Source organism: Psittacula echo, assembly GCF_963264785.1.
Source record: "Psittacula echo genome assembly, chromosome: 1".
Taxonomy (NCBI): Eukaryota; Metazoa; Chordata; class Aves; order Psittaciformes; family Psittacidae; genus Psittacula; species Psittacula echo.
Genome location: NC_137735.1, coordinates 150913964 through 150986052, shown reverse-complemented (window position 1 = coordinate 150986052; position 72089 = coordinate 150913964). Strand labels below are relative to the sequence as shown.

General features: G+C 35.9%; 1 protein-coding gene across 1 annotated transcript; it reads right to left on the bottom strand.

Moving 5' to 3' along the window:
* Positions 1–16002: 16002 nt before the first annotated feature.
* SLC16A7 (solute carrier family 16 member 7) lies at positions 16003–46627 on the bottom strand (the record flags this gene model as incomplete). The annotated part of the gene is made up of 4 exons (XM_080612957.1): positions 46134–46627; positions 21679–21822; positions 19297–20109; positions 16003–16274 (listed from the first exon to the last, which is right to left on the bottom strand). Exons 1-4 carry the CDS (start codon positions 46345–46347, stop codon positions 16003–16005), a joined length of 1443 nt encoding a protein of 480 aa, XP_080469083.1. The 5' UTR covers positions 46348–46627.
* Positions 46628–72089: the final 25462 nt, after the last annotated feature.

Below are 72089 nucleotides of genomic sequence, written 5' to 3'. Positions count from 1 at the left end.
GAGCTCATGGACGTTTAAGAGCTCCATTTATTTTCTTTAAATGCTTTCTACTATGGCTTCTTCAAACTTCATAAAACCTATGGTGTAACCTTGACTCTTTTTTTCTTGTTAGTAAGGTGCAGTTATTACACAGGAAAAAAAAAAAAAAAAAAAAAAAAAAGAAAAGACAAAAGAAATACACTACTTTTCTCTGCAAAATTATAGTAATAGTGTTGATTTACATCAGACAAGGATGTGGGTTCTCAAAAAGAATTATTTAATCAAGTGTTATGGATTTACTTGAATCTATTTTTGCTTAACACATGCTTTTCACTTTTCTGAATATACTCAATCAGTTTCACAGTTTAGACTTGTAACACATCAAATAATTTCATTTGTGTCAAATTCACAGCTTGGAATGCTCTAGATGATGTGTGACTTACATGGCAAACTCCTCAAATGATCAAATATCAGGTGACATAGCTCTTCTAAATACCAGTCAAATAGTTTTTAACTCTGGGAGGGTGATTTTACTTTTTAACCTGCTATTTCTTGCATTCAGTGAACAAGTTATTTTTCCCTCACAGTGTTGAATACAAATATATATTAGAAATAAGCCAAGAAACTCAATTGAAAAGCATAAGCACCTAGGGTGCAAGGAAGCTATTACTAGATGAGAGTCACGATGGTTATGTTTTCCATAATGACATGGAAACAAAAGAATCAGAGGATTACTGACTTTGCACAGGTATTTACTGGAATGTGATGGGCAGCACACGGGAAGATCAGGTTGACAGTCACATACTGAAGGACCAGAAAGCTGTAGATGGCCATGAAGTTGCAAATTCTCAGACCACTGCATAAAGATTTTCTTCAGCACATTAAGCTGACCTTTGATGAGCTTTAAATATGTTATATTCGAGTGTGCCTTTTCAAACTATTTTAAAGGATGTAGAGCTCCAACTGGATTTTTTACAGGAAGACTGGCATCACTCTTTAAAGGCTTAAACCTAAATTTTTACTCTTCTCAGTGCAATTCTAAGCTGCCATCTTGAAATTTGAGAAGGCCATGGATGTCTTTCATTTCTCTTTTTTAAGTATGGATTTCATGAACAGAGCAGCAAGTATGCTTTTTGAATGTATGTGGCTTCAATTACCTGGACGTTTCAGGTCCACTCATTTAACCATCTGAGAAGATACTCTTGACGACTCAGATTATAAGGATAGATCTCATTTACAGCCAGTATAAGCAGGCTAAGTTTCTGACACTTTCATATATACCCTTTTGCTAATAATCTTCCTAAAAGAAGAGCTTAAGGAGATAAAATATAAAATAGACAGTTAATTATGAATGTAGAGAAACTAACTGAATAAGGATTGTTCCCTATGAGCAGAAAAGCTTTAAAGTTGAAATATGAAACATTTTTTAATAATTAATATTTAAAATTGAAATGAACCAAATGCAAATTCAGCTGAAAGTTACCTAGAGAGCTCCACAGAAGTATATACTTAGTACAGCAGATTGCTATAGACCTTTATGCATATATGCTAGGCAAAATGAAAGTGAAGAGATATTAAAAGCTGTATTCAGTACTGGGATTTTAAGTTATTTGATTAGGAAGAGATTTTTTTTATGCTAAGTGAAAACTCATCTGAATTTTTTTGTAACCCTATTTTCATTACATGTAAAAAGAAACCAAGTAAATAACTCTGAGATGTGTCTGCTTTCTGAAGCAAATTATTTTCTTTCTTTTGTCTGTAGGGTCATCTACAAGGTATTAACCATTAATAAATAAAATGATTGTACAAATGTGAAAACAAGTTTTCCAAATGTACCGATATACTTTTCTATTTGTATTTATAATATAAACATATGTATGTATATACACCAAGATAAATTCCTGGGAGTTAATTTAAAATTGCAATTCACTATAGTCACAGTTATTTCCCAGAATTGTTGCCTGCTTATCCAACTAGTAGATTTTAATGGTAGGATTTACACAATGAAACGTATGGCTAGTATTTTTAATGCTGCTCCTGACATTTCCAGTTGAGAATCACCAAGATATTTAAAATAGGTTGCAATCAAGCAACAAAACTGTTGGACAAGTCTGAAATTTGCAGAGCTTCATGAAGACAATAACTTTTCATATGTATTCAGAATTTCAGTTGTAAATACAGTGCTGTCTGTGGATGCACATCACAATATGCATGTTCATTCTTGCTCTGTATTAAAAGTTAACTGTAGAAGGCCATAAACTAGCTTCTTAGGGGTTTGTTTGTTTCAACTCCTCTATAATGGAATGGAAATCGTGTTTCAAATGAAAGATCCATTCAGAATTACATCACAGCAGGCAGAAACTCTGCATTGCACTTGTGAGTTACTGTCATGTAATGAAGCCGAAGGCAGGAGGCGTATTGTGATTTTCATCAGTTCACAAAAAGTTTTAGAAACACTGTTGTTTAGTGAACAGACCGCTACACTTTGAACTTCAGAAATCAGACAATAACTAAGAAACAAGCAGAGCTAACCATGTCCTTTGTGGATTGCATTTGTTGTTTCTTTCTTCACCTCTGTTTATCTTAGTGCTGTTGAAAAGAAGACTTTGCAGAACAGTTTATTTCCTGATCCTGAGGAGACACTGTTGTTTTCACTGTAGTGGCCCAACAGACATCTCATTTATGGCTGTGTCACAGCCACACGTACAGGCATACATAGAGTAGAAAAGCAGAAGCAATCACAGCATGTGGTACTAGAAGACTTCCCCATTCTCTCACCTTGTACTCTTAGTAGTGAAGTCAGAAACTAGTTTGAAATACTGCTCATCAGTCTGTATGCTACCTGTGAGGACTCCTCATACTCACTCTGCTCAAGGTTGCTTACCTACAGGAAGTTATTGCTTTCAAGTGGATGGAAACAGCAACATAAGTTGGGATTTAGAGAGCTATTTGTTTGGTGTTGTGGATCAGCCAGGCTTAAGGATAGCAGATTGAACAGAGATGATGTGGATGATATCTTAGCAGAGGTAAGTAATCTATTCCATCCTGAAGCAAGTGGCTATTGCACTGTAAATGTTTCACTGAATGACTACAACATGTCACAACCTGTCATAGAGTAACAACCAAACTGCAATAAAATTATTCCTACTCAGCAACAATCACATATATTTTCAGTCAGAGTGCACTTTGAGAGACACAGCAGTGCATTTGGAAAGACCCTGTGAAAGGAAAAAGTGAGAGAAGATCAAGCCAGATAAGGACCAGCCTAGACTCCACTTACTGCTTTTAGGGTAGGCATTACTCACTTGTTTACTGGGAAAGAAGAGCCTTTCCCCTTTTTGGATCCTGTCTCGAGTCTATAAACTATGAGAGAGCATGCCTTTTCTTGGGAAATGGAGGAAAGGATGTAGTGAGGAAAGCGCAATGGAGTAGGAAGCTGTATGGACCTTCTCTTTGCTCCTCATCCTCTGCAGGTCCACAAATCTGTATAACGTTAACCAATTAATAAAATGCAGATATAACTAGCTGGACTTATCCTTTTCATAGCAGAAAAGGAGATATGGTGACTGAGCAAGATGACTTCTCAGACAGATTCAGACTGTTCCTGAAACTCTGGTTCTGGATTTATATTTTTAGTTTCACAGAGCATTATATGTTCTTAACATCTAATCCATTAGTACTGTTTCAAATGTCCACATTTATTCTTTCCTATGGTAACAACCCACACTTAGAAATAAGCAGCCAAGTAAAGAAACAGCTGCTTTTCATTTGACATATAGCTTTGGCTTTTTCTGAACTATGAAGTTATTTCGAGGCCAGAGGTGTTAGAGAGTAGCTGTGTGGTACCTTTTCTTCAGAGATGCTAGCAATCTCATGCTGAGAACTTATTACTGCCTGCAATTCTGTAACAAGGGAAGTGGCTTTTCAGCTGCTAAAAGGGTGACAAGGAAAACAGTATGTGTTCTGAGCACATAAAAATATTAGTAATCACTGATATTACGCTTTGAACTCATAGGTTTTACCTTTCTTAGTAAAGGTCTCCAGACATGATTTGTTGTACACTTAGAAATGTAGGAAAATAGAGACAAATCAAGTCTAGAAAGTTGCTTGAAAATAGGACAGACGTGAAACAAATTCCAGCTATCTTGCATTTTAATTTCTTTTTATTTATGCTGTGATCCTATTTTAAAGGAACAACTTTCTAAATTTACAAGCTTTCCCATAAAGTCTGTTTTAAAAGAGAAAGTCTTTTCAGGAGTTGAATAAAGACTCCTGAATATGCTATTCCTGACTCTTCTTACATTTGAAGTTTTTTTTCCTTCTAGACACCCGAAGGTAATTCCAACATGTGATTGCTTAGAATTTTCACAGTCACATGTGTTGGTCAAAAAAATTATCCCATAATGTATTTTTCTATAAATTGAATTAAAATTTCTTGGCAGAGTAACCCTCCTAAAGACAGGCATCCTGAAGTAGAAAAATCTGTTCACAAAGCTTTTTGATTAGTTCCATGTAAGCTGTTTTCAGAAAAATCCATCAGAAAGAGAAGTTCCCAAATTAAAAACTCTATATTTTCCCTGTGAATTGTATTCATAAAAATTAAAAATACTGAAAACACTGAAACTTAAAAATACCAAAGAACCATGAAAGCTGTGCAGCCCAAACATTTTGTGGTCATCCCTCGAAATGTTTTGGGGCAGAGTGAACAAGAATCCGGGCTGTGCTCAAACCAGATAATTCTTCACAAAACCCAGTGATATAAGCCCCTGAATTTAGAACCTTGTAGCGCTGAAGCAAGGTGTTACTTAGTTTTGTGTATTGTGGATGCTTAACTAATCTGGAGACTGTAAAAAAAGTGTGAGCAATTTCCACACGGACTCTATAGTCAGCTGTCTGATCTGCAGTAGAAGGAAGGTGAGAGAAAGGTTCTTGTGGTGGTCTCTCAGTGACCGTTGCTTCAGTAAACAGAAAACACATTGCTGAGTCTGATGACACAGATGTGTGAATAAGTTATTAACTGATACACAAAACAGAATTGTAAATAGTTCCACTGTGTTTCATGCTTGTTGCTGATACCTGTTGATACCAGCTGCAGAATTTAAAGCAGTCCTATGACTGCAAGCTCCTATTAATCCCAAATTCTTGAAAACAATTAAGTATGTCACACTTTTGAGCCCCTGGGAATATATACTTCTGTTAATAACAGCCCACTTGCCACCCTCTGCCAGCTGCACTTAATCTCCAGGTTACTGCTGCTGCTTTTGTTAAGACAGAGTTTAAGAATGAGGTTTTAATGTATTTTCACTTGATTAATTTCAAGACAAAATCTTGCTTTAATAAACCTGAGTGGAACCCAGCATTAAGAGCATTTAGTGACACTGTTACTTCTGGTAAAAGTGTTCCTAAAAAAAATTAACTCTCTTGGAAAATAATTGCTACTTTGGGGCATTATTTCCAATTTCAGCTACTTTTTGTATCCAGGTTGAAATTCTGCACTCTGAGTTTGAGGATGGGAAGACAAATATCTAGACACTCACCTTCAATCAACTCAGACTGTACCTCTCATTCAACAAATACAGTGTCCATGTAAACAAAAAAGCCTAATGTGGATTTTATTAACACCTAGCAATAAAACCTTTCATTTGCAGTGTCATTTGCAGAGTAAAAATAAAGAGGAGATTATCAATGCCAATCTACTTTATTTCAGTCTTTTGAAAACTATGGATATTGTATCTTTTCAAACCAATGCATTTCCTATGCTATACACAATTCCAAAGGATTTTACTGGTGTGCAGGTATTAGCAATTTCTTTATTGGTGTTCCTCCAAAATACTTGCTGTTGTTGGAAGACATACATATAGCCAGATGCTAGAGTGCTGCCACGTGAAATGGAACCAAAGACTGCCAGTGTCTACAGCAGTAAAAAATATCAGCAGGACAGAAACTCACTCACTCCAGACTGAGGAGAGGGAATCATGGATTCCTTCATGTCAAATAGAAGAAAAAACTGAATCTGTCTCTCTGTATGTCTGATCATTGCTGAATCCCGTTGGTTCATAAATCCTATACAACTCTTCCTTTATTTCCATTCAGAAGGTCCAAAATGGAATCAAAAAGCTTTGTTTTGTAATTAAGGCCAAGAAATACTTTTTCTGTGAGGTGAAAAAAACTCCATTCAGTTCAGCCTCTACCATTTTTTCCCAATTATTCAGTTCAATGATTGAACTAATAATTATACTGCCTAACTGCTACTCATCTATCATTCAGGCCAAACTGGAATTGCAGTTATTAATCAAAATGTATTATAATGGTTGGCAAAATGAATCACTGTTTTTTCCAAAATAAACTCTTTGTCACTGAAAACTAAAACACGTGTGGTATTTCAGTAAGCTTTGCCATTTATTTTGGTATCTAGCTACAGCTTTAAGATTCTACAGGACCATTTCTGAAAATATTTTGTGGAAAGTACAAGCACATACAAGTTATGGATATCTGAACTGGATTACGTAAGACAAACCTTTTCTCTTAGTATTCAGTTTAAACTTAATTTTGAAGGAACTTTTGAGAGTTTTACGAAGTTTTAATAACACATTTTGTTAAATTTTTCATACGGCTTTTGTGCTCAGAATTCTAACACTATCTAAAGAGTTTTATTAAATTCTTGTGGTTTTTCATGAACTTGATGAGGATAACAAAATCAAACCAGATTATGCAGGTGAACTTCTGTCTGCCTTAATTTAAGAAACAAGGAAAGTGGCATTAGCAAATTTTGCATTCCAATTTTATAGACATTAAAGGGTTCAAATAGATTGTGCATATTCCCAGTTATGGAATTTTATAGACATTAAAGGGTTCAATTAGATTGTGCATATTCCCAGTTTATGGAAAATTATGTGAAGGGAAATGGGAAAGGGCACAGCCATAAGACTTGACTGGGACTATGTATACTTGGTATAGAAAGCTCTTCAGCTGTCACAATATATCTGCAATAGATATATACAGAAAATATTATTGCTTGGTTACCTACAGTTAACACAAGTTCCAGACAGAAAAAAATAATTAAATTCAGGAAAAAAAAAAAAGATATATCAAAAGAAAGAAAATTCATAGCTTTTGTAACAAAACAAAAGAAGCCCTTGCGTAGATACTACTGCTTAAATGTAGCCATTAAAATTTACAATTTCCAGGCATTAGCTTCTATTTCTATCTTTAACTGAAATAATATGTGCAAGATTTTAGGATGATATCTGCAAATGCTGAACAGTATCTCCTATAAGCATGCATTTTGATTCAATATTTTCTTTATGGAAATTCGGCCATTTCCAAGAAATTTTTCAGAGATCCTTTTTATCATGAGATCTGAGAAAGTTTGTTTGCTTTTCCAAGTAGTTGGAAAATGTCCTTTTTTTTTTTTTTTTTTTTTAATAAAAAAAAAAATGTTAAAGTTGTAGCTAGCATGGAAAGGATGTAAGTATTTCTAATATTATCTCTAATATCCAATCACATTCTATAAATAAGCACCTACTTGAAAAGATTAAGCAACCATTACCTTAAGTCAATTGACAAAAACATAGGATGTAGGAACACTTAGAAAGATGAGCTGAAACGTAGTTATCTATCTACATCTACGATTTCAAGCCACCTAAATTCCTCTTCTGTATGAAAATTATTAGTGATAAATGAATGATATTGCATGTATATGGAATATAGAAAAAGATCCCAGTCTAAGTAACGAGGAAAAAAAACTGGCTTTCCAGATGGTATTTGAGTAATGTGTGAGAATAAATCATAATTATGGTGGAACTTGGAATAGCAAAAGGGCTGGTAGAATGTTCTGCTGCTGGCAGTACCTTTCCTACACATGAAATCTTCAGTTCTGTTTCTGTATGCAAGGAGAACTGATTTTGAGACCTTAACCTAAATTTGAATAATGCATCAATTAATATATCTATGAATATTTGCACACTTTAAAAGTGTAAATAACTATTAATGAGTCTAATAAAACAGCATTTGCATCCTTACAGAAATTTTACATTGAAATTTTATTCTCATTTTTCTTTTTTTTTTTTTTTTCTGTTTTCTTTTACATTGTTTATCATACACATTTTTCGTTGTAATTTTCCATAAATACATATGGACAAATTTGACATAGTAGACACTAGTAGAAGACTGGAATAGAAGTTAATGGGCAAAAATGCATTTAAAATATAAAGTAACGCAGTTCATCAGCATTTTACAGGGTTAATATACATTATGAACAACGAATTGTGGTCAGGTCAAAAAATGGATTTGGCATCTAGAATGCTATCATTCACCCAGATCTCTTTGGAACATAAATAGCACCTCTAGCTAATAAAAGATTGTCAAAATAAAGAAACAGAAAAATCTAGCCAATATGTTCAAGTAAAAACCGTACAGTATTGCAAAATACAAAAAGGAAGAAAAAAATTGTTAGTGAACAATAGCTAATGTATGTTTAATTATTGCATAGCAATACCAAGTTCTGTTGGTAGACTGAACTTTCCAAGTAGGCTATAAACGGAAAACACACCTATGTTACACTTCAGGAAGGTTATTTATGTAAGTGCTTCATGTACCACTCTGAAAAAAATATCTCAATAACTTTATAGTATAAATTTTAAAGAGTCAGAGATGAATGCAGATTTTTCATGGGCTTGCCTACTTGCAGACAAACTTAAAAAAAAAAAAAAAAAATAAAAAATCCAAAACCTAGAAAAGGTATGAAAAATTGTCAATGTTTTTAGAGCCTGATGATCTGGAGACTTTCCCATAATAATTTAATAGGGATATTGTTTACAATGCCTTAAGTATTCTCATTTTCCATCCTTTTTACCACACTATCATGTCCATCAGTACTTCATATGATCTTGTCATACACACTACAAGAGATGAAAATTCAGTGTATGTGTTGCAGTCTGTTCAGAGATCATCTAGTTAACACTTCCACAGCAAAAACACCCAACCAGCCCCTTCTCCAACAATCTAGGTTTTACAGTGTAACAATGATGAACATTCTCAGTCATCTTAGGCCACTTTGAAATGGGTTATGGTTGAAATACCAGCGTTATGTAATATTGCTATTTTCTGAATGATTTTCTACTATAAGTTAAACCAGCACAAACTGAAAAGTAATAGCATATACATTTACAGAAAACCTTTGATTTTTTCTGTGATTTGCTGAAGTCTTTTATTTGCTTAAAAATATATTTCATTTATCAGGCACAGTATGCAACTTGACTCTAAAATATTATATATATTTTATATATACATTAATATATATAATATATATAAATTAAAGCTTTATATATAGGGGAATACATATATACACACATATATGCATATGTATTCCCTTATATATATATATATCTGTATATACATTCCTAAAAGACATAAACCATTTTCTCTGGAAATAAGAAGAATTAAGATTATAAACTGCTGAAGAAAGGCTTGAAAGGAAATAGACAATTTCCTTTGGGGTTAATCAGATTTGTTCTGATATTTACTTAAATATATCCTCTATATGTTATAATCTACATTCAGAGTTTATGGTGGTTTGGAGGTTTTTTTATTATTTACATAGACTATTAAAACAATACATATTGTGCGTTAATTTAGGGACTGATTCATTAGGAATATTATGCAGGCACAGCTAAATTTGCCAGTTGCAACAAATCCTGCATTTGCTGTTTTATGTTACTCCTGAGATCTGATATGGAGAAAATAAGGCTGAAGTCCCCACTGAAGTCATATCACCTCCAATGTCTGATAAAGCTCTTTGATAGTTTTTTTTTTATGCTGGCTTCAGCGGACTTTGTACTAGGTCCTAGAAGTCAAGAATGGTTTACAGACTAAAGAATATTTTGAAAAAAAAAAATCATCTGGTTTTCTAAAGAACATATGAAGAACATATGAAGAACAACAATTGTTTCTTGGCCCCAATCCAACACTTTGTGGCCATCTCTCTCAACTGCCTCAAAGCAAGCTACATGTCTGTATTATTTCTAAACCAAAGAAATATTTTCTTTCAGGGATGCAAGATGTAGTGTTCTGTAATACTTTTAAAAAATTGTTTGGATGTATTAACTATGTAAAGTTTCCATTTAATTCCATTAACTCAGAAGTGGGAAGACAAAACCAAAACCAAACAACAACAAAAAATAAATTAAACTCCCCCTCCCCCCCCAAAAAAAAAAGAGGAGGGCCATCATCTCACAATAGACTTTGGATATCAAAATGGCACACTGAGTTTTTATACCAGATCAGTGATGTAAAAAACTAGACCACTATGGGTTAAGTCTTTAGACTTAATAAAGCTATGTCAATTGATAGAAAAAATTTGGTCATAAATATGCAGTGCCTTAAATATAGAACTGGAAGTGGCTTCAAACATTTGCAAGAGTTTCTAATAGTCTGTACAGGTTTTAGCATAATGCTTTTTGTTAACTGTATTCTTCCAGGGTTGTGCAAGTCTCCAAACTTCAACTGAGAGGTAGATGACAAGAAAAATCCAAACTGCAAAATAACAACATGCAAATTATGTTGAAATTACATAGCAAAGCTTTTGCAAAATGTGATGAAAAAGGTCTGTATGTGCAAACACTTTCAATATATAAATGCACAAATATCAAAAAAGCACCCCCCCAAAAAAAATCCAGAGAGCCTTGTTAAAATTGATGTCACCTCTAAAAATATTTATTTAAAAATTCCCTTTATATTCCTCTCTGTGAATATAAAAATAGTCTCCTACAGAGAAACTAACAAAAATTTATTTGATTCAATTTTGTTATAAACAAAATTGTCAACATCGGTTGCAGCATGTCCATTTATAAAAGTGATCACTGACTTTGTTTAACGAAGCCCTGATGGCTGCCTGAAATCTGGTTGTATGTACTATCTGTAGCTTATATATTTAAATAATACCTCTGCACTAACATTCACAACCATTGAGACCTGAAAGTAGCAAGTGAAAAATGTTGATTAGGCATTTGAGGAAAGAGAATAACAGAAAAAAAAAAAATAATAATTAAGAAAAGTCACTATATTCCAGGTCCAAAATCTTTGAGTCTCCATCAAAATGGAGAATGGGGTGTGGGGTGGAAGTGGCAAGCTTTCAAGAATACGAGTTATCTGGGAGGAACAATTATGTACACATGGACAAATGTTTGTTAAGCACACTGGATGTTGATATGCAAAAAGACCATTAAAATTAATGTGAATTTTGAATCATAATGTTAGTGAAATTGCTGCCATTCACTTCAGAAGCAAGGAAAGCTGAACTTCCTCTCATAAGGACAGCATCTTTTTAAACAAAAAATCTACTCTGTCAAAACAGCTCACAAATCACACACCTGAAATGAAAGGATTGCAGTCTGACTACTTCTACTACAGGATTTCATACCAAAAGATGGTTTTGTGAATTTAATGGAAATCACAGAATCATAGAATGGTTAGGATTGGAAAGGACCTTAACATCATCTAGTTTTAACCCCTCTGCTTTGGGACGCCTCACCCTAGATCACGTCACCCAAGGGTCTGTCCAACCTGGCCTTGAACACTGCCAGGACTGGAGCATTTACCACTTCTTTGGGCAACCTGTTCCAGTGCCTCACCACCCTCACAATAAGGAACTTCTTACGTTCAACCTGAACTGTCCCTGTTTAAGTTTGAACCCATTACCCCTTTTCCTATGCAGAACTGGCAACAGTTGCAGCCACAGTTCAATAAAGAGAGAGAGAGAGTGGGGCGTGGGGGGTGAGATTTTGATATGTTCTTGAAAAAGTACTGAGAATTATTAGTGAGAAGACTCTCTCTGGAGTTGGAAAAGGCAAGACAGAAAAAAATGCCAACTACTAGAGAATATGATGTCAAAAAACCCCAAAGACATAGAAGTATCTGGATGTGTATTCTGAAACTACTTGAAATTTACCCTTGACACTAGATAGGAAAACATTATTGATGTTATCCCTTTTCTACTAATTTTAAAATTTTGGTTTTATTTTTCTTGATTTATTGAATTGATTGAAGAATAAAAGATGATAATTAGGATCTGTGATATCGTGGCAGAGAAACGTAAAGAATGAAGTATACAAGTATAAATGAGGTTAAGACCAATTAAGAGATTTACTTGCACTGACAGAGACTACAGACTCCACAGGGTATAACAGATGTATGTGGTATCTCTTGAAGTTTGAGAGTATGTTTCTTCATTGGGGATGTGGCCTTGCTTGAGCGAGTCCAGAGGAGGGTCATGAAGAGGATCAGAGTGCTGGAGCACCTCCTATGAAGAAAGACTGAGAGAGTTGAGGTTGTTCAGCCTGGAGCAGAGAAGGCTCAGAGGAGATCTTAGAGCAGCTTTCAGTGCCTAAAAAGGGGGCCTACAAGAAAATTGGAGAGGAACTTTTTTGTAGGGTATGTAGTAATAGGACAAAGGGGAAAGGCTTTAAATTGACAAAGGGGAGATTTAGATTAGATATTAGGAAAATATTCTTCACTATGAAGGTTGCTCAGAGAAGCTGTGGCTTCCCCATCCGTGGAAACGTTCAAGGCCAGGTTGAATGGGGCTTTGAGCAACCTGGTCTAGCAGAAGGTGTCCCTGACCATGGCAAGGGGGTTTGGAACTAGATGATCTTTAAGGTCCCTTCCAACCCAAACCATTCTATGATTCTATGATTGTAGAGCAAAGGCATCTCTCAATCCTGCAGTGGTCCAGATGGCAGTGAGGTAATTAAAAGAAAGCAGGAGGTTTTAGAGAAATAGTATATGCCCAGGTATTATCCTAAAGCAGAAGTGTAATGATTAAACAATTTGCAGCACAAATTACAGCTTAGTGCTGTAAGGGTGATTTTCAGGAGTTTGAAGGCAAGTTATACTCATTTTGCTACTTTGCTGCTCAATAAAGAGTTGATACAAGGCAATTAATTATTATTATTACTTTTAGAAAGAGGAACTCCTATACAAAGCAATTGCCCTGTTAGGACCTGTTATTTGGAAGACAGTTTTTTTAATTCCCAGCAGTGTTTGCATAGATATGGTTCCAATTTTCTTCAGTCATCTCTGAATTTTAACTTCTTTAATATTCAGTAATACCAAGACTATTCAGATGGTTTTCATTTTGCTGTTAGTATCAAGAGGAAAAATAACAGAAGAAGAGTAAGAAAACGTTTCACTTAACCCAGTTCCTACTTTACATTGCTCCATTTGCCTGCTATATCATTTTACTTTACAGACTTAAAAATTGTACATTGGTGAGTGGTGATAAAGCAGTTCTTTCATTCCTATTAATAACATAGTTGACCAGAGACAAAAGAGTGGTATCTCTGCAGAGGGTTGTATTTATATAATCTAGTATTTCTTCTGAGATAGTTTGTTACTGGAAGTCAGATATGTCTATGGCTCCAGGAACGTTGTTTTTCCCTTCTTTCCTATGCCATGTTGCATCATATTCTGCAATTCTGAATAGAATGGGTAAGTTGCCGCATGATTCCTGAGATACTTTTTTTTATTCCTTTTTTTACCTAACAGCAACTTTTAACAGACTTAAGTCAAAAGCTGACACTTGTTGTCCTCTACCCTTTATTCTTAATAATGCTGGTTTTTGCAAAGAGATAATAAGCACCTAGAATTTTGCCTCAGACATTTTGGTTCAGCCTCTATATTCATCTCTTTTCAGATAATCTCTGCCTTTCTACCAGTTGCTGTCAAGAGCAGAGTGATGTTCCTGATGACTATTCTTTGGCTAAAATTCCAGTTCATTTTTCACAATCCAGTATTTATAACTTATATTCATCAATATATAAAAGCTTATTGTCTATAAAACTCCCTATCGCTTTCAGGCTCTGGGCCTGTAGGACCTTCACAGATACTGGAATTCACCAGTATAGCCAAAAACAGTGCAATGCTTTTACCATATCGGGTGCTGGCAGGGCTATGGCTCCCAAGGAGGTTCAATATATTTATTTCTTCTGTGAGGCTGGGGCCTGGGAAAGGAGCTATAACTTTACTGGGACTAAGTCTTTCTCCTTTACATAGTTTGCTGTTCAAATCTGAGCATGTAACCCATATTTTATCCCAAAACTCTGAAATGCACATAGCTTTTTGCTGATGAGCCTATAAAATTACAGGCCTTGTAGATGATGTTTGTTTTTCCTGCATATTAATAGGTAAAAAGTAGGTATTAATTTCTGTACCATGCTGTGAGTAGATTCATGCTGCTTCTTCCCCAAAACATTGCTGAGATAATGAAAAAGTTCAGCATTACTGTGGAACTTCATAATATATAAGATGATAACCCAGAAAAACAGAAGCAAGTGCTACCAAAATTTTTAGAAGTATGAAAATAATAATATTGAACACTACTATTAAAAAATGGCTTTCTTAAAAGCACTCCCAAGTCTGCTCGATTTTACTAGTAATTTTTTTCTTTTGCTATTGGTGCTTCAAAGTGTGCTTAACACAGCTAGCTGTCAGTAAAATGTATTTGCAACATTTTGAGATTTAAAAGAAGGATAAAATAAATTATATTCTTTTCCCAGAATTGAGTGTATGTGTATCTTGCATAAACAGTGCATAAATGTTTTATGAATCAGACCCTTAATTTTCACAACTTCTGACGCATTTATATGCATCTCTCCAAAAGGAATAGCACCTTTCCTCACCTACAAATAGAACAGAAATATTTTCACTTAATACTTCCAAAAGCTTGCACTTTCAGCTTTCAAGTGCAATCGTAAATGATTTATGTAAAATTGTAGACTTATACTTTCTTTTGCTTGAAGGAAGAAGAATTGTATAAATTTTAATTGATATGAGAAATTTTGGACAAAAGACCAAATATCCTGCACAAGAATGATACATCAATTCAAAACTTCCATCAATGTCTCTTGGCAGCATTTTGTCGAACTGGCATTACAAAAAAGTAGCTTTTTACTAAATACATGCGAAAGGGAAGTGAGAAGTGGTATGAAGTTACTTGTCTGCAAAGACCTAAAGTTAGACCTTTAATCTTCTCTCAGTAAACTATCAAGCGACAAATGAGTTGCCAGTAAACCCAAGCATCTACTTTGAAGTCATTGCCATGAAACTGATTCAGGCCAAAAAAGCCAAAGGTAAGTATCCTTTTAACATCAATAGGTTCTGAATCTAGTCCCTTTAGGAAGAATGCTTCACAATCCAATCCAGATCCTTCAGCCATACAGTAATACATAATCAAACAAATTGGCACATTTGCTCGTAATGTAAATATTGGGTTTAAATTGTTCTATATACAGGCAAATTTTAGCTTAGTTTGAATTACTGGGGTCTGAATGCACTTTGTGTTCAAATGCACATGTTGAAGTACAATTATCAGTCAGTTATCACAGGAGGAAACAACTTCTAGAATATATTGAAACTCAGCTGTTTATTGTATCTTAGAGATGGTGCCCATCAATTGTTTGTCTTCTGGACTTAACTTTTACACCCCTGTTATAATTGTTTATACAGACATGTTGTATCTTTCTGATCTAGTGGGCATACAAAAAAGTTTCAGTGTGCTTCACTCTGGTACTCTGTCTCTTTTGAAACAGATCTTGTATTCTTTTTAGTAGCAATGGCAGGTACAGTTTGGGCATATTATTTCAACAGATTTTAGCAATACTCAAAATATGAACACAAAGTATCTTCACAAACAAGAGCAGGAGACACTTTTGCATTAGATATACTTCTGAAACAAAATCATTTGCTATTGGAAGACTATACAGTCTGGTTTACCTGACTCCTGATTGTCGAGAGTCATAGTGTCATGGACTTACTTGGAGGGAGCCACTACCTCTGTAATCTCAATTTTGTATCACTGAAATAAATAAACCGTAGATAGTAATTTAACTTAGAGTCTTGCCAATGGTGCAAAAATCTGTTCCCATACAATATTGCGACTGATCATTTTTACTACAAAACCTGGTCTGTGTCTGAAAGACATATTTCTAATTGAACTCATAAATGTTGCCTTCTGAGCTATATTGCAGATTAAATATTGGTTTCTCTCTCTGAAGGATCTTCAAGAGCTTTATCAGCAATCCTGGCAGCATCATCGCTCTCATTGTTTGTTAGTGGTTCTGCTTCCTTTGAGTCAGCATTCTTCTGTGCTTTCTGCTTCTCATCTTCTAACTTCTTTTCTTTTGCCAAAAGCCTGTAGTTAATGGTATTGCCAATGAATAACCAGATACTGGCCACGATCACAATCACTCCGCAGACAAAATACATGTACTGATATTCACCAGTAACATCCACTAACCAACCTGAAATACAAACACAAGGAGAAATACAGCCTTTAGAATAGCATACCTAATACAATCTATATATTTTCCTAGGAAAAATATCTATATATTGCTTAGCTTTGAAGTTGGAGCAGAAAAGCATTTTCAACATGTTCATATTTTTTAACATATACAGCAGAAAAGTCCAATGAAACCTCTATCAGTCAAGCTAACAACTGTTGGAATCTCTGACAGTGATAAAACATTGAAGAACAAAATAAAGCTTAATGAATAATGACAGTTTTTTAATTCTTTCATTTTCATTCTTTCATTGTCTTATTATTTTATTCCCCTCCTAATTTTGTTTCCTATTGTTTTGGAGTGACTGACATTCATGGAGGCTGCATATAGACAATAGGGTAAAAAGGTATGTGCCTTTTTAGGCTGCTGTCACAGTACATCAAATGCCTGCTTTTCATTTTTACTTTCCTGTGACTGGCGAAAGAGACAGAAAGGCTTGTCCCTTCAGCTATTATGCTTAACTGTTGAGTTTTATACTATGAAGCATGTACTTAAAACTCACATCCACACCTCTGAGATTAATTTGGTCATGACAAGGAAAATAAAATGTAACTGTTCTTTCACTTTATGAGCCATTCTTTCTAAATTTTCCCAAATCCCAAGTCAACATTTGCACGTATCCAAGCACTTAGCTCTGAACTCTGCTACACTATCATTGAAATTCACAGGATAACCTGTGCACTTCAATTTAGTATGTATTTAGATGCTTTTACTATGTTGAAGCCATAATACCAGCCTATTCACCTGATGCACATTTACGAGCCATCAAATTATTTTAGTCTTTATTTCAGAAGCCTAGTACTACAAAAAACTCAAATGGCACTGCAAGAGTACAATTCACCTATTAGTATAAATAGTACAATTCACTCTTTTTTATTGCTGCATAATCTCATAAAACTGATGATTAAAAATGAAATTCCGCATTAACATTACTTCAGCATAATATTTTAAAGAACATGAATTAATCAAAATTGGAATTTAGCTTTTCCATGTGTTCATCCCCTTTGTTGTCTCTATTTAATAAGATAAATCAATTATTCATACAGTTATAGCACAAATGTTTTTCAAAACTCCTGCAAAGCTAATATACTGAAAAATAAATAGTTGCAGAAGCTATTTCTCCATAAATATTATATTTAATGTCTTTAGAGTTAATATTAATATTGATTTCAGAACCTGACTGACAAGGCTGGACTCTAGTGGTCACAGGCTCAGTCCCCCCACTAGGTGGCATAGGAAGAGTCTGTGTGGGAGGAATATATTTTCTTCTACCATTGCCAAAATGAATTTGCATGTTAAAAGATGAGGGAAATATGGAATATCTTGAGGACTATTAGACTTTTAATTGAACAAATACTATTGTACTGAAGTGAGTGGAATTGTTTTGTCATATTTAAAATTTCACTCAACAATGCTATTTTCATAGAAATACTGACAGTAGTACTTAAAATACTTCAATATGTATAAATGGTTTTAGGCACACATAATCTTGTTGAATTCTGTAGCACTGTTTATGTGGATATAGTGTACATTCACCAGGCTGGCAATCATACTGTCTTTATATCTTCATATTTTTGGGCTTAGACTGCAACATATATTTAACCAATATGTTTCAGTAAGATCTGAACATCTATTTCTTTAGTCTCTTGTATCATTAGAAACCTTATGATCATAAAACTTACTAACAGCATTACTAAACAGTGGCTAAAAAGCTAGCAAACAGAAAATACATTAGATAAGATTCTTCATAAATTTGGTGCTAGAAACCAAAAGGTTATGAATATAGTTCAAGCTATGCACCTAGGCTCCTTTTAAGGCCCCCTTACACTCAAAAGAGAGAAACTGGCAACATTATAATCTTTCAGTCAGTTCACACTCTGAATTGGTTTACATGTATCTGCTGGCTATACAAAAAGTCTTAAAGACTGGCTGTGAAATGGCTGTGGTTTGAACTCATGCCAGTGTGAGTTACATGGTTACATGATGGAAACCCACTATGCATTCACCTTGCCTAGGCTGCTTAGCATGCCTTGTCCTTTCTGGTACCTCCCTGCTAGCGCTCCAGAAATGCCAGTCCTCTCTGTTTAGATTAATTAAAGTTGCAATTTTAAATTCAAGCAAGTGCTCCTCTAGCTGCCACTGGGTTACAGAAACTATAAGACACTCTGTGAGATATTCACAAAAACTGACCAGTGAATTTGACCAATTCATAGAATCATAGAAAGGTTAGGGTTGGAAAGGACCTTAAGATCATCTTGTTCCAAACCCCCTGTCATGGGCAGGGACATCTCACACTAAACCATGTCATCCAAGGCTCTGTCCAACCCGGCCCTGAACACTGCCAAGGATGGAGCATTCACAGCTTCCTTGGGCAACCCATTCCAGTGCCTCACCACCCTTACAGTAAAGAACTTCTTCCTTATATCCAGTCTAAACTTCCCCTGTTTAAGTTTTAACCCGTTACCCCGTGTCCTATCACTACAGTCCCTAATGAAGAGTCCCTCCCCAGCATCCTTATAAGCTCCCTTCAGGTACTGGAAGGCTGCTATGAGGTCTCCACGCAGCCTTCTCTTCTCCAGGCTAAGCAGCCCCAGCTTTCTTAGCCTAGCTTCATACGGGAGGTGCTAAGAACTATCTTGGCAAAGAGCAAAGTGGAACTGAATACATGTAAATCAAGACTGCAAATTCATCGCTATTGTGCTCTCATGAAAACATACGTTTATCACCTGGATTTAAGGACCAGTAGAGATATGCTCTTAATCTACCTATTGTACATGCATGCAATGCATCCCTTTAGATTCTCATGTGGATCTTCATCTGTAAAGCCCAGAAATAACTGATGCAGTGCACTGCTGCTACAATGCATTCCTAGTCACATTGAAAACATTAAATAATATTAGGAACAATGTTTATATTAATTCAATGCTAAATTGCAAGATTATGTTATAATGTCTGAAAAACTGGAATAAAAAAAGATTCTTACCTCCTAAAGGAGGGCCTATGAGCACAGGGCAACATTCCACTATGGTGACAAGTCCAACCGCACTGGAAAATCTGGCAGCCCCAACGAGGTCCATCAGGGTCTCAAAAAGAACGCTGCTAACCATTCCAAATGCAAACCCAAAAAATACAGCATATATCACCAAGCCAGTATAATTAGTTGCCAGAGGGCACAAGACATGACAGATGCCATTGTACAAGACAGCAAAACTAAAAAAGTACTGAATCTTTGGCCGGATAAACTTGGAGTTTGCTACTAGTCCCATTGAAGGCCTAGCAAACATGTCCACAAAGGCTAAGATAGATAGCAAAAAAGCAGCAGAATATTCATCAATTCCCTTGTGCTTTGCATAAGGAGCCAAGAATACTATTGGAGCAAAGAAGCCAATAAACATAATGACATTTCCTGACAAATAGATCAGAAACCCTCTGTGTTTGAAGAGGGACAGATCTAGATATTTATTCATAGTTTGCCAAAAAGACTTCTGGTTGTTTTTGTGCAAGGTAGAATCTCCTGTGCCTTTTTCAACATCTTTTTTCACAGGACGGACTGTTTTCGGTCCAACAGGTCTCATAAGAGACCCCGCTACACAGCAGTTCAAAAGAAGTCCTCCCAGAATGAGAAAGCTTCCTTTCCAGCCAAATGCATTAAAGAGGAATTGATTGAGAGGTGCCAATGTGCTCAGAAACACTGGACTTCCAGCCATGGCCAATCCATTAGCAATGGGACGCTTCTTATAGAAATACTTGCCAATCATGGTCAAGGCAGGCTGTAAGTTGAATGCTAAACCCAGACCTATACAAGACATAAAAGACAGTATTATTGCAGGTCATTCAGTGAAAAACATATCACACCTCTTTCAAGTTAATTTTAAAATGGCTAGTATCTAATCCAATGATTCCCAATGAAGACAGAAACCAACTAACATCAGAGAAAAAAAAATACAGTTTCATTGCTGTCTATGTGTGTTAATGCCAAGACTGTGTCATGATGGCATTCTGCCATTTCCCCCAGTAGCATTGGAATAGAAGCCAAAACTCCTTGTTGTGTTTCAGCAATTACAGAGACAGGGGAATCACAGAGTAATGATGGTATCAGGACCTTGACTCACCATTTATATTTACTAGGCTATAATGCAATTCTCTCTTGGCTCATTTCACAAAAGTTATTAAATGTCACCTCAGCTACGATAAACGCAGGGTGCATTTAAATGCATAAATCTCATTTTTTATTTCCAGCCCTGTTTATGCTAAAACTTTCAACCAAAATTAGAGCTCAAAATGTCTTATTATTTTTGGGCAAATACAGCTCCACTTCCTCAGATATGGAAGTCACTACCAAAAGTGGAAGAGGGTAGAGGACAACTATGGGAGCAGATCACTGATCCACATCAACTAAGGATATAACCGCTAGGTCTTCTCTCTGTATTAAGACATCTAGGCAATAAGGTCTAAGTAGCTGTGTATCTCCTGGGTGGCACAGAAATTTTTTTGTCTGACAGCCCCATTTGTGCATCCTGACTTTATTTTTTCAGTGGGTCCCAAGTTTATGATATAAAAAATAAAAGCTTTAAGAAATAATCACTGAACAAAGGACTCCTTTAGTTTCAACATAAAAAAAGTTTAGCTTGAATATACGAACAAGTATTATTCATTTATTACCTGCCAATTTTACCTCACTTGCCTTCCTTATTCTAAGGAGGAAGCTTAATAAAACCAAACCAAACAAAAACAAAATAACACAACTTTTGACAAGGAGGTTATTTAATTTACTGGCTTTATGATTGCCTTAGGCAATATCCAGGCCTATGATGGAGATTATAAGTCATTTTACTTGGAGGTTGACCCTGGGGGATTTTAAACAAAGATATTGATCTGAAACTTATTATACTTTTCTGTAAGAGTATATGTATGTACAAACCTACAGAAAGCTGGTACTAGCTCTTACATTTATACTAGAATTTTGACAGCTTCTGCCACCCTGTTTGAAGTGCACCATGATTGAAAGCTAGCAGAATGAATGTGAAATTCTATACAAATGACTATAATAAGTGCTGTCATGAGCCGATCAATTTTTATACCATAATTAGAGTGCAGTGTGGAAAGGTACATACATACAGCACTTATTGAATAAAATCATTAGTTGTTCCTAAAATATCTTAAGAAATAATTTAACATCATACCAGCTAATTTAATGGATTAGATAGTTAATGTAGGTGAAATTAACTGATCTTGCTACCTTCTTGGTTTGCAGTTGTACAATACCTTGCACAGTGGGTTCTTGATCAGTAAGGCTCATTGGCAAAACAGTATTAGAAATAACATATAACATAACATAACAGTACCTTTTAAACAGGACTCTTACCTCCAACAACACCAATACATAGATAAAGTTCCAGGACGCTATTGCAGAAAGAGGAAGCAATCATTCCAAATGAACACAGGATACCACCTGCTATCATCACAGGCCGGCTACCATACTTATTCACCAAAATGCTGCTTATGGGACCTGTCAGTAGACAGAAAATACATTAATAGGTTACAGGTAACTCCATCATACGTGTCTTTGCATTTAGGATGCATTGGAATGTTTTCCTCTTCCACCACAGCAAATGCTTAGCTATTTCTATGCCAATTTGTCTTACAAACACACTCTGCAAGTTTGCAGACAAATGAGTCTGGATGTGGATATACTGTCTCCATGACAATATAAATATTGGTTAGTCATGGAGATAGATAAAAAGATTAAAGACATCAGACAAGCAAGAGGGATTGTTACAGTTCAGAAGCAATCGATAGTGATACTGGTCAATGTTAAGTTTTGAATGTGCAAGAACTGAAGAATTTAAAGTATGAGACAGATATCAAAACTCCATAGAGCAGGTGGAATTTCCAGGCAAGCAAACTAATAACTGACCTTAACACTGTAGCACATCCTGGACCCCTAATTAAAACTACACATAGACTTAAAAATACAGTCAAATCAGAATGTAAATCTCTGGCACTTGAGACTTGTTTTCCTTCCTTCATCCAGAAAGGAGTGTTAATGGGCAGTAAGATAACTATAGGTTGTCTGGGAAAACACAAGATGTGGTTTAGCATAAAGACCTATGAACTTTGAAAATATTGCTACAGGTCCGATTTTCAGTTTCAGCTGCAATTCAATTTATGGTGTAATTACGTCCATACTAAACAAACACCTAGTGTGCAATTTAGCATGACATGCATTATATGTTTTTTAAACGACCGTGACTAGAATAGATGGTGTGATACATATCAAGATTAAGAGGTTGTCAAAGCTCTTTAGGTAAACCTGCAGGCCATCTGACTGCACTATATTTGGCCCAAACCATTACAAATAGTCTTGCTTTTACAATAACTAAACTTATCTATTTAAAAATAAAAGCCCCATAATAAAAAGAAATAAATTTCAAACTCATGATAAAACAGGCATCCAGCACGAAGTGGATGCCAAGCTCTGCACTTGATTTCACTGCAAATCATTCACTCTACTGGTAACAGTTTTAAGTCTCTCTTTTTATAAATATCTAAAGGAATAAATGACAGAAACTACATAATGTGAAAAAGCAAAATCCAACAAAATTTAAAAGTGTTTTTTTCATAGGTGCATTATTATTTTAGACTCCAGTGTCTGAATTACTTTAAATGTACTAAAGTATTATTATGGATACACTGTAAATGTTAATTACTACTTGCATATCAACAACAAAATTCTTAAGTATAAATAACCAACTAAATAACCAACTTTTAGCTTACTTCCTAATAGATTACACATATTGTGCTCTCACAACTATGCTGAAGCATAACTTCAGTCATGATTTTTTTGTTTATAGGGCTATGTCTGGACAATCAGTAGTTTGGCTCATGTTTGAATTAGAAAGAAAGCCCTTTTGAAATATGTGAAAAATACAAATACTTCCTCTGGGTGAAAAAAAAAGAAAAGCCAGCCTTTTAACTGGAACTCTCTATTTAACTCACAGCAAAATGGTACGTCCAAATATCAAGTATGATTTACATTTTTCTTGCGTAAATAAAATCTGCAGCAATTTTCTGGAAAAAAAAATAACTGCTAATAGCAGTGTTTCACTTCAAAGATATATTAAAAAACTAATTTTAAAAATTATTTTCAAGTTCTTTTTCCTGTAATGAGACAGATGTATTTACAAAACTGTAAATTAAAAATTTGATTTGTTAACATTACGATCTCCCCCCAGATTACTGCCATAATTAATCTTGCCTTGCTGTCATCTTACTTAAAATGTTCCTTTGCTGATCCTTAGGAAAATCTGTAGGAAGAGGCATCATAGCAAGGAAATATTTTACCATACTATTTACTATTTACCATACTATTCACTACAGGGAGCATCACAGATTATACCTTTACATAAACACTTCAGTTATAATGTATATAGATCTGTTAGCAATCTGTTACTTTTCTTATTAAGCAAAGGCAGAGTGAAAAGCCAAAAGGATAGGTGTGAGACCAAATTAAAAAGGAGAGATAAATCCACACACGACAAACTATCAAGTGTTGGAAAGAGCGGAATGGCATTACAAATAGTGTTGTGCAATATTGCTATATTGTTAGTATTTTAAATAAAATTATGGATCAAAAAGACAGCACTGCACAACACTGACAAAGTTTTTCAACCATAATCAGAGACAAAGATGAGCTTTGCTGCAATATCAGCCCAAAATACTATTGGCTATAATATTAATATTCTTTAATACTGTTCCATCAATTCTTTCTTCCTTCTCTCGTAGGACAGGAAAATGAGACAGATTTTTGTTCATTTAGGGGTTTGGGGAAGAGATCTGTTTTTACTGTTTGGTTGCATTTTGGGGGGGTTGATCAGAAATAGCAAGCTTCCCTCTCCTTTGAGGAAAATAATTTTGCAGATAGTTCCTTATCAAGAACAAGAAAACTGTACCTCTGCAGATCTTAACTGTGGCAATTAAGCCAGGACTATAAATTATAGCTTTTCAGATCAAATAATGTAATGTTAGCCTCGCCTTCAAGACCTGTTAACTGAGGTGAAATGAAATACAGATGTATTAATTTAGGTATGCAGTGGATGAAGACACCAGAGGAAAGACAACGTTGTCTGATGGGTTTGAGCTCTATACTTTCAAATTACCTAAATCTGGAAAGTATTACGAATTTTAAATTCCTTCAAACATAGTATTTTCTTTGAGATGTTTTCCTTAGTTAATGATGTGTATTTAACACTAGAGCAAAATTTAATTTTGGGGTTTCTTTTAGTACATTCCAGTATTATGATTTAAAAATTATGCATGTGGAAATATTAATTATTCTATAAGCCATAAAGTTAGCTCAAGCTTACTCCCTAAGTTATCTAGGAACCATTCCATCTGATGAGCAGGTTAAACATTTTATTGTGACATCTGTGTGTATACTTGGTTTTGGAGTTTCATAAAATGATGCATATTCATACTTTAATGTATATGAACCTAAATAAATTACGGCTGTTTGCCTGCCATCATATGTTTTACAGCCATGCACAAATTTAATTTCCCATCTAACAGCTTCTACAGTTATTAAGCAATGCTCACATGCCAGCATGTATCTATATTCCTTGCTTTTTTCTGGTTTGTTTTTTTTTTTTTTTCTTTTAGCAAAAGGAAGATTAAGCTGTTCAAGTACTGTAGCACTGCCAAAATCATGCTATACATTAATGCATGTTAATGCACTAAAGGACTGCTGGATCTCTGAATCTACTTTCCCAAAGCCTAAAGTAACTATGTAACAGCTGTTAAGTCAGGAAGCCCATAAGAATATTTACTCTGATCTCTCCCTTAGCACCTACAAACTATCAGCCTCAAAGGCCTATACACTCCCTAAACCAAATTTAAAACCATTATCATAATATGCTAACAGTCTCCTGGCTGTATTTTTGTTTTATATCTTCTGTTTCAGGCAAATGACCAGATTGTGAAAAGGAATGACAGCAACTGTAACCAGTGCCGCTGAAGAAGAATTTCAGGAAGGGCTGTGGAGCAGGACACAAATACTTAAGACAAGAAAAAAAAAAAAAAAAAAGCAGCTTTTCACATTCTTAGTCATATGTTAAAGGGAAGATGGTAAAAGTCATTTCTCTGCCTGAACCAGAGACTGGCTTATGCATCTGCGAGCTGTTTATGATGTTTTATAAAAAGCCTATAATAATGTGACACCCATATTCTGTTATGATGGCTCAGCAGAACATTCACTTGCGTATGTGTATTGTGCAAAATGTGAGGGCGAAGCTGCTTTCACTGGTCTTCAGTGAATACCAAGACCTCTTGGAAGAATTATATTGTTTACAAATTAGATTAATTATTTCTAATAAGAACTAAGGTAGCAATAATCCATATTTTCCTCTCTCTTGCAAGTTTAACTTTTCTATCAGTATTTAAATCTTCCTTCTTCTGGTAAGTCATACTATTGTAAATGGAAAGCAATAAAAAACCCATGTAATTGAATTATAAGTAATTTAAAAAGCAAATGTTTGAAGAAATAATCACCTTTTCCCCTTAAAAGAGGGTTATTGTGCTAATATAGTTTAAACATAACTTGAACATTAAAGTTTCCTTTTAAAGAAATGTACTGCTTGCCGTTTTTGTGGAAATGAATAGAGGTTCAAACTATTCACTATAAATTTAATACTTTTTCTCATATACTTACATTTTCAGAGATATACACATCTATCCATTTATTTGCTTTTTCCAACCATAAGAAAATACATACTTCAAAAAATGATCTGACTCTGGAGACAATGCAACAACTTTATATCTAATATCTCTAAAAGCTGAAAGGATGCAAACCAAATAATAATATTTCCATTTCATAATACCTTGAGGTAATAGTACAGGCATATCAGTTTTAAGTCCATGAAATAGAATAAAGGAAGATTTATTTGGCATAAAATCTATATCTTGCTCAGCTCTCAGGTAGAATAACATTTATAAGTCCAAATGTATTAGGTACACTCCATTAATTTGTAAGAGGAAGAGAAACAATGACACCAGAATTCTTGCTGCTTTTCTATTTTTCATCTTTTTTTTTTTTCCTTCCAAAGTGGAAAAAAAAAACAAACCAAAATTACTTTAGAAAGTCCTTCCATAAATAGACAGTACTTTCTGTGAGTGATCAAAAACCGTTCTGCAACTTAAATGTATAATAACTAGTCAGAATGGTTACAATAGTAGTGATTGGTTAATAGCAGTATCAAGCTGCCATAATTTTCTTGTACATTCTTAATGTGCCATTATGTCCATAATGAGGTCATTTTTGGGTCTATTCTATAGTTATATTCACTGTAGGGATGAAAATTTCTTCCAAAAATATATAATCCAGGTTTTAGTATTTAATTTATTTGTCCTGGTTCGATTTCTCACTGCTATAATACAGTGATGTAATTAAAGATCATCCACATTTGTAATTTGTTTCACATACAGCCAGTGAATTTATACCTTTTATATTGCTGCCTGCATTATTTTCAGTACAGAACTTGAGATGAACCTTTCTGATATAAAGGGTAATTTTTTAAGCATATATTGACAATGTCCTACAGTGTTCATAGTGTCATTGATCCAAAGCTACCTCAAATGACTCAGTTTGAACGATATGACATTTATTTAAATAAAGTGAATTGCTGAAAGAAGTTGAAAATAAATGCAATAATAGTATTTCAAGTTGCACTAATGCAATACTGTAGATAGCATCCTGTCAAGTCTAGTGATTTAAACACAAGTATATTTTCAGCCATCTGCTCTGCAGAGTCAATGCAGCAATTTTTCTGGTCTAGCTTTTTTTTTAGTTGTGTTTCCTATACAGCTAGAAAAGCCCGAGGAAATCCAATAATTCAATAATTAACTTTAGGATAAACTACTTGCTAATATCAGTCAGAATTTTCTTTTCCTTTTTTTTTTTTTTTTTTGTTTGTTTTAAATTTATCTTACTTTTTATACATATTTTATTTATTTATTTATTTATTTACTAAATCTACTTCCAGGAGCTGATTTGCTTTGTTTGGCAAAGAATCCCCAATATTTTGCTAAGGTAGAGCCCTATCTTTCACTTTAAAACAATTCCTTTAACCACAAAGACTTTAAGCAATTGTTAGTACTGCTATTGGAATATCATTTCTGCTATCCAGAGGAAAAGAAACCCAAAATTGATTCTGATCATGTATAGAACCTGTTCATTAAGTTGGAAAACACTTTAAAGTTATGCTGCTTTTTTTCAAGTTGGACTAAGTCAAAATACTGTGTGTTCTGTGACAGTCTTACATCTAGTTCAGAAACCTTTGGCTAAATACTTCCAGTACTCTTGGACAGGCATTTAGAGAAGGCAGAGTGAAAAAAAAAATATCAATGAATTTAAAACATATTAAAATGCCATTCCACTGATTTTCTGTTAGATTCTTTATCACACTTCTGGGAATAGCAACCTGTGATTTTGACACATTCTGTGTGTTTGTGTAACAGCAGTGAATGTAACATAGCTCAACAATCATTGGAAAGCTTTCTCTGTAGCTCTTCTGTGCATTTGGCAGTAATTTTTTCCATTTCATATAACATTTACAACTGGCTGCAATGCTTCCATAAACCTAGATGATATAGTAACCTTGAGAGAAAGTAAAGAAAAAAAAATGCTCTTACAATAAATATCACCAAAAAGAAATTGCTAACATTGAGCTAGGGTCACTAAAATATGAGTTAAGATAGCTCAGGAGCTGAAAGCACAGAATTTTGGGGAGTAAGCAGACAGTCATTCAACCATCCATCACACTTTGCTCACCACTTCCCCTCCTCTAACTACATTTCCTCAGTCTCATTGCCATGAATGCATACATTCTCACTTGTGTCCTGAAGGACCCTTGAATTCTATTAAGTTTTTATCTTTTGATTATTGATGAGGATTAATTTGACCTTCAGATATTCCTTAGGACTTCTGTAAGAAATACATTAAGAATGTGTTTGGCAGTCCGTAGGCAACTGACTGATGGTAGAGTGCCTCACGGGTTCCTTCATGGCTCCTCCTCCCAAAAGGTTATATGTGACAATTTTGAACTGATGCACACAAGTCAGGAACACATATGTCTGGCTGCAAATATTAGCTGAATATTTTCCGGAATTATTCAGAAGAAAAAATGTAAGTGAGCAGTGGTGCTGGTGCTTGCTTTAAATGTATCGCTTTTACATGGAAATTACAGATTCTTGATCTGTTTTGGTATTTTGGATATTTTTTTTTTTTCCCCAGTGACACATAAGAAACATGACCCAAGGGTAGTAAGCATTTTGATTAAAGCTGTTGTTTGGCTTACAGGACTTTTTCTTGTTTGCTAGGGTGGAAGAGTGTGTGGAGTTATGGACCATGTAATTTAGAAAACATCTTCAAGTTAGCAAATTACTCCCTATCTATGAATTTTAAAAAGTTGGAAAATTGCCCAGTTTTTAGGAGTAGCCACGCTGGTTATTATTTACATGGACACATATCAATGGTTTATATTAACTATCTTTTGCATGCTCTGCTACAGAATTTTTCTCATGAAAGACTAAAACACTTCATCACAAAGCAGAAGACTTTCAAATGATTTATGACATTTCTTTTGAAATTAGCAATAAGAAATTTCATAATATGTAATAGGAAATGAGTGTAATTCTATGAGCTGCTAACAGTCAGCAGTTTTCAGAAATATTTATGGTCATCAACTACAAAAAAAAGTTCTGTTCCAAAATTAATTGCCCAAATTTCATGTTGACACATTTACTGTGCAATATAGTCAGATGCGGCAAAATATTTCAGCATTTTTTAGTCTATCCTTATATTTGTATTCAGAAATAAAAAAAGTGAAGCCCATGCATAAGTATTTGAAAAAATCAGTCTTTCATCTTTCTTTGGAATATCTTGGAAAAAACAAAGAAACAAGAAAGAAGAAAGGAGGGAACCAGTCAATGCTAAGTTGGAACCAAAGCACCTGTAAGAAAGTTGCAATAGAGACATCATAATACCGGGCACATATTTTTCCTAAAGTGTCATGCATGCTTCTGTGAAGGGGACAGCTGGAAACAGCATCAGTATATGATATGTGCATCACTAACACTCTTCTCAGAAAAATGATCTTTCTTCTCAGAAACCAATGCAACCAACTTGCAACTTAAGCAGGAACTGTCAGGTAGTGTATCAACATGAGCAATAGAAAATTCAGTGACAAATATGAGGTACTTGGAAGAATTAATGATGTTTCCTGCAGAAACAAAGACAATGAGTTTCTAAAGGTTAGTGTTTAGCCTCAATTATCTCCTCATTACCTCATAGGCTTGCATGAATCTAAATTAAAAACAGCTTTTCAGACCCCAAAAGTATGTTGGGGATTTAGCTTAAATAGTATTACTGTTGCTATACACAATGAACTTGGGCCATTAAAGGTTACTTCTCCTTCAAGTGAAAAACCAAAGACTTACTAATTTTTCCACTCTGAAAATAGAATACAGGTAATAATACAAATGTATAAATATTAGTAAATAAAATTATCTAAAGCAGTAGTTAATCTGAAGGTATTCATATAATAATAAATAATAAACTTCACTAAAATTATATAATTTTCAGGGTTTCACCAGGAATTTCATCAGGCATAACTCTAAGTATAGAAATGCTCCAAGGAAAATATTTAATGTTTTTCTTCCAGAGGGATAATCCTTGACATATTATGCATTCATCTCAGTGGCTGCTCCTTCTTCATCTGTGGATGGTTGCAACTGAAATATTTAGTTCAATTTGGTAATATCTGTGTTTGAGCACTTGTACTGAAAGAAAAATCACATTTCTGAAAAGATTAAAATGAATTCCAACACGGCTGCTTTCAGGGAACAAAGAAAAACTAACACTACTCTGAAACTACAGGTTCATACATAGCTATCCAGTATTTCTACTAGTTTTTCTATCTCAAAAATAATCTGTACTTAAAATCTGCTATGCCCAGACATAGACACTAAATATTCACACAAACACACATGCACACACCCCCCCACACAAACCCCCAAACAACCTGATTGTTGGGCTTCTAGTGATATAAATGAGTTGTTTTTCTCTGGTATAATAGAAAGTACTTATCACAGAATCATAGAACCATAGAATCATGCAATCATAGAATGGTTTGGGTTGGAAGGGAACTTAAAGATTATCTAATTCCAACTCCCTTGCCAGGGGCAGGGACAACCTCAGCTAGACCAGGCTGCTCAAAGCCCTGTCCAACCTGGCCTTGAACTCTTCCAGGGATGGGGTAGGCACAACTTCTTGAGGCAACCTGTTTCAGTGTCTCACCACCCTCACAGTAATTTCTTCCTAATACCTAAATCTATCTTTAAGTTGAAAGCCATTTCCCCGTTGTCCTGTCACTACATGCCCTTGTAAAAAGTCCCTCTCCAGCTTTCTTGTAGGGCCCCTTTAGGTACTGGAAGGCTTCTAGAAGGTCTCAGTGGAGCCTCCCCTTCCTGAGGCTGAACAACCCCAGCTCTCTCAGCCTATCTTCACAGGAGAGGTGCTCCAGCCCTTGATTGTCTTCATGGCCCTCCTCTGGACTCGCTCTGACAGTTCTGTGTCTCTCGTGTTGGGGACCCAAGACCTAGATGCAGTTCTCCATGTGGGGGCTCATGAGAGTGGATTAAACAGGGAGAATCACCTCTCCTGACCTGCAGGTCACACTTCTTTTAATTCAGCCCAGCATACAGTTGGCTTTCTGGGCTGTGAGCACACATTGCTGGGTCATGTTGAGACTTAGTGTTTTGCACTTTGTGCCTTGCCAAAGCAGCTAACAGTTTTTAGCTATTAAATCTGCAATTACAGCTTACTAACTGTGCAAATCAGATTGCCAAATTAATTCTGTATATTCTGTTGTTACAAAGGGAGTACTGTATTGTTGCAGATCATAAAACTGAAAAGAAAGTAAGAGGTTACATACACCACTGTCACAACTACAATTACAGCAACTTGAAAAATAAGAGGTATGTTGTTAATCTCAGAGCTAATTGTTGGGAATTAAAACAAAACCAAAACCAACAAAACAAGCAGTGCTTGCAAATATTTATTTTAGTTCTTCCCAGACACTTTCCTAAACCATATCATTATCTAGTTACAAATAATTCCCTTTTTTCTTTCTTCCTCTTTGGTGGAATGGCTCTCTTTTCTACAAATCTGTGTATATACATGTGAACACAAAAAACTGAAAATGTTCATCATACACAATTTCTTATTTATTATTCCCCATTATGATTAACAATTTTTAAACACCATCTTAAAAATCTTTGTCTACTTTTCCTGGAATCAGAATAATATTTTGTCATTTGAAAGCCTAACAGACATCACAGAGAGAAAAAAGTCATAGCAGACTTTTGAAAGACCCCGCACAGGCTATTCAGTAGTTCTTATGAATGTAGGGTTTCTTCTCTGCAACTCAAATCATTACATTTTTTCCAGATAATGCACTCACAGTGAAAATTCAGCCAACTTCAGTTAAGATTAATACTGTCATTTGGATTTCTCTGTCTTTTACAAATTGCACATCACATTAATGTTCATACAATATCCCATTTTTACCCTGCACATCACCCTACAGTTTATTTATTTTCTCACAGAATAATATTTTAAATAACTCAACTTGGAAATGATTCCTTATTTATTGTTACAGGCAAAAATATGCAATTTCAGAGAAAGCACAAGATACATGATTCTTCTTAGTTGCTCGTTTATCAAATTCTTTTATGGTCTAAATTTTGCACTATATAATTAAACTACAAATTGAAAATACTGAAATTAAACTACAAATTGAAATACCTGTGCTGTTTCCATGGACCTCTTATTGTGAGTTATGGATCATTAAATCTCATCTACATAGAATATTTGTAATGAGAAATATAAATCTAGATATATTTATAACTTGGAAGCATCCTGAGAAGTCATCACATTTAGGTCATTGTCATAACATTGTAAGATTATTTCCAAATACATTTGCTATTTAACACATATGTATCATTCAGCTTAAAATGCACTGTATAGCAAAATCTTTCTAAAACATTATTTTATTATTATTTTCATTATAATTTTTTATAAGATATAATAAAAGGCATATGGTGACTTGCAGTGGTAACAAATAGAAGCTTAAAAGTGGTAATTACCCAAATTCATTTACAGCCTGTAAATTAGATCGTGTCTGAAGAACTGCACAAAATATGTGAATAATACTTATTTCACAATGAACTGAGAGAGTGGAAAGAGTGAGGGAAGGGGGAATAAGGGAGAGAAAACAAGAGTGAGGGGTAGGGGAAAGGGAAAAGGAAAGACAAGGGGCAGGGAATTTATTTGTGTTTCAAAGATATACAAAATGAGAGCTGAGCAGTCTCATTAGATTTTGGCACCTAAGGTATTTAGAATGTAAGTGCAAAGAATAGCAGTATATTAAAGGGATCATATCAGGTACAGAATTTCACTTTTTCCCAGTATTTTACAAAAGGGGAGACTGAGAACCTGGGGTAGAGGGTGGGGGAACACATCCAGTAAAAGTAAGAATTTTTGAGGAGGTTTGTTTGTGGTTTGTTATCCTGGTTTTAGATAAGTGAGAAAATAACACGCATGTATATTGAGAAAATCTGTTAAATTGTAAAATGGTATGTAAAGGTAATACTGAATATTCTGAATATTCTTACAGGTCAAAATGACTAAAAGCAATGTAAACTGTTAAATGCCTAGAAACATGAAGAAAAAAAAAACAACTAACACACACAAAAAACAAAACAAAATAACAAACCCTAGAATAATTAAAAGCCAAAAGTTATCAAAAGATAACTTTTTGGATCCCCTTATCAAAAATATTAATGAGACTTATGTGATGTTTTCCATCTTTCAATACATTTCTTTATTTCAGTGGCACCTGAATCAGTAGCCTTTATTGAACCCTAGAGGAACTAGTAAATTTGGACAACTTAGTGAACAGGTCCAGAATTCTGAAAGTGTTCAGATGAGCAGATATTTGCATATTCCCATACCCACCTCATATACTTTTTGTCATCAGAGTTGAATTTGTCATCAAGTTGACCCTTACACCCATCTACAATAGAAAGAGCCTTTTACCTGACAGACCTTTAAAATTTTTAGATGTTTCCTATGCATAGTCACATGCCATTTATTTTGTGGATTGCATTAACAAATACACCTTCCATCTTTCCGTGAAGTGTTATTGACCAAAACTTGATGACTTCCTTTAAGGAAGGAGAAATTATGCCTTCCACTATAAAAACAGTATTTCATAAAATACATCCAATTACTGAGTGAAAGAATAATGAAAAATTAGTAGATGCAGCCTGGGACTTAAGGCAGTCCCAGGAACTATAAGGAATAAGTTATGAGGGAACTCAGCAAAGGTCTTTATGGGATTTGTATTTTGCCTGGACTAGACAGGAAACAACATGCAATAATATTCTCTTCACAGTTGTTTCCTTGCAGCAGCAGAGGATACACCCCCACAGACAAGGTGTTCTGAAAATGCAGGCGTGGAGAGATGGGAGAAATCAAGACCAGGTCTGCGTCCATGCACAGGGAATATCTGAGCTCTGCTGCAAAATGCAACATGAAGTGGGTTGGTGATGTAATGCTATTCTCTTGCACTTGCAGATAGTATTTGCATGACTTTTGATCCAGGCATATTTTCTTACATAGTGTGAAGAAATAAACAACCCACCACTGTCGGAAACCTTATTCTCCATCAAGTAACGTCAAGCAGTTTACTGATAATGATTGTGATGCATCATAAATTCAAAATAAATTAGTACCCATTAAAATATAGGCTTCCAATGATTTGTATTACAGATGCTGCCTAAACATAATGCATTCCTGAAGCCACTTTCCATCTAAGGAGCTATATTGATATTCTTCAGCCAGAACATATTAAAACAATCCAATGAAATATACCCACTTCTCTAAGGACTTAACATGTGTGCCTGTGAGGAGAATATTACTTAGGTTTAGTAATGAAAGAAGTTATTTTCTTTCCACAGCAGGAACCGTTTCTTTAGGAAATTTTAACATCTTACTGAAAGCAATTGGTTAGAAAGCTGTGTGATCTAGGCTATATGTATATCTGAACACCTTCTCAGGTAAAGTTTTTATAACATAAGGAGAAATGATCCATAAAAAATTCTATGACCAAATTTGTTCTTGTCTTAATCCCATATGCCACTTCAGCTCTGTTTCTCTGAGAATAGGGTCAAGTGCTTTGAGCTCAGATTATTGTTTACATTTGAGTAAGTAAATATGGAAAGCTAAATCACAGCAATGGTTTATATAACCTTGCATATTCTTTGCACAGGTATAAAATATGGCATTGTGTGAAAGACAAGAGAATCACCCCCACGTGTACTGTCTTTGTGAAATGGTATTTGATTTTTAAGGAACAATACATAAAATTAGAATTTGCATTGCATGAAACACTTTTATGCTTCAACATTCATTTTATTCCCAAACTGGAATAAAAATATAAAGTCTCAGAATTTTCAGCTGAATTAAAACTCTTCGAATAAGTCACTCTAAAATATCACAAATATCTGTCATACAAACAAACATATGAAATTTAACTATCTGGCATTTGCATGATCTAATTCTTCCTCTTAGCTATTCAAAATAATTGCAAACATTTTGTTTCAGGTCATTTAGTATTATATTGCATCTCATTACCAAATCATCTGAAAAAAATTGCAGCACTACAGTTTATTAATTTAACACAAGTCAAATTGCTGGACTGTGTTGCTTATTACTGTATATGCAGTCACATAACACACACTGGACCTTACTCTGAGTTGAACTGCCCTATCATATTCTGGGAGGTGTAGTCCTTCGGCAAGTCCAGCCCATAGGAGAGAGGGGTTTTTGAGGTGGGTTTTTTTTTTTTTTAGCAAACCTTTCTTTTTGAGATTTTATGTAACTTTCTATGACAATAAAAATGTGTTAATCAAAAATTATTTTCAGGCCATCAGCACCTACAACCATCTCTAATGTTGAATACTTCTCTTCTCACGTGAGAATTATATAATTTCAGGTCACTAGCTGAAAGTGCTTTGTTACAGCCTGTTGCTTCAACGAATAACTAGAATGATCCTTACAGTCACGGTGCCCCATTCTCCACTCCTCACTGTGCTTTGCAGCACTGGAACTCTATGGAATCCAATAAATTAAAATTGAATGTAGGAGACTCATACTTCAGGTCAAATTGTACTTTGTCCTTAGATTTTTATTTTTTATTTTTGAAGCAGAGATAATTTTACTGACAAATGAGTCAAATGTTTAATCAAATTACTTTATTAAAGTGAATACCACCAGTTTTTTCAAACACTGTAAATTCTCAAAGCTAATCTTCTATATTTTATTTATATTTTATTTGGAGGAAAATACATGACTCATTTATGGATGTCTTTTTAATGAGAGCCTCTGGAAGCACTTAAGTCATTGAAGGTATGCTCTCAAGAGATATTGTTGTTACAAACACCTATGGATAGGATATTTGCATAAATATATAAACATATTTATATGTTGACTTTAGACTGGTAAAAAATTTATTTTAACCTTTTAACCACGGTGTCCATACTTGGAATAGGGTCCCAGGCAGTTATTTCACATGTCTCTAATAAAAACGTAACATCACCAGTGAAAAGCGTCACTCATCACTATGTATACCAATGAATCTGTTGGAAGGTTTTCTACTGTCGTTTGGTTTTTTTTTTAATCCAGTGTCATAAGCTAACTGTGACTCTAGAACATTTGGCTATAAGTTCAGAGAAAACCTGCAGATTCACCATATGTAACACATGACCTAAAGTTCTTTATCAATAATGGTCTTGATAAATAATGCCCCTGCTCTTGCAGGGGGGTTGGACTAGATGATCTTTTGAGGTCCCTTCCAACCCTTGGGATTCTGTGATTCTGTGAATAATGGGCCTATTTTACTTCAATTCTTTTCTTTTCCTGTATTTTGCTGGCCAGATGTTCAGGTAAATTAACTAACTAACTAACTAACTAACTAATCTTTATATCATCATAAGTAACGTTATGCTGCTTCTCACCAGCTTTAAAACATTATGTACCATAATTAAATGTTTCATGGTAAGTTACAGAGTCTTGGTTTCCTATGGATTTAATAGTTCCTGCATTGACAGTCTTTAAGTAGAATATTCAGAAGTAAAACTTCTTGTACTTTGTTTATTTACTTGCTGCTCTGGAATTTAAAGCTGTTCTGATTAGGCAAATAAAACCAGATTCAGCTACTTAATTACACACACTCAAAGCTTAGCAACATCATAATTAGGAGAGGTCAATTCTGCAACATAGGTACATGCCAATAATTCAAACAGTTAAGAACAAAATTGCTCTTGAAGCATTTCTGAGTGAAACTTGACTTCCAAGGACACAAGATTACTCCTCCTTCTAGGGAAGGCCGAAAAGGACACCTGCCACCTCTCTTTGCCAGTCCAACTCTGAAGCCACTGCAGTCTTTGGAAATTCATAACATTAAGTTATATTTTACAATGTATAAAATAACAAGATTATAATCAGCACACATGTGCAAATCTGGAAGCAGCATGTGCAGGACAGAGAAGCTCATTCTTGTAAAAAAAAATCAGTCAACTTCTGCTCCTGGAAAACAAAGAATTTCTCTAGAGGAGAGCAGTATGAGTAAGGTTTGTACAGACAAAATTGGTACTGCCAGCTGATACTTACAGGGAAGTGTTACAAAAGAGGCCTTTAAGTCATCAAGACTAGAAGAAAATATAACAGATCCATAGATTTTTATCAGTTTACAATCAGCTACAAAAGATTGTAAACTTGGTCAATTATTAGACAAACTAGCTATTCTCCTGGTTGTGTTTTTTTCTTAGCTGATGATGGAAGAAAGGGAATTATGGGTATCAGGAAACTCATTGTAAAATTAGAGAAGATTTACAAGTTAATAAGTAATCTTAAAATTACCAGGTGTTTTTAATAGTTTCAAAACTGGTACAACTGAATCAACGTAACTGAAACATGGGGGAATTACAACACATGCAATATATAAGAGGTAAATTAAAGAAGAAAAATCAAACTTTAACCAGAACAAGCTCAAAATCACTAACCATGGGTACATATCTCTAACAGGAACATTCTTAGATTTAAGGTCTCTAAGGAGTGAAATATAATGTATGAGTATAGGGCAACAACCATGTAGGGTAGCATCACCTCAGGTTTGTGCCAATCTTCCTCTAGATTCCTTTATCACTCAAAAGACACAGAAGTTTTTAAAACAAGATTTATTTGATGTGTTTTGAACATTTAACTTGGGAAGGGATGAATAAGAAATTCCTGGGTTTACTGACTGACAATAGATGTCTGGACAACTGGATCAAATCTGGTGCGTAGGCTGAGAAAGACTAAATAGGAATCCTGGCCATAAAATCTCTAGCTACTATCGTTAAAAAGCTGTAAGGGTAGCGCTACTTCTTTCAAAGTTTTCTAAAACTCAAAGCATTTAATGATAAGTTCCCATCATCAGTGAGAAAGTGTTGTTAGAAGTGTTTGAACTGGAGAAGGAAATTAATGTATTATTGCACAATACAGTCTCCTATTTTAATCACATTCTTTCATTTGGTTGGCCAGTCGTAGTACATATTTGCCTCAACAAAAGTCAGGTAACACTGCACTGAAAATTATTAACTGCTTCTTGACAATTAAAAAAACCCTTCCAATATTTGTGGAAAAGAAAGGTAACCTTTCCTTTTGGTTTTATGCATGAACATGTGTTACCTGCCGAAGATGCAGAGTTTTTTGTGCTCTTTGACATAAGCAATCTTAATAGAATATCACTGTTACATGAAAAGGTTTTGACTCATTAAAAACTCTTCATATGTTTCTCTATGTCTCACATGTGACCTCTGCAAAAAAAAAATCTTCAAAGCTAGTTAATCAATTAAAATAATGTTTAAGTCATGTTTAAATTCAAAACCACCTCATTCTTTGATTTCTGTTGCTCTCCTGGCATCAGCATAAACCCATCACTAAGTCCCTGGTCCACTTACCTCTGTTAACAAATATAGATTTATGTCTTCATGTACCACAGTAAAAGTCTCAGCTGTTGCCATTTGATACTGGCTTAGAATATTTCCTAAACATATCAGTGCAACTCTGTTTTTCTTGAATATATCCTTCAAAATAAACAAAGGAATAGTTCTTAGATATTCCAAAACAATGGGCCAGTAAAATTCTATAATAAGTTCTTTGTAAAGTGCTGGGTTTATTATTTTATTTGAAGTGCTGGTGTGACTACAATGTTATACAAAAGCTTTTCCTTCCCCACAGTACTTCTCTGGTATCTGCTTAAATATCTCATGGTTTCCAGTTGTGCAAGACCATTGTTTCATTACCTTTGAATTACCCGACACACATCACAAATACAACCATTGTATGATCCAGTGATATGAAAAACTATATGGGAACTAATCCAACATTATTAGTACACAGAAAATAAGCATTCTTTCGTCAAAGATTTACAAGCTCAATGAACATATCAAAGGCCTATGTTTGTCCCTTGATATCTTTCTTAAACATACCCAAAGCTTAAGCCTCTTAGAAAATGCATTTTACGATGCATGTTATTTATTATTGTTTGACTTTGGCCCATCACTTGAAACAAAGTGGGAGAGAAAAAAGAATCTTTTTTTCAGATAAAAAAGCCATCAATATTGATTACTTACAGAAATGCCTCAGTATAAAACCAAATGAAGATTAAAACAAACACAAAGCCTTAAACAGGAAAAGAGTAGTTAATTAATGTTCATTAGGTAATCCACATTGCCTACTTATATGCAAATAAGAACTGTTTTAGTAAAGGGTTTGAGTTAATTAAATTTAAATTACCACAAATATTTCTATGATATGCATCAATTCATTACTAATAACCTATGTTTTGGATACCTCTTTGGAAAGAGGTTGGTAGTAGCACAGTGGGACTTCTTCATCGCATAACGTCTTTCTGACAATTATTCAAAATTAATGTAAGCATGTAATAAAAGACAGAAAATACCAACCCTTATTTCTCTCAGTGAGCACATGTCCTTAACTTTGAAACTGGCTTCCTGAGTGTGGCTCAGTAGCTTCCAGTAAAAACTAAATTTCATGAAAACTTGAAAAAATAGGATCCCCAAAAGGCACAGAATATTTAACAGTTAGGTCTTACATAGAGAGTTGCAAAGTAAAATAACAGCTTGCTCCTGTAGATAGGACAAGACAGCTGTTTGAAAATAAAAGTATAATCCCATCTATGCATAAAACCATCTACAACAGTTCAGCATTTTATCATCTTTCTTCCCATGATGATTTTAAAGAGTGTTTTCTAAACTTTAGGGAAGGCCTGTCTTTAAAACAAGCATTGCTACTCCAGAACACTGCCCTACCAGGTACAGTTTTACTAAAAATCAGAGCCTTCCAAGAAACATTACGAAGTGGCTGTATTATCCTTAGGAAGCTTTATCAAGCTTCTTTAGTATTCAGGTCTTCTATTTTTAAAAACTGAACTACTGTAAATTTATAATATTTTTGTTGCTATTGATATCTCTTTTTTTTGTATTTATCTCCACTTGTTAGTAAGGTTCAAACTGCTCTGCTCTTCAGTCACCTCGTTATGCCTTCTTTTACTTTAAGTCTCAAATTAACTTGACATAGATGTTTTGCGTCTATTTTAGGCTAAATGTGAAGTATTCCCTTATGCCCATGAGGCATTCAGAAAGTTGATAAGTTCTGCTTTCAAGGACACTCTAAATGAGGTTATCAACATTCAACATTTTGCATATTCTGATGGAGGAAAACACTTGTCCCTGACAACAAAGGATCTCCATCTCTTCATGAAATCTCTTCTCCATCTCTTTATCCATGGCCACTGAATGTCTTATGCCAGTATTTGTAAAACCAAAATAAGAAACTGTTACCAGGGAGGAAGAAAAGTGTAGGAGTCCAGCTCCTGTCCAAAAGTAAAAATCCATAACCATCTGTTGTTTGTGTTACATGGATTTCACAACTGTCATCTCCACGGTGCACGCCATTTCATCTTCACAGCAATATCACCAAAACACCCACTGAGATAAAATCACAAATATTTTGAACATACCATATGATATGTTATTTTTCAAATTAATATTTGGAAAATCAAAATGAGAACTTGTCTATAGATTATTTTTGTCTTGTCACATGAAAAATCCTTTAAGGGTTTGCTCCTCTTTGGAAATACTTAACCTCAAACTTGAATAACTTAAGAAATACAGAAGAGAGAGGAAGTTATTAAATGCTTAATTTTTTAAGTGTGTTTTGAAAAACGCTAATGACCACTACTCACACTTACATAGCATCTTTTCAAAGATGCTTTTTGAAGGTGCTTTTAAAATTATTTACTTAGAAATATCATCTAGAATTTAAACTAACCTTTTTGTTTGTGAACGTTGGACCAGCAAGACTATACCACATTTCACAGATGGGTATGGCTTGAAGGATTTATCATAGAATCATCTCTCAAGCTAATTTCTATAACCAATGTCACATCCAAAACAAAAACAAACCCAAACATTAAAATAAACAAACAAACAAATAAATAAAAACACCACAACAAAAAACCCCAAAACAGCAAAACCCAAACCCAAACCTGAAATTGTACTTGAAAAAAATTACAGAAAAAGACTTTAAGACCAGTGAATAAACCAACTGCTTTTTCCCTAAGGAAATCTAAAACTCAAGGTCAGCTGTGTCTGAAATCACCAGACCTGTCACATGGCTTTCATAGCTGCCACTAAGACTCCTATCAAACCTATACTGAGAGCAATGAAAACATTTTTACTGGAAACAGATCATGCTCTGATAAGAAGCTCTCTAATCACCTTTGGCTTTTAACACTGTGCAAAGCGAAAGGTGAAGTTTTGAAGAAGAATGAACGAAGAATTTGAGGACAAACGTATTTGATCTTTTCCTTGAGTTCCTTAATGTTTGTGTATTAGAGCATAAATGTGACTCATACGTATGTGAATACATAGTTTGTGTACATAAGAATATATACATGCATAGATGTTTTATAAATATGTTTTTGTAAACATAAAGAAACACAGGTTGCCCTGTCAGGATAACGCACATAATTCCATTTTATCCCAGTGCCTATCCTCCAGTAACAAAATTCTGGTGGTCTCATTCACAGTCCCTCGGGTGTAGGAGTCCATCACAAACCATCACATTTAATATAATACAATCGACAGTCTCTGCTCGAGAGAGACAGAAGAAGGAGTTGCCATGGAGACTGAACTATTGGTCTTCTCCAGAGGATGCTTTTTTCAAGCACAAGATGAACAGTGGAGTCCATGCAATACCTGTAGCCTTGATCACATCACAGGATCTTGCTTTTTGGGATGGCTTTTTAGTAAACTCTTACAAACATCCAGGAGATAAGAGAGGGGTGTGGGGAGGGGAGAGAGAGCTTAAGAAAACAAACAACCAAAAAAAAATTAAACAAAAACAATAACAAACTCCAGTATGAAAGTGAATGTTATGCCAGACAGAGAAGGGAAGAGTTTCATATTGATTTGATTTATCAGATTTGTCACCTCTGCCTAGTGCTGTCCTAATGGGGTGAATGCTGTGCTTGACCTGTTTGCTGGAATTAACCAGGACTGCAGGAGACCATATGGATTGCCAGATGGTCTGCTATAATTTAATGCCATTTATTCTAAGTATGAAGTAAGTGATAAACATAATTAACATTCTTCTAGCTCTTTACTGGATGCTTTTTATTAGGTTTTTAGTTCAGGTTTTTGGTTGTTTTTTTTTTTCCAGGCATTGAAAGGTAAGTTAATACCTTGTTACTGAAACACAGATGCTAGCTAATTACTGCAAGAGGCTGGAGTCTCTAAAGCAGAGTGTCTGCACAGACTCCAACTTATTCACTGACCCCACTGTGATGATTAATAGATTGAATGCTAAACTCTAATGAGGATGACAGATCTTAGATGTTTTCAGGTTACCTTAATTAGCAGTCAGATGAACAAAGTTCATCACAGACATACATATCATACTTCATAGTAAACAATGCACCTTGTACTCATTTCTAAACGTGTGTTTCACATTACAGCACATCAAATGCTAAGGAATCAAACCACCTTGAGAGAGTAAAAACAATGGAATGACTTCCTTCAGAAATGTTTTTCCTAATTGCTATTTCATATTTTGCCAGTGATTGTCTAAATGGCCTAGTTTTGAGGAAGTCGTTCTAGAGAGGCTATGGCTTCAAAGAGTGTTTATATCAGGCATGGTTGTCATTCTCAGTATTTTAAAACCACAAATCTGTAAAAAGATACCTAAACAACTTTGACTAGTGTTTCTGTACTGATAATCTTCATAGTGACTGGGGTAGATGTTAGCAGAATGAACCGTAAATCATTTTGTAATTTTTAATGTCAACGTACATGTGAAGTTAGTATGCTGGTACCCAGAACAGTAAAAAGAAGTGCTAGAGAAAAGGCAGAAGTACTGAATGCTTTTTATTTTACATGAAAAGCTGTGTTTGTTGAACAGATACAAATGATCACAGCTAAACATCCAGCCTACCAGTGTGAAGGCTGCCTGCAAGGATGCTGGAGAGGGACTCTTCATAAGGGACTGTAGCATTCAGGGATGGGTGTTGGGACCAGTCTTGTTCAACACCTTTGTTGTCAACATGGACAGTGGGATTGAGTGCACCTTCAGCACCAAGCTGTGTGATTTGGTAGATACGCTGGAGGGAAGGAATGCCATTCAGAGGGACCTTGACACACTTGTCAGGTGGGCCAACACCAACCTTATGAAGTTTAACCATGGCAAGTGCAAGGTCCTACACTTGGGTCAGAGCAATCCCAGGCACAGCTACAGGTTGGCGGAGAAGAGATTCAGAGCAGCCCTGTGGAGAAGGACTTGGAGGTGCTGGTTGATGAGAAACTGAACATGAGCCAGCTTCAATGTGTGCTTGCAGCCCAGAAAGCCAACCGTATCCTGGGCTGCATCAAAAGGAGCATGACCAGCAGGTCGAAGGAGGTGATCCTGCCCCTCTACTCTCTTGAGACCTCACTTGGAGTATTGTGTGAAGTTCTGGTGTTCTCAACATAAAAAGGACATGGAGCTGTTGGTGCAAGTCCAGAGGAGGGCCACGAGGATGATCAGGGGACTGGAGCACCTCCCGTATGAAGATAGGCTGAGAAAGTTGGGGCTGTTCAGCCTGGAGAAGAGAAGTCTGCGTGGAGACCTCATAGCAGCCTTCCAGTATCTGAAGGGGGGCTATAGGAATGCTGGGGAGGGACTCTTCATCAGGGACTGTAGTGGTAGGACAAGGGGTAATGGGGTCAAACTTAAACAGGGGAAGTTTAGATTAGATATAAGGAAACATTGTTCTTTACTGTGAGGGTGGTGGGGCACTGGAATAGGTTGCCCAAGGAAGTTGCAAATGCTCCATCCCTGGCAGTGTTCAAGGCCGAGTTGGACAGAGCCTTGGATGACATGGTTTAGTGTGAGGTATCCCTGCCCATGGCAGGAGGATTGGAACTAGATGATTTTAAGGTCCTTTCCAACCCTAACCTTTCTATGAGTTTATGATTTGCACCTGTACTGTTAATAAAATTTGTCAAACATGGATATCAGAATGATAGCAGAAATGAATGACAGAAATGGCATAAATTAAATGTTATTCAAAGAGTAAAACAAAAGTACCTGTGCTATAAAGTAAATCTGCCTTTAGAAAATATAACTTTCATTTGAAAAAGTGGTGAAAAAGGGTCCAGGTGAAAAGTCACAGCATAGGGAAAGCAAAAACAAACTTCAGCATTTCAACACTTGTGTTTTTCCCTTGTTCCACATGGGTCCAGCCCTTGTTCAGTGGCCTCAACAGTTACACGTCTATACTCCACAGTGTGAATGCTTTAGCAAGCCTTCAGAAGTGACTACATTAGAAGGGACCTGAATGTGATGGGACCTATCCACTCTTTTACTTCACTCTTGATTGCATTAGTTCAAGATACTTCTTCACCTGGTATGTTTTGGTGAATCAGTTACAGTTGTTAGTCCTATAAAATCCTGTAGGATTCTCTACTAGTATATGAATAAGTTACGATTTTCTACTACGTGAATAAAAAAGGGATAAAAAAATACCTGAACAGCAAGCTTTTGTTGATATTGACACCACCTGTCATGATGCCTGTATAAGGTCCCCATCTCCCCCAGCATTTGAAAGAAGGATCCATTTTTCCATCCCATTAACTGAAAAATATTTACCTGAGGTGCTTGAGCTAAAGCTATGCTGACTGCAGGTTCATTTTTACAGTCAGAAGGGAAAAACAGCTACTTAGAGAGAACCACCCAGGTAGCCTGATTTCCTCTCTGTAAGTACTTACCGCTCTTCCCTGACTGCTAAATGATGTAGAGTCATTCAGGTGTCAAAACATAGGTGGGTTGAAATCAGAGATAAAAACAAGACTTCATGCTTCCTTCAATAGGTTGCTTACTGGACCTGGCAATACCGCACTTTACTATTATACAGACAACACTTCTGAAAAATATTGGAGCGGTGCTCTTCAGTGACTAAAGATACTGAATCTCATTGTGCTATTTACACAATATTTTCTGTTTCTATGTATATACATTTATACATTTGTATATATACATACACACATATACATAAATGCATGCATTTAATTGCCTCATCACTGCAAACAGTCTGATATGTTCCAAGTGATTACCTTGTAACATTCAAAGAAAGGGCAATGTCAGGTCTATTATAAAATAATTATAAAATATTATAACATAGCCTGTTATTCAAACTTCTGAACTTGCCTGAAAAATTGTTTTGCCTAAGTAACGGCTAGCTCCCACCAATACTTAAAAAAATAAATAATCTGAAAGAATGAAGAAATCAAGTAAAATCTAAGTCTTAGAATCTAATGGACACAAAACCTACCAAAGCAGGTTTGACACTTAGTACTTAAACATGGCTTTATACTTTAAAAGACTTTTTCATCTGTCATGCTCCTTACTTGCTTACTCACAAGAAAAAAAGATATCAGAGAATTTATATTCACTGTTCATTTCAGTCCCAAAGCTAATATTTTCTATATATTAGCTGTCATACAGATGGCATGTAGGAAACATCATTCTCGGCCTAAATGGAAAGTACGATTTTATTTTAGGGCAACTAAGGACAAGACACAAAACCTCCCTCTACAGAGGAATACCTGTGTCTGACTAATGAACCCTCATTGCTATTATAATTTTCTGTGTTTAAGCTCCATCATCTGACTTCCTGAGAGATCTCACAGAGGCAGTGGAAACTGACCAAATGTACCTACAGCCCCAGGAGAAGTTACATTGATTTGTTAGAAACTGTTGACTCTCAGAAACTAAATTTAGGGTAAGATTGCTAAACAGAATTAGGTAGAGGAACAAACAAAAGGCCCTAAGGGGAAATCAAAAAGGAAGAGAATACAGAAAGCTTTAAAAAGGAAAGTAAACAGTGCTTTAATGATGATGTGGCTACCAGTAGTCTCTGATAAAGTGATATGATACATGATATGATATATGATTCTTTTTATAATATAAAAAGAAGCATGTGTTTTGGTAAATTCTTTTGGTAATAACAATAAAGTCAGGTAGCAATTAATCTTAAATACTTTAAGACCTTAGAAAAATAAAACCACTTATGATATTTGCAAATTTAACAAATATCTTACCTCCGGCATACATGACAGCCAACATTATCGATGATATCCAAGCTATCTCACTATATGATGTGTGGAAGATTTCTTGTATTTCTTTGAAGAATACTGTGATGGCTTTAGGGAATGCATAGGAAAATCCAATGGAGATAAAAGCACCAAAGACCACAACCCATCCCCAACCTCCATCTGGAGGTGGGTACTCTGGTGCTGCTGTTGCGGGTGGCATATTCGATCTATGTCTCTTCTCCAATTAGGCTGAAAGAGAAAAGAAGACACAAGGTTTTAAACAGCTTGCTTTTTTTTGTTTTGTTTTGTTTTTGTTTTAGAAAACTACAGTATTCAATCATTATCTGCAGGGATTAGAAAGAATCCTCAGAGCAGAGACAAATGTCCAGCTTTCATGGGGACACAGAATGCGAGTACCTGTTTTTAAAAGCTAAATCTGTTCTGCAAAAAAAGTTGTGGAAGAATATTTGCAATATACCATTCAGTATCTGACAACTGTTACAAATTACTGATCTCGGCCACTTAAGTTGCATTTGCAATTAGTCACTTCTTGGAAAGTGATGTGTTTGTGCGGGTTAATTTACGTAGTTCTACTTTCTACAGCATGGATTTAGCACAGGAATGAAACAGAAAAAAAAATCAATTGTGGAAATCTGACTTATAGGAAACAACAGGAAAAAATTACAGTAAATTATCAGTAAATGCTATTGTGTTACTAAGATTTACTGGTACCTCACAAAAATCATCAGCACCAACAGTAAAGAGTAAATTCATTACTTTTTTTTTTTTTTTGTCATGTGCTGTCATTATCCATTTTTTGACTTTGTTGATATTTCCTGCTTATCAAATAAGAACATCTAAAAGGTGGGTTCTAAGCAGAGTTTTAAAATTCCCCATGTATCCATAAAATAAATACAAAATCTTAGAATCCCATATTGTACTCCTATTTTAAAAATTTTCATCTTCATTTAGTTACGTTGATCTTACTTTCAGGAACAAGGTGAAGCTTGATGGTACTACTTTTGCTCTATTTTAACATGTCAGAAGACATCAGGAAGTCTTTCATTAATAACCTCATAAACTTTCCACAGCTATTCTCTAATTTAGAATTTGCCATAATACATGCCACCAGAGTGATATCTTATAGAAGTTATGAGAGATGCAACCAACATATTCAGGCAGCTCAAGAGATCACAGGTAATCCACACAAAACTCCTAAAGCCAGAAATAAATTTCATACTGTTATTATCATCCTGGCATCTAAAAACTTAAGCTTTCTACATTCTGTAAAATGTTTTTAGAAAACATGTAGTAGCAAGAATCCATTTTGTAATTCTGAGATTTTTCTAGTATCAAATCCCTTTACTATTAAACACAGAGCTGGAGTCCACTGTGTTTTCTTCTGTGTAATCCAGCCTATACAGACAGCATGAACTAAAATTTCTCATTCCTCCCTGTTTCTTTCTTAGGCACTTTAGCAACTTATTACTCCTGATTGGTCTCCTGCCACACTGGTTTCAAAAGCTGTGGATGATAACAGTGTGTGGGTTGCTGTTATGCTTATGATTACCAGCTAGTCTCTTATGTGATTTCTTCTGTGCCACTTATGGCATATTCCAATTTCTCGCAGCAAACTGCATTACCAGTGGGAGTGATATGATTACCTTAACAAAAACTAAAAAAAAATGAACTGTGTCAGCTTATATTAATCTCTTGGGATAGCGCCTTGAGTACTTTCAGGGTAAACACCATGTAGTACTGTGTGCAATACATTCCACAAAACCGCAGTGTTGCTTTTAAAATTATCTATCACTAGGCTAGCCCTGCGATAGAAATCCACTGTACTTCTGACTCTCCACTTTACTGAAGCTGACTCTAGACATCACCCTGATATTGGCAGACCTCCATGGGGAAGCTAAATCAACCACTAACACATCTCACTCCTATGCAATGTTACAAAAGCCCAGGTAGTTTTGACTTCTGCATCATATAATATAGATTTTCTGCTGGCAATAGTATGTATCTATTGTTCTGTACATAGAGCACATAATTTTTTTTATATGAATGTCCAGAAAGAACCTCTGGCATGTACTTTGTTTCTGCATGGGCCTGCCAGTAGAAGATGGACAAGTATAGAGAATTCTGATTGCTCAGACTTAATTTTGGCAAAGAAGTTAAATACCAGTTTGTTTTGCTGAATCAGGACTCATTAAAAGGAAGAGTATCTCAGAAAGCCCATAATAACTTACAACACACATAGTGATGATTGATGGCCTTCAAAAGCACAAAACCTCAAATTAGCATGAAAAGCAGAACTCTGTTTCTGTGAACTGAGTGACAGTAAACAACAGTTCGCTATCTGTTCCAGAAAGCTGCTGTTCTGCTCATCAGAGAAAACTTTAGGTTATTTCCTAAAAATAAAAAAATAAAAAAATTAAAAGGTTAACTATTGTTTTATTACACTTCAAAGGTTTGAGCATATTTGTTTTCATAATTCATATTTATATGACAACACTTCTATCTGTATTATAAACTTTAATAATGTCACAAAACATCAAGGCATTGCTTTCCATAAAAATGGAAAGGGATTATCAATTTATTTAGGAAGCACTCCTTTTCCTAAAAATAATACAAAACCACTTTGAAAAATCACTGCCACCACATTAGTTGGAAGACTGATGAAAGTTCCTGAATGTCACTAAGGCATCAGTGCTTTGGAAAGATTCCATTATATCCACCCCTTTAGGGCAGCAGAACAGGCTCTGACAGTGTTTTGCTCCCTTCAAAAGTTTCACAGTGAACTAGGAGGTCATTAAAGAGACAAGTAAAAGGGCTCTGGCTGCTCCTATGATTCAGGCTAGAGAAAAACTGCTGCAGGGCCCACTACAAGGCCCTGTCTGCTGCTAACTTGCACTAGATTTTTCGCTACCACAAAGAGCCTGGATCATTGTATCTCACACCTCCTGTTTATCCCACAGAGTAGAGTTAATAATAGCTTCCCTAATATTCATTTATGATCATGATAGCCAATTTTAACTTCAGTTAATAAAAGGTGACAAAAGAAAAAAAAAAGTAAATACATGTTTGTACCAAAGGAATATAAAAAAATATTCATTTTATCAGAAACATTAAATCCAGTATCACCAATATCCCATAATATCTCAGGAGCTAAAGGAATTTTCTCTAGCAAAATCTGCACTCAATATCTCTGAAAATGAACTTCTAAAGCAACTTGCACTTTCATACACCTAGCTGTAATCAAAATCTAGATTTGCACAGACAAGTGCAAAATCCATTAGCAATCAAAACAAAACAGCATTTTAGATTGGTGGATATAAATGTTGACAAGGGAAGAAGCAGAAGAGGGAGGAATGAAGCAATGACAGGCAAAATGCCTTTCCAGAGTTCTCAGATATTATGGGCTGCAAAGAATAAAAATAAATATGGTAGAAAGGGCGAAAATAGGCATGTGTGATGATGTTCATGTGAAGGACGCAGTACTAGACAAAGAAACAAACAAAAAAAAAAGGTAGCACTTGAGTAAATAAAGGTTACCAGCAGCGTTTTAGTCAGTCATATGAATTCCATCATGTGCTTCAAGCTAGAAAGCAAGCACTGCTCATACCTATGCTTTTATAGGCAAGCAGCGGGTGAGGAATGCTGTCTGCCCTCAGCCCAGGGAAGCAGCCAAGGAATAGTGACTTAAGTGCACCCTGAGTGAAGCCATCAATCTCCCTTCTCTCTGTCAGATACAGAAAGGTTGCTCAGCCTTTCTTTACCCTGAGTCAGACTGTGCACAAGGATTTTCTCCTAAGCTCCTTCTAGTTCCCTATATAAATCCCATTTACGTAACCACCAGATAAGAACATAGCTTACTGTAGTAACAGCTGCATGTGTCTAGTAACAAATAATAGGACAGCAACAGGCACACTTTAAAAACATCTTATATTCAACACCTTTTATTGTATGGATTTCAGCACATTTGAACTTAATTAGGCAAATAAGAACTAGTGAATGAAAGAGAGAAAGAAAAGGAGGGAGGAAGGAAAAGGAAGAGAAAAAGGGGAAAAAAATAACAAAAGAAGTGGCAACTGAGCAACAAGGTCAAACTAAGAACAAATGCTATAGACAGATAATGCATCTTGATATCATGTACTGTAGACTTCAGTCAGTCATAATCAACCTGTTCAGATTGTTCTTGTACCAATGCTTCATTAAAATTCTGCAGTTCCCAGCTGCCAGAATCAACTATCAATACAACAGCTTGTCAAAGACTCTTTTGAGAAGGGGTTATGTTCTTCTCTTGCTTACAGAGACTCTGATTTTACTGGGAGGTTTAGTTATGGTTTTCTGCAGCACTAGAGTAACTGCTTTCCTGATTGCATTTTGTCTGCCTTGTCCTCAGTATGCCACATCAACACCTGACTCAGTAGGCAGTTGTCCCAAAGTGGAGGAGCTGGCATGGGAAAAATCTGTCCCCACTTGCGGTAGGATAGTAGGAACATTTGGCACGTGTGTCTGCATTCCAGTTCCACTCAGTAAGCCAAGTACTGCAAAAAGCTTTGCAAAAGAACAAATTCAGTCTTAAAACATCCCTGCAGGATGACAGAAGTATGATCCACTTTCAGACATAGGAAACAAATATAACAGGCTACATAACCTATGACTTGTCCCAGATCAGTGGCAGAGCTGGGATGTGGACTAACGTCCAAGTAAGCTGTGAGTTATGACTGAGATTTTTCATTACATGTGTGTTTTAGAAGCTCATTAAGCAGCAAATGCAGATAAATAGTACTGCTTAATACCTGAGTTAGGAGCAAAGGTGGAGTACAGTGTTTGCTTTACAGGTTTGAATAGTCTGCTGCTCTAACTTACCCTTAATGAATGTTAATTACATTGCTGTATTTGAATTAAATGACTTTGTGGTAGCATTAGTAAAATAATGAGCTATATAGGAAATGAAATACCTTATGAAATATCTGTGCTTAAAAGCTGCAAAAATATTAATTTTCTTATTTTATTAACAGCCATTTAATGATTTCCAAGCAGGATGGCAGGATAGTGGGTATCATCCCATCAAATGGTATTGCCTCACCAACTTCTACAAGCTATTGTCATTACCTTGTGAGCAATATTCAGTATTTGAAGAAAAAACAAATATTGTCAGCTTTGTGAGAAGGTTCTGCTCTGACTTGGGATTTTTTCTTTTTTGCGGAGAAAGAAAAGATGCAGAAAGGCTCTTACTGAAAGGATCAAGCTTGTTCCCTGCTTTTACGTCTAACTACTCAGTTCTGGAGGCAGAGTAGCTCCTAATGAGCTCAGTTATCCAGCCTTAAAAGAACTGGCTAATCATCCTGAAAGAAGAAAATATTCTCTATTTTTTTTCTGAACGTTTGTATTCAGAAACTGAGGGATATGCAATAAATGAAACTTAGGTAGATGAAAGATACACTCAGAATCTCACTTTACTACCTTTTTTCCACTACAGCCTAGCCTGCAGAACAAAAACAACCTGTGTGAGACCAAGACAGCTAAAATTTGCCCAGGCTACCTGGCATTTTAAAAGCTGTGGGTTTTCATAAAATTTATCCAACAGGCTTGAATCAAAAAGCAGTATCTGTGGATGCTTTCTAGACCTTTATGTGACAATAAAATAACTATATGTAGTATATTGCATTAAACTGTATTTAGGATTGTGTTAGGATTTACTGGTTTTGCTAAAATCCTAGGCTCATCTTTAGGAAAAAAACCCAAAACATCAAACCAAAAAAAATCACCAGCCTGCCTTAATTTTAAAGCCTATTTCACTTCATCCTTCAATAGCACAATATCCAACAATATTAAAATATATTACTAGAGATATTTTAAGTATAAAGCTATATCTTACTGAGAAAAAACAAACTTCCGTTTCCCTTGATGAGAAGGAACTAGTTGTAAATATTCATATCTATGAAACAAACATGGAGTTATTCAACCCATCCATAATTTACAGTTAAGAATCAATATTGTAGTATACTTGTCATCCCACTGAAACAGTAACAAGACAAGTATGTGCTTGAAGACAGTGTGGGAAAGTAATAGCCCCTCACACATCCAAAGCAGGCATATTAATATCATTCTTCCAAATGCCTAAGAGATTGGCAGAGGCGGGTTCCATGGAGGGAAGCAGAAGGGAGGGAAAGTTGCATGTTATAAGATAAAAATAAATGAACAATCCCAATAGCTTTTTCTTCTTAGAGTCTGGCACTATAATGGTCTGATTCTAGTAACAGCATCAGCTGAGCAGATAGTTGGATGTAAAAGCAAAAACTGTTTGCTAAATTAAACAAGGCTGATTGCAGATGAGAGTTCCTGATGTCTGTAGGAATGATGAAAAGTCTAATTCACTTTTACTAGGTGTAATAAGTGGAATAAAGGCACATGTCATATAATTCCTTCTTCCTGTTTGAGGGCTCAAAATAGGATTACTGAGATAGAAGCGATCCCTGAAAGACATTGCCCTATAAAAGCAAAGACGCGTAAATTATGCTGAGGAGTGTAATTAAAATCCCATTTGTACTAAGGCCCTATTTCATCATGGTTTAAACTGAGGCTGAGAACAAAAGTGATTACTAAGTCAGTTGCTAAAGTCAGATTTTTACAGAACTGGAACCCCAATCTGAAAAAAAAAATATTGAAACTACATTGGAATTGTTACATCATTGAAATCAGATTTTGAGCACTGCTGAGTCAGTAGTGAAATGACTAACAAAATTTGTAAAAGCTAATATTAATGCAGAACTTAATATTCAAGGGGGGCTTGTTGTTTTTTGTTTGGGTTTGGTCTTTTTTAATCTTATACGTTGTGCTACCACATATTCTTGGGAAACCATCATATTTATTCACAATTACAGTCATGGGTTCGACTTCCATTCATCATGTCTTCTGTTACTACCTTTTTTATTGAATTTAAGGGAAACCTAATGACTGACTTACTTTGGTTGAATAAATGCCTAGATGACTAAAGTTAAGTGAAATGAACTCCAACTAAAGTGTTTGCAATTCTGCTTTAATTACTTCAAAAAAGCAGTCAATAGAATATCTAGCTTACAGAGGCTGGCACTCAACCCAAATTTAAGTCTACTGAAATGAAGTGTTGATGGCTAAGTTGAAAATGCTAGTGACCCAGTTGGAAGAATTAATCAGTTTTAACAATAAATTGATTGAGGCTGATGAAAAATTCTGCATGCCTGGAAAAAAATAAACCATCAGACTAATCAAGATTTCAAATAAAACCAACCCAAAATCTTATTGTACCATTAAAGAACAAGTTTTATTAAGTTCAGCTAAACCCATCCTTTGTAACTCCAAGTGCTGGCTTCCCACACTGCAAGAATATTGATCCACTTACTGATTTGTTATTAACCACTTTGACCCATCCTTCAAATTCTACCACTATTCCCTCATATTTAACTATGGTAGTTACCAGCTTTGTAACCTGCTCTATAAGCTTATTATTGTAACTCTGTATAGACCAATTCTGAACCATTTTCGGTAACATAAGCCTTTTCAGTACTCCAGCACACTCATCTTCTTTAAAATTTTATAACATTCACATTCAGTAATTGTTATAAAAATGAACAATACCCAGAATAAAGAAAATAATGTAAATCTGGAGCTGCATATTTGATACTTTTAAGAGTTCTGATGTTTGGAAGATGGGGAGCCACATTTTAACTTATTTGTAATATTTTATAAATGGAAGAACTCAGGTTTCAAGTCAGTGTTAAAGGAGTCCTCTGCACAGCTGCTGCACATTGCTTGAAAAATAAATAGCAAAATTTTTCCAAAGCAGCAGATTTTCCGTTATGAATAATAACATATATTCATTTTAATATCATTCTCTCAATACTAAGCTACTGAAAAAAATACCAATGATGGGAAAAGCTAGTCTATTCTTAGGCTGTGCTATTAGTTAAGGCTTTAAAAATCAAAATTCATATCTCTTTACATAATCATATAATTTGGAATGGCAATATTTAATTCATTTATTGATGAAGATAATATTCACATCCATCTATCAACTTAATATTTGACATTCTGAAGATGCAACAGATTCCAATTCAAATTCTGATGACATTCATTTCTGTAAACTTTACTAAAGTTGCTCTGTGCTCTCAAGATTAGAATCCAACCCCTGTCTTCTCTACTTCAATATGATATATATATATAAAAAATATTCAACATAATATATTATATTTCTATATATGTCCCACCAGTCACATCCTGGCCTGGATGCCTCATCTCACACATACTGGGAAAATATTTTTTGTTTATACTCGAGCAGCACGTGACTCCCACGGATGGAAATAGTTACTAATACTTACATTTGAGTGGCAACTACTTAGATTATGCAATAGGAAGTAAACTGATCTGGATTCTGTTTCTAAGAGCATATGACAGGAAATACATAACAGGCCAAGGCTGGAATATATCTCCAGACTGCAAAAGCTTAGACAGGGTTCACATTTCATTTATTCCTGCCAGTTTGGAAATTGTTACTAGTTTAAGAAATACTTTTTATAGCACTAAAATGGAAAAAGTTAGGAACTTCTGATGACATAGAGACTTTTAAATTTGTGAACTGGGAAATCTAACAAATTATGAATTATCTGTTAGTAAAGCTACAGCTAATTATGTACTATATAGAAAATCACACAAATAAGGCAAAAAAGAAAATGGGCAGAAGCAGCAAAACTAACAATAAAGAAAATAGCTTTTGAAAGACATTACTTGGGAACCACTGTATCTTGGAAAAGCCAGAATAGTTTCTGCAATTGTAGGTATCCAGTCTAAAAAACTTCCTGCGATTTAGGTCGTAAGTAAGAAGCTATTCAGTTAATGTAGGTTTTAAAAGCTGTGTGAAAGTAGAGAAAGTAAGACATCTATTTGTATTAAATAAAATTAAAAACATACAGCTAATTCAAACTGAAAAATCCAAACAATACAGCTGTGCTCATAAAGGCTTGATCTGTGAGTTGTTTCTGCCAGTAAAAGCTAAAATGGGAACCACTGATTCCAAGCACAATATAGTAAAAGGATAAATCAATCCAGAGGTTCTTCCAGAATTAGAAAAACATACTAGGTCAGAAGAAGAAGAAAGAAAAGGCAAGGGAGGGGAGGGGTGGGAAGGGAAGGGAAGAGGAAGAGAAGAAAGGGGAAGGGAAGGGAAGAGGAAGAGAAGAAAGCGGAAGGGGAAGGGGAAGGGAAGGGGAGAGAAGAGGAAGGTAAGGGAGGGGAGGGGAGGGGAGGGGAGGGGAGGGGAGGGGAGGGGAGGGGAGGGGAGGGGAGGGGAGGGGAGGGAAGGGAAGGGAAGGGAAGGGAAGGGAAGGGAAGGGAAGGGAAGGGAAGGGAAGGGAAGGGAAGGGAAGGGAAGGGAAGGGAAGGGAAGGGAAGGGAAGGGAAGGGAAGGGAAGGGAAGGGAAGGGAAGGGAAGGGAAGGGAAGGGAAGGGAAGGGAAGGGAAGGGAAGGGAAGGGAAGGGAAAAGAGGGGAGGGAAGGGAAGGGGAGGGGAGGGAAGGGAATGGGAGGGGAGGGGAGGGAAGGGAAGGGAATGGGAGGGAAGGGAATGGAATGGGAGGGAAGCGAATGGGAGGGAAGGTGAGGGAAAGGAAGGGGAGGGGAAGGGGAGAGATGGGGAGCGAAGGGGAGGGGGGGAAGGGAGGGGAAGATGGGGAAGGGAGGTGAGGGGAGGTGAGGGAAGGGGAGGGGAGGGAAGGGAGGGGAGGGAAGGGGAGGGAAGGGGAGGGAAGGGACGGGAATGGGAGGGGAGGGAATGGGAGGTGAGGGAAGGGGAGGGAAGGGGAGGGAAGGGGAGGGAATGGAATGGGAGGGAAGGTGAGGGGAGGTGAGGGGAGGTGAGGGGAGGGAAGGGGAGGGGAGGGGAGGGGATGGGAGGGGAGGGGAGGGGAGGGGAGGGGAGGGGAGGGAAGGGGAGGGAAGGGAATGGGAGGGAAGGGAATGGGAGGGGAGGGGAGGGGAGGGGAGGGAATGGGAGGGAAGGGAATGGGAGGGAAGGGAATGGGAGGGAAGGGAATGGGAGGGGAAGGGAAGGGAAGGGAGGGGAGAGAAGGGGAAGGGAGGGGAGGGAAGGGGAAGGGAGGGGAGGGGAGAGAAGGGGAAGGGAGGGGAGGGGGAACTTAATCTGTTTTAACAGAACTTGGCAGAGATTAAAACTTTTTATAGATTTATAAAAAGTGGTTTGACATAAAAAAAATGGAAGAATTCTAAAAATGTCAACATTTTTCTTACAGACATATTCCACCTGAAAGTTTTTTCAAACCACAGACATTAATTTTAATTTTATTATTCTCATGACCAGCGATACCCATGGGACATAAAACGCAAAGCAAGACAGCAAGGTATGCTCCTTACTCCAACTGTCTCCTGTTCCAGGCAGAAAGACAATCATGTAGATATGCTATCAAGATGCTTGTATTTGGGGCCATGCACAGGCCATCCTTTGAAAATGCAGTTGATATTTCTTAAGTACAAAAATCAGATTTTAGTAGCACCTTGAGGAATATGCAGGGGAAGGTAACGTGATCTCTAATCATCTAGCTTTAAAGTAGTCAGATATGTCCAGCACACTCAACTTTAAACCTTTCTTATGCTGACATTTACGCTGGTAAAAGATTGTAAAAGGTCTATTCTTATCTGATAGCTCGTAACTTTGAGCAGACAGCTAAAAAAAATGGGAGGTATATATTTACATGGGACAGTGCAGTACTACACAGATACTCATGCTGCCTCTTGATGGCTAACCACGGCTAGTAGGAGCAGAATAGCTATGTTAGCTCATTATTGCCTCATTGCTATTGAAGCAACTCAGCTCTACTCAGGTATCACAGCATTGTCCTGCATAAAATAAGTACATGTATGATGATTATTTGCCCAGTCTGGAACATGATGATAAAAAATTCATTTGAAGTACGTACCAAAACTAATATAATTTAGGCAATGACAACATTTTAGCATAAACAAATACAGGGAAGGAAGAAGTTATGATTGTATTTGATTTCCATGGGAAGGAAGAGGATGTTTAATTACAAACTTACTGTGTACTTTGTCCAAGTGTTAATGAGGTGGCCTGTTGATATATATACAAAACAACTTTAAAGACCAAGACAGTTTAATCAAATTCTGATGTGTGTTCCTTCACCCATTGTGAGAAATTGGACATGGGGAGATCAAAAAACCTCTCATCTATTATGGAGTACACAACACCCAAAGAGTACAATACACTGCTGTAGCTCTGAGAGAGTAGTTCTACAGTGCTGCAGCTAAAACAATCTTTGACTAATTTTCAGCAAGCTTCAAAATTAATCAAGAGATTAATATACATAATTGTGAATGACTTTCTGGCAAAGAACGGCCATGTACCCAGATCAGCAAGTGCCTACGTGGAGTTTGACATGAACCAAGGGACATCTAAAGGTGAAGGAGGATGGGAGTCAGGCACTGGGAGTAAGAATCCCAGCAAGATAAGAAGGAGCTGGAATTTACTGAGTTGCTAAATTGAGGACTGTTGGAAAACTTTGAAGGTCAGGTTCTCACACCTGTGCTTAACCAATTATATGTTAGTTGTTAAGGGCCTCACAGATATGTATCCAATCACAATGGGCCAAGTTAGTGTAAACAACTTTAAGAAATAGTATATAAAGAGTTAGTTTTCTATAATAAATGGCTTTGTCTGATCATATTGATCTCCGACTGAGTCCATTCTGCGACACATAATGTTGTTTATACCTGCATGGCTTGCAAGTTTTTATTCTTCCATTTACTAAATCCCCATGGAATGTCCAGAATATACACACGAAGCCTGTGGTTCTCCTCTGGCACAGTGGCACTGAAAAGTTTTTTGTGTTTTTTGATACATTCAAAGAGATAAAGAGGTGACCAACCACTGAAGGATGCAAGAGAAATGCTACCTAATTCTGATACCCCTTCCCTCTCATGCTGACATCAGGAATTTCTGAAGAATCTAGAATATTTTTTTCCCCATATTTTTAATATTGTCCATATCTGAATTTCAAATTATAGATTTTTCCATTTAATCCCAGCATTATGCATTTATCTTATATAACATCCATTTCCCCAGCTTACAGTGTGATTAATAAGCCTTTTGAAACCAGCCTTTTGACCACAATTTACCAGCTGTCTTAGCCTCTTGTAAAAGTGCTCTTTTCAAACATTAAGCCAGGAAAAACTCGTCTTACTACAAATAGATGATACAAATAGGCCACTGTCTAGGTTGCAGACCCAAAACCAGCAGAGTTGAAAACTGAAGTCCTGAAGTGCAACAGTCTGCTAATTATGCAATATGAACTTGCTATTGCAGTAGTTCTGGTTTAGCAGGTAAATTAATCATTTTTGACAGAGAATATGGTGTAGCATTGCTTCATTACTCAAAAGCAACCTGATGAATCCACAAGATGCACTTTTGTCGATATATGCTGGACTCTGTAAAACTTTTCCCACATACCAAAGTTCTGCATAACCCTTCTTCACCCAAACCACACCAAAGTAAACACACTTACAAGCATTAGCTTTTTCATTTTTGTACCATCACAAGAAAAGCTTTACACTTCAGATAGTTCTACTGTGAACTGAGATAATATAACACTCGTTATTCTTGTTATTGAAAATCTAGATTAAAATAATTCAAATCCTCAAAATTTCACCAGGGAAGCTGCAATAGAAAGAGCAGTACAGTTTACATAAATATATAGCAAACGAGACAAGAAACATAAAGATCTCTGTGGTATTTGCACGCTTCCAATTAGCAAAAGGGCACAGTAAAAATATTCATAGTTAGTTCATGTTTACCTGGAAGCTTAATAAATCAAAAGTAACCCGTATCGACTGTAGGGCAATAAGCTCATCGATCTAAGCAATGACTATGTTGTTCCTTCCAGGACAGACGTTTAATCAGTTCACAGGCAAAAAAATTGAGTTGTGTTTTTTCTTCATGAAAAGCAGATAAGTATACACATTTGTTATCATGTGATTTCTGCTGAAGGCCAACTTACACATAAAACCAAGTGTTTAGCCAAACTTTCTACATATAAACATGCAGATTATATTGGTTCATGATATCTAAAAACATGTACAGCATACTCCACATATCTATTCATTTTGTCTTGATAACAAGACAAGGAAGCAGCAGTAGTGTTCTGTAAATCTCAAATTTTTTCCTTGAGAAAGCAATACAATGCTAGGATTCACAGCCTAAGGGCATTACAGTCCACTGAAAATTACACTTTAGTCTTCAAGACAATAATACTTTCTTTGTGTACAAACTCCCAACTCTGGAGTTTATATGTTTTACTAAAACATTTAAAGACAACTCTTTTACTTATTTCTACTGAAGTCCTAACTATTATCCCACCTATGCATAGGTATCCATAGACTTCCTATATATAGGCTTTTATTTTCCACACAGCCCAATTGACTTCAAAGAGGCTTAGATGGATTTGAACTACAAATCTATATTTCTAATTGTCATTTTGCTAGATCCTTTCTCAGTCAACATCTGCAGATGAAACAATAATCACCTTGTGGGATAACTGCATTTAAGTAAGCATTTCATTTTCTTTACAGTTCCTTCTCCAAACACACTTTCCAGTGTTTCAGTTATCTCTCAAAATATTACTGGAGGTGCTGCAAGGTATTCCTGAGGGGAGGTTATTCTTGTTTTAATCTGATTCAAGTACGAAATCTGTGTTCTGTTCAACCTTTTCATGTTATTTTGCATTTTGTATCTTAAACATGGAATTTGGGTTTTGTACTTTTCTTTTTTTTTTGCCCTGCAAGTTATGTAGGGCAAAATTAATCTTTTCAGCAAAAAAGGTGTTTATATTAATGGTAAAATGAACTCTACGGAAACTAACTCCAAATAAATGTTTATGGCTTTCATATGTAGAAAGAACATAGGGTTTGTGCCTGTGCACCCCAGAAAATAAGACAATGTATACAGATGGTAGTACCTATGAAATGAAATTGGAATGCAACAAGAATTGCCCTTGGTGAGGAAATGTGTGATTGGCTCCTGCAGAATAAAACTGACTGCTAAAAGATGCAGCACTAATAAACCTGGAATTTTTAGGAAGTGAAAACCGACAGTAATAGAATGTACCTGTTCAGGTTTCCTGAGCAAATATCAGAGTGCAAAAAGATGAAGCAAATAGTGCTGTTTCCGTCTCCAAACTGTGCGTAAACCTATGACTCATCTTTGCAAAATAAAATAGGACCTTAAGGAGTCTAGCTCTGGCTATTTATGAGTTCTTCAGTTATCTCTAGCTTCTGTTATGCAATAGACCTAAGGCTGCCTTGTAGGACTAGCTGCATTCCGTAAAGTCATGCACACACTTGCAGTACATATACGTTACAAATTAAAAATTAAAATTATTTTGTCTGTTAACAGAGCAAAACATTGGTTTATTTGCTCTAATATACATACCTGTTCTGATATGAAATAATGTAATATTACTGTACCATTTGCTGCCAAGTAACTCCAAAATCAAGGTGAATTGCCAATAAAGTTGGAATAAAGTGCTTATTTAAGCAAAGCAAAGATGGCTCTAGGGCATATTTGCACCCTGGGACTAATATAAAATGGCCACTACAGAGTCTAAGATGGAGCCTTTATACTTATTAGTTACCAAGACATATTTTATCAAAAGATCACTATTCAAAATAGTATTATTATGTGCATTCCAGGATATTACACTTCACAGAAAAATGTGGCATCAAGATAAATTCATATATAATAACTGATTACAGATTTTTGTTACTTCTGGATAGCAATGATGCGTTACCTGACTGTGAAAAATATGCAGCTTTCTGAAGCAGATGTTTATTTTACAAATAGGTTAATGTACCTAGGACAGGGAACATGAAGCCGAGAACTGTATTAAGTCTTTCAACTTAATACATCTCTTGGCTGAGAGATGTATTAAGCATACATCAGCTCTTTCATCCTGGAGCATACATCCATCCCAGTATGAGTTGACTAGTATGTGTCAAATTGATTGACACATATAATTTCTGGTTTTAGTGGATTCCACTGCATTTATTCTTTTATCTGAATCATGTATTTTTTAGGATCTACATGTATCATATGAGTGTACCAATGATAACTACACATACACGTGACTATTTTTAACTCCATGCCTGACACAGAAGCATAGACTTCCAGTCAAGGCAACGCCTTATGTTTCAGGTGACCTGAATCTTTCTCACAGTCTGCATCAGACTTTTCTTATAATTTCAGGCAAGAATTCCATGTCTCAGTTCAACAAAGGGCTTGAGAACCCACATACACACATTTTTATTTCAAACAAAGCAGGCTCAAGAGCTTTGAAAACTAGTTGATGGTTAAAGGAGTCAATATGTCTCCAGCAGAATGAGTCACTTCAGGAAAACATAAAGTCTGCATATCCACCTCCAAAGCAGCAATTTCTCCTGCTCAGGCTAAATTTTGTTAGTACTTTCATTTTCACAGCCCAAGGAATATGAGATTATTGCCTCTGAAATAGAACAATTTTATCAAGATGTACTGGCAACATCCTCCTGATTAGTCTCACAACTGAAGCACTCTCCTGAAATGGAAAAGATCTTGTCTAGAATTCTCTTGGACAGAAAGTGAAGTTGAATGTTAGGTAATGTTTTGATCATTGAACAAATGTTTTAAAAGTGCCAGTGTCACCTAACACAACCAACAGTATGGCATTCTAATGACCAGGTAATCTCTAAAAACGCAGAACAATCCAGACTTACCAAATGACCTCATGCTGTTTACTTAACAGACCTCAATGGGACTAAGATATCCAAGCACAATCAAGGCTGGGGCACTTCTGACCATACTAAGAAACAGAACGTTAGCACTCTGAATCAACTAGGAAAAGAAATTTAAGGGCCTTCACTATCATGTACCACTACGCAGCAGGTCTTTGAAGTTTTGATTACTGAAGTTTACATATAAGCTTATATTTATTACCATTATGTATGCAGCTTATACTCCTTTCTGTATCAAGCTTTATTGTAAGTGAATTGAGGGATGATGAGAACTGGCCAAATACATGTCTCTGATTGCAAATAGCAATCAAGACCATTTTCTCCAGCCATGAAAATCTCTCTTCTTAAGCACCTACATATTAGTTTTGCTATCTTTATTTTGTCCACTAAGTGAATTCAGTGATGAGTGGGACTATTGTAGAATACACTGTCCATAGGCTGCTTCTTTCGTCTTTCAGTCTTCAGTGTGAGAGAATATACATACTTCTCAATGGCAAGGTCTTTAACACTGTGTTATTTTTGCCTTTTAAAACTGCCTTTTGTACAAGCCAAGGTCAAAACTTATTTAATCTACCTGTATTCTTAAAGCATTTATCACTGTGGCACTGCTCCCAGAGTGGTGTACCAAGATTGAAAAAAAAAAAAAAACAGGCAGGCTACTTGCAGGTAGGCAGTGGAATTTATGTGCTCTGAGTGCTGTCACACCATGAAGTTTCTCTGGAACAATCAAAGGAGGCAGAAAAATATTAGGCTCTGCACAAAACTTTCCAAAATAAGAGTGGTAGTGGGGAATCCCTAATTTCAAAACAGGTTTTTAATGTGCATGTATGTATGCATTTATTTATTTATTTTCCCATATGCATGGAAAAGCATCAAAGGTTTACTTACACAAATAACCTAAATTCAGTGGAGAAAAGGTTATTTCAGAAATATCTTTTCTCACTGTCTTTCAAAAAGAAAAACAAAAAACAACACAACCCCTCAGATTTTTAAATGCAACTTTCTCATTTTATCTAGCACACTCATTAAAGATTTATAGATGCATATATTTCGCAGTTGAACAATAACAAGTCTTTTTCACCCGAAAAAAAAGAGACCAAAAAAAAAAATAAATCAACATTTAAGATGAGAAGAATTTTTAGTGATAGAAGAAACAATTAAATACCAAAGTCAGTGTTTCAGACTTTGCAAAAATACTTGCCTTTGTCCTCAGTACAAACATGGCAATTTCAACGCCAATCACATTTTTAATTGAGAGTGAATGAAGCCTAGTAGCAGTGAAAGCTTGTTGATCATATGATAGCAACACTCTCTCTACAGTTTATCCCACATTATTTCTCTCTTCTAGGTAAAGAAATATATCTTTTACATATATAATTCAGCAGATTCCATCTTCAGTGGGCCAAGTGGAAATCCAATGTCTAATTCTACTGGAAAAATATGATCTCTTGATTTTGAAAATTTTAAATCATGATGTAGCAATAACCCTTTCCTTTTACTTGTTGCAAATGAAAGAAGAAATCCATAAAAGATCCAGTATTCATCCCAAAATGTAAGCATTTACTGAAAAAAAATATATCAATGCTGGCTTTAGTATTAGACATTGCTTAGCCGAAATCATATATGCAAAGTCCACACATTCAGCACTAGCCAAGCTGTTGTCTGTTTGTATTTTGCAACATGAGCAAGCGCTTGTTAAAAAGACATAGAGAGACGAGCAGATTAGCATGTTTTCTGTGCCAAAGTATTATATACTCCTAAAAAAAAATAAAAGTTGTCATAAACAAAATAGGAAAGCATTGTGGGGGGATTTGTATGGCTTGCATAATATTTTTTGAAGCTTCGACTGTATTTGTCATCCATTCTGTTTTCTGTATCATCACATTTATATTATTTGAACTGTCTTATGTTTCTCTAATATTTTAACATCTGTGCTCACACTCAAGGATATCACAGGAGGACTTAGCTGAGATTTCACATGAAATATTCAGCATCACAGCAGAACAAGGTCACCCTTTAGCCTCATGACTAGAGGTTTTGATTTACTCTCACTGAACCTGCCTGTACTATATTCTGAGTTAAGTCATGCAAAGAGGTGGAAAGGATTACGCAAGAAAATGTGGGCAGACTCAGTAACATGTATAACCATATGCACCTCTTTGAAAAGCACTTGGCTCCTCTCTCTCAGTAGGGTTTGCTTCTCTCTGCAGTCTTTCGGTTGTCTCTTCCTTTCTGTTATATTCTAGTCAAGCTAGAGAAAATCTCTGTCCTTTCACACAAATAATTAGGGTATCTTTTGTACAGTATAGCACTGCCACAGGTATTTTTAAAAACTATTTGTGGCTTTCTGTCACCCTGCAGGACTTTTCCCAACAGTTTTTCTCACCTCAGCTGACCAGCACAGAATGCCACAGCTTTTCTGGAGAAGAACTGCCACACCAGTGTTTAACTGTGAAATCATTCAATGGATTCAGGAAACAACGTGGATCTGGGACAAACTGCTTGGTTTTATTTTACAGAATTTACCAACACAGAATTTCACATAAATTTAACAGTTTTTTCTATTTTGAAAGCAAACACAGCTCCCATCATCATCTGATCCCAGACACTATAGGAGGCTTAGGCTCAAAGAAGACTTTTGACTGTTTATGGGTTGAATATCCAGATTTTATATTAATGCTGCCTAGGCCTGGCATATTTCTGCCTGATATTTTCTGGGCAGAAATATGAGCAACAGTTTTATATGACAAACAAATAGTGAGTCTCAGGTACCAAGCTGCAGGAGACCACTGCACATCCACAACAGATATATCTGAGATTTCTGGATAATTGCCAGAAGTCTTAAAATTCTGACCTGAAAACATTCCCAGATGAAAAACAAGGATCTGCACATCAGGGTACAAATATATTCTAGAGGCAGTAAACTAAGACACAACCCAAATGAAATGAAATACATATATTAACCCTTCCTCTGTGTATTCTAAGAGTTTAGATAATATTTATAAATTTCATCACTTTGTCATATAAAAAAAAAATAACTAGCATTTAGAAAGGACTATTTTTTTGTGCTTGTACTTGTTTAAATTTCTTATGGTTCTTTTTATGATGAGGAAAAAGAATCTTATTTAGAAATAATCTATTAATTCAGAATTCATCAGGCAGCAATGCTGTCCACTTTCCAATTGCAAAACTAAAATTTTCTTTCTAAGGAAATATGTGAAACTTCACCTTGATAATGCAAATGAAGAATTGGATCAGAGTATGTCATTTCCAAGACACTGATTTATATGTAGCAAAATTAATTTTAAGCATGTCACATATGGTATGTAGTATTTTATGAAATGTGAGTAACAAGGCAACTAAAGCACAGTGACAAGCATTGGAAGTTATGTCAAAGGAATAAAACTAAAACAGAACTAGTCTTAATTTAGTTTTATTCCACACTCCACACCTCAGAAATAAACCTACATTTTACAAAACTTGTTGCAGGACTTAAACTACAAAACCCTTTGCTACTACCTGACAGATGCAATTAATGATCGATCAAAAATGACAAGGAAGAAAATTTTATACTAACAGAGCAACATGCTGAACCACCCTCAGCTGGCTGAATCCAGATAAAAGAACCAAGTCACACCATACAATGTCAAGGCTTAAGTACAGTTTTCCTACTTGCATGGTATGCCTGTGACAAACACAGCCCAAGGTTTCCAACAACAGACATGCTGTTATTAGGGCAACTGAACAGGGTAATAAAAGAAACCTTGTGAAAATCACACGTGACAAAAGTTGAAAGTAGCAGTACACAATTGCCTCCCTGAAGCTGGGTCTACTGCTATTCTTCCAAGCATTTCCATGACTGTTATTCTGTACATTACACTAATTCTGCAATAAAATACTTTTGATGTATCATGATATGTATATATCTTTGTATGTACATGATATTAGATACTGAAATGAGAATTCTGTAAAGCAGGCTTTAAGCTAGAAGAATGTTGTTTATATTTGATAAATATATCATGATAGCATCCATCCACTGATTGAAGGGAGGACTTCATCCTCCCTTGTAGGGCATAGCAAAGAAATAAAGTTGGTTCTTTATTCATAAAAATGCTAGAATTATCCAAACTAGGAAAAAGTGGTTATGTCCGCCAGATGTCTATGAAACAAAATTTTATTCCAATACCTGCTTAAATAGGTAAGGCACTTCTGGTTATTAATATATAGATGTGTGAATCTGATGGAAGAAAGAGAAATAAAACTGAAAACACAAATAATAATAAAAAAGAAGTTTAAAATATTAAATTCAGCATAAAAAAAGTAAACAGAGGAAATGTGCTGATACAGCAACAGCTAACTTTGGGGTAATATTAAAGTAATGCAAAGTAAATTTTATAACTTATAATGCTGTCAAGATTTTTCCCTGACATCTACCCCCAGAAATATTGTCTATGAAGATATGAGGATCCTCTGGAAATCTAGCGCTTCTAATGTTGGATAAACCTTTTCACTTCTGAGTAGGCAGAATCACGTTTGTACTGTTCCTACTGTGCAACAAAAGAAAAGATCAAGAAGTGGCTAAATGTCAGTAGCTAAGTGCTTCTGACTCATGCTACAGGTTCAGAAAAATTCTCTTTCCAGTTCATTAAAGCGTCAACATGTTTCAGAAATTATAATTCTCACCATGAATAAATTAACAATCAACGCTCTGAAAGCAAGGTCAGTCACTGTCCTCACAAGAAATAAGGAAACAGTGGAAGTAAGCCTTTGTGTGAAAGAACACCTCTCTCTTACATATCATTTCGAGATATTACATTGAAATATATCAGAGGGCAAGATCTAGCTCACCAGTTTAAAAGTGCCACCAGACGCCATCAGCAATGCTTTTCCATCTGATACCCCTGTACTTGTGGCCATCAGGATACAGACATCATGATAGTCTGTACTTTCTGTGGACATTTCACGCATCTCATAGAAAGCTTGTACATCCATAGAGTAATAGAATCATAAAATGGTTTGGGTTGGAAAGGATCTCAAAATCATCAAGTTCAAACCCCCATGCTATGGGCAGGGACACCTCACACTAGACCATGTTGCCCAAGGCTCTGTCCAACCTGGCCTTGAACACCACCGGGGATGGAGCATTTATAATTTCTTTGGGCAATCCATTCCAGTGCCTCACCACCCTCACAGTAAAGAACTTCCTTATATCTAACCTGAACTTGCCCTGTTTTAAGTTTAAACTCATTACCCCTTGTCCTGTTGCTAAAATCCTTGATGAAGAGTCCCTCTCCAGCACCCTTGTAGGCCCCCTTCAGATACTGGAAGGCTGCTATGAGGTCTCCACGCAGCCTTCTCTTCTCCAGGATGAACAGCCCCAACTTTCTCAGCCTGTCTTCATTCAAGAGGTGCTCCAGCCCCCGATCATCCTCATGGCCCTCCTCTGGACTTGCACCAACAGTTCCATGTACTTTTTATGTTGAGGACAACAGAACTGCACACAATACTCCAAGTGGGGTCTCACGAGAGCAGAGTAGAGGGGCAGGATCACCTCCTTCGACCTGCTGGTCAAGCTCCTGTTGATGCAGCCCAGCATACAGTTGGCTTTCCGAGCTGTGAGCGCACACTGAAGCCAGCTCATGTTCAGTTTCTCATCAAGCAACAAGCCCAAGTCCTTCTTTGCAGAGCTGCTTTGAATCACTTCTCTGCCCAATCTGTAGCTGTGCCTGGGATTGCCCCAACCCAGGTTTAGGACCTGGCATCTTTTCATGACACTGGCTTCTATTACTAGGTAACCACACAATGGGCTGTGTAACATCTAGAAATGCAGCTTTACTAATACCTTGGTTGGAAAACGATAACATGACTGTATTTAGATAAAGAAAGAGAAGAAAGAGGTGAAAGAAAAAAAACAAACCAAAAACAAAAAAACAAATTTGCAAGAAAAAGAGAGGGAGAGAAAGACAAAGTGACACCCGAGAGAGAAGAAAATTAATTGTTCTTCATTGAATATTGGCAGACAATAGGATTTGCTTCTGCAATTTCTCTTCAAATCTTCTACAAATTTCTCTTCAACTCTACAATACCTGGCAAATCATCAAGCCTACAGTATGATTTGATTACACAAAGGGCTAGCACTATTTTCCTCAGCTTATATCTACTGCTTGAATTACAGTAACTTCTATTTTGAAACTAATTACATTTTCCCATATTAACATATCTCAAAATGTCTCTGCTCTGTCAGTCTGTTTAACCAGTATTGCACAAGAATACTGGGCCCTTGAGCCTAAAATTATGTATATTTGCATGACAGTTTCTTCTCTTCTTGCTATTGCACAAATAATTCAGCTGCACTATGCAGCCAGATGTTAGTACATACTGTTGATCTATAACATTCTTGCCAAGTCAGAAATTCATATCCAGGGATCATTTTGAACAAGTAAAGTATACACTGAGGGACAGAAAACAATGTATCTTACATGAAGGATTCAACGCATCCCACAAGGCTTTTTTATAGACTTTCATGGAATTTCATAAAATCATAGAATTTCATAAAATCATAGAATCAACTAGGTTGGAAGAGACCTTTAACATCACCAAGTCCAGTCTTTACCCCAGGACTGCCAAGTCCACCCCTAAACCAGGCCACTAAGGGCTTCGTCTACAACAGTTTTTGAACACTTCCAGGGACAGTGATTCCACCACTGCCCTGGGCAGCCTGTTCCAATACCTGATCCCATTCTCAGTGAAGAATTTTTTCCTAATATACAGTCTAAACTTCCCCTGGCACAGCCTGAGGCTGTTATCTCTTGTCTTATCACTTGTTACTTGGGAGAAGAGACCAACTCTCACCCCACTGCAACCTCCTTTCAGGTAGCTGTAGAGAGAGGTAAGGTCCTACCTGAGCCTCCTCTTCACCAGACCAGACAAACCCAGTTACCTCAGCTACTCCTCACAGGCCCTTCACCAGCTCCATTGCCCTTCTCTGGACCATCTTCAGCAACTCAGTATCTCCCTTGTGGTGAGGGACACAGAACTGAACACAGTGTTTGAGGTGCAGCCTCACCAGTGCTGAGCACAGGGGGAAATTAACTCTTTAAATGTTGTCATACATTATAGAAAATCTTCCTCATAATTCAGAGACTAATTACTAAGCAAAAATTATTAATGTTTGTTCCAGCGTTGTATTTCATACTGGCTGATACAAATTAGTTTCCTAATAACAGGTGAAGAGAGTTCATTACTAAACCAAAAATTCTTACTCTATGGAGTGACATTCCTGTTCACCTCTTTTCTTATTTCCAAGCCAGAAATAACTCATTTGGAATTTGAAATTGAGGACCTATCAGTAATTTTATGTATTGCAATGATACTACAATTCAACTCATACTCTCTGAAAAGTCTTGCAAAAAATAAGAAAGAATGAATTCAAGCCAGTTAAGACACATAAATGGACAAAAGCACTGAATTGGTTTTTCCATTATACCAGTATTTTAGTACAGTGATGGTCTACTTATGACTAGTGATTTAAAGTGTATGTAATGCCAGATATGGTTAAAATGCCTTTCAAAGATTCTAGATTTGTCATTAGGTGGGATTTCATCTCCCTATTTCATTTTTCTTTATTTCACTATTTAGTATCTTTATTTTAAATGCCTGGTTTGTGGGGATGAAAGTTCATAAAATGAAAAGTTGCTTTCTGTTCTCACTGAGCTTACATCTTCTGATTTGCAGAAGATATAATTTTTCTCTCATTCAAATAGTTCTTTTCATATGTTGACTTCTACTCTTAAGATGAGTGGTTGTTATAAAACTATCTGGGGAGAAGGGGGATGACTTTACCTCTCACAGCTTAAATACTTCAGGATTTGAGTAGCTAAGCTCAGATAACGATGCCTCAAAAGATCTGATTCTCCTTCTTGTAGTCCCATCTCAATTACTCTAATCCAGAAAACACCAAAAGGAAGGAGTTTTTTGGTTGCGTTTTATGGAACCTTGTTCATGTTTTGTGCTCATGTGCATCGTATTTTCTTCATCCCAGATACCTTCTCAGTCGTTTTGCCTTTCTACTGCATGTTTCAAGGTCTCACCTCACTCCATGTCTGCTGTCATTCCCTTTGTGAAAAGGGACAAAACCTAAGAGGCTTAGAAAGATGTTCTTTCCCACAGATCAACTGTTCTAGTTTTGCTTTTCTACCTCCTTCTCTCCACCTAGCGCACTGCCAGCGCAGGTTGCTTGAGTTGCACACCACCATCAGGCTGTCAGCTGAAATTATAATGACCTCAGGCTGAAGTTACATCCACCTGCCATTTACAATGTAGATTAGGTTTTTCTTCTCCTGGAGCCTTAATTCAGATGTCTTTGGGCAAGGGCTAGCCAGCAGCGGAGGCATGTGTGCAAGTTACCTCCTAACTTCTTCTGGGAGTGCTGGCTGCTGTGTACAGCCTGCCAAGGGCTTTCCTTTCACCAACAACCTGGGCACCCAGGCTGCACCAGCATGTCTCCATGTGCAGGCTGCAAAACAAACACACAAACCAAAAAGGTTCATGCTATGTTATCTAATGAGTATCCCATTTGGCAATACGCATTTTCATCATATTTCCTTCATGAATATCTGAGATTTACTGTCAACTAAGGCAAGAGTTTCAGCTTTAATGAATCTGATATAGCAATGAGAGAGAATGGAAAAATGAAATTAACACTTCGTATGGCCACCACAGATAGCTTCCTAGAATAAGGTGGAATACAGGAGAAGGCTCTTCCCAGGAAATCTAAAGATGATGTAATGACATCAATTATATTAGACATTATGGTGGTTTATATTTTATATTACTCTTTTACATGACACATGCTATATAATATCCATGTAAATCATAAACCCTATATCACAGTCCAAAATCTAATGTAAAAACACAAATGTATGTTTATAATCCTCATCATTATAAAATTGGCACATACATGGCATACAGCTTTTTTTATCAGCACACATCACAGACACTGACTTTTTTTTGTGATTACAGAAGTGCATGAATTATTATTTACTGCTGCTAAACATGTGATATTAATTTGCTGCAGTAGAATGAAACGATAGAATTTTAAATAGAAATCTGATAATGGAGATAGTTGAGTGTTTTTCAGTTTCCAGGATCTTCAGAACCAAACATCACATATGGCAATTTTATTTGAGGTTGATGACCATTTCCATTTGTCATCTACAAAAAGTTGATTCCATCAATTTTGTATTGTTTTGAATCACCAGATGGCACTTTTCCCTGCTCTAAAGACTTACCATCTGAGCGTGTAGGAGTTAGATCTGGGAGAAACATTGCCAGCTGAACTGATACACTGTATAGATGTTGAGTGCTTCACCAGTAAAGAACTATTGGTCTTATTTCAATCTCTCTCTTTAGCTGAAAATATTCCTTCCCAAATTAGTTGCTGTAGACAAGCTACGTCTACATAAGTGGAAAAAAAAAGAATTTAAAATCCTCCACTTTTGTCAACACATATGTACTGCCCAGGGACATTTTTTAAAGGCATTCTCTCACATTCCCCACAGCACTATATTTATAGCTGCACTTCTAATTTGAATAAAAAAATATTGACAAAATGAAATAAACTATGTTGAAAAAGATTCTCCACTTCTAAGTACCATTATAATTGTGTTACTTCTATTCCTCTTTTGTTCTTCAGGTAATTTCTCTCCCTTGTTTCCATGTGCAACCCACAAGAAGACAAAAAAAAAAAGTCAGAAAAGTATGCAACTATGGCATGGCAAGAGCTCTCAGTGAAGCACAATCATGATTCATTATCATCATATACTAATGGAGTATCTCAGTGGAAACACCATAAAGCAATGTTTAAACATCATGCAGTGATTGTTTTATAATATCTGTAACTACACTGCACTCAAATCTTTCACTCTCCTGCTTTCTTCTGTTATGTGGGTCAAGCACAGTGCTTTCTTTCTCTGTGACTGGGGAGAAGAGACAGGCTCATTTGTTCCTTTTTCCCCTCAATTTCTTTCTACCTTCTAACTGTTTAAGGGGATAGGGAGTTGTACAACTAAATCAATTTTGTGTAACAATCTGAAAAACAGTTTTTTTAAGTGAGAAAGGAAAAGG